Source organism: Mytilus trossulus, chromosome 5, assembly GCF_036588685.1.
Source record: "Mytilus trossulus isolate FHL-02 chromosome 5, PNRI_Mtr1.1.1.hap1, whole genome shotgun sequence".
NCBI lineage: Eukaryota > Metazoa > Mollusca > Bivalvia > Mytilida > Mytilidae > Mytilus > Mytilus trossulus.
Window position 1 is genome coordinate 18,980,959 of NC_086377.1, and position 61,911 is coordinate 19,042,869.

General features: G+C 32.0%; 1 long non-coding RNA gene across 1 annotated transcript; it reads right to left on the reverse strand.

Annotated features, from left to right (window-relative positions):
- Positions 1 to 28,828: 28,828 nt before the first annotated feature.
- Positions 28,829 to 59,893, reverse strand: LOC134719480 (uncharacterized). The gene is made up of 3 exons (XR_010107599.1): positions 59,799 to 59,893; positions 30,152 to 30,307; positions 28,829 to 28,909 (listed from the first exon to the last, which is right to left on the reverse strand). It is a non-coding gene; the product is annotated as an uncharacterized LOC134719480 (long non-coding RNA).
- Positions 59,894 to 61,911: the final 2,018 nt, after the last annotated feature.

Sequence of the window (61,911 nt, forward strand, 5' to 3'; positions counted from 1 at the left end):
GAATACACTAACAACAGAGTGAATCTTGTATGCTTTAAACAAACATCTACATCCAAATAATATTTTTTTGTCTACTTATCGAGACATTCCTTTGTCAACATTCAAGGACAAAGGACAAACAACATGGCTGCCCCCACGGATCAAAACAATGAACTTAATTCAGAACCATTGATTTGTAGTTCACAACCTGTAATGTCTCTTAACACTCCAGCAATTAAACCATCAAACAAACGAAAAGAACTATTAAGTCCGGAGCTTCTCCCAGGAACACAAAAGCAAACAACACGTCAAATAAGACGTCGTAACTCAGTAGGAGATCTTAGAGAAATAGAAAAAAAATACCTGCACCAAGGAAAAGTATTGCTGATAAGGTCTTAGAGGCCCTGTCTAGCCCTGATGTCATTAATAAAATTGTACCAATTCTTGCTGAAAAAATAGGTGAATCTTTTTCCTCAATGATTGAAGAGGAGGTTAAAAAATGTGTTGATCAGCAAGTAAAACCGATAGCTGAACTAGTCGAACAAAATGGTAAAAGACTTGACACTGACAATATTAGAATTAGTAGATTATATTCTAATGTCGAAAACGTCAACGAAGTTGTAAAAAGTAACACCAAAATTGTTAATGAAATTGATACAGAAGTTGGCACTCTCTTCAAAAGAATTGCAGATCTTGAAACCAGATTAGAAAACCAAGAACAATATTCACGCCGAACAAGTTTGCGTTTTCATAATATCCGCGTGCCTATCGATCCCCGTACCGGTAAAATTCCTCACCCTATTAACACTGATATTTATATATTACAAGTCTGTAATTCCAAACTTGGCTTGAATCTAACTGTGAACGATATAGGGCGTAGCCATGTTATAGGGAAGGTAAAAAACGGCAAATCCCAGGTTATAGTAAGATTTCTATCATATCGTACAAGAAGCAAGGTTTATACCAACAAAAAAGCCTTAAAGGGTGATGCAGATGGCATATTCATAACAGAAAACTTAACACAGTATAGAACTGGTCTTACACAAAAGTTAGCCGATCTCAAGTTTAACCATAAAATTTTCGCATACTGGACATCCGATGGTCGCATATTTGCCAAAACAACAGATAGAGGCACCAAAAAACTAATCAAAAACTATGACGACAGAACAGCTCTTGATACAACCACAGACGACGACAATCAACATCTATCCCCAGGTACCACCAATCAGAACAGCGATGAGAACAACAGTAATGGCACAGATTAGATTACAAAAACATAAATAGTATAAATATATGTATCTTAGACAGTTGTCACTTGTTCTTTAAATGTCTCTAATGTACATTTTAAAAATTGCTTCATGTGTTATTAATATTGCAAGCAAGTAAATATAGTATAACTTACTTGTATCAAAATGTGTCAAACAATTAAAACGTCTGAATAAATTCATAAACTCGGGTTATAATGAGAAAATAGTATATACAAAAATCCAGTTATACGGTTTTCTTTCTTTTCCCATTTGACATATTTTCATAATATCGATTTTGTTGTTGGTATTTCTTTTATTTTCTATTAATTTAGTCAAATATATATAATTCTTGAAACCTCGTTTAAAGAATATTTGAACTGGCATCTGTATGTCAGTACAAAAAGCAAATTTAAATAAACAACAACATATAATTGTCCCAAATAATTTATACCTGTATAAAACTATTTTACTACTACCAAATATTGCAATTGAGTTTATCATAGTTGTAGGAAATCAATTTCAAGTCATGTTATCAGATGTTATATGTATATTTCATGTGCAGCTAAAGAACACCCCTTTTATATATTAAAGCTTTGATCAAAATCAAATAATCAAAAAGATTTGCTATAGATAATAGCATAAAGTATTGAATAGTTTTGTTAAAAAAAGAAGAAAAAAAACCCGGAATTTATATTTAAATTTTGTTTGTGAACTAATTTTCCCATTTTATGAATCGAAAATGATTTCCTTCAATTTAATTTGTTTTACAATGTACTCTTATTTTCTTTGTGTATATATGTTTAATACCTGTATGACTTTGGATGATGATGTGTGTGATCTATTTTTTGTGTGTAACCTGAATGGCAATCTGTCTTATAACATGTCATTGTTTGTTGTACTTTTACCTAATGGGTAACTGTATCGAACAATACAGGTTAGCCATAGGGTTGTTTAACTCATGTAAATTTCATTTCTCCGGATCAGATAATTTTTGTAACGGAGAAACTTTTTCGGAAATTCTACTTACCAATTGTCGTTGTTCATTTCTCGTCGTCTCCTTGTCGCTTCTTCAAAGCCTTGACCCAAACATAAATGTTTTATTCCTTCTATTTGTGTTACATTTTATCCTTATAATTGGAAGCGTTGAACAAAATCCTGGTCCAATGGAACATGAAAACGATTTTTCTCGTGAAACTGATAACTCCATATCAATATGCAATATTAATATTCGTAGTTTACGAAATAAGATTGATTTCATTCAAAATTTCGCAGAAGAGTTTGATATTGTAACAGTCACTGAAACGCACTTAGATCCAAACATAAATAACGAAGAATTAATGATAGATTCATTTTCACAAAATATATTCCGTAAAGATCGTAATAACGCCGGAGGAGGCTTACTCATTTATACAAAAGATAATATGTCAGTCACCAGAAAAGGTGTACTCGAAAACCACATTGACGAAACTATCTGGGTGGAGATCAGAGGTAAAGGTCAAACTTTTTTATTATGTTGTACTTATCGACCGGAATGGTCAGGTGTTGAATATTGGACTCGGCTAAATCATGCTATAGAACTTGGTTATCAGTATACAGAAAACATTGTGATTTCTGGAGACTTGAATTCAGATTTATTTTCGTATAATAATAATAAGTTATATGATATAATTCATCAATTTAATTTAAAAAACGTTATTAATAAACCAACAAGGGTAACTGATCATAGTAGTACTTTGCTTGATCCAATCATTTTAAGTGATGCTATACAATTTTCTTTTTCTGATGTACTGAATGTACCTGATAACATCAGTGATCACGATGCCTCTATTATTTTTTTACAATGTCCAAAGTCCGAAACAAAGTCGTTTAAACGGGAAATATGGTTATATGAAAAAACAGATGTTGAAAAGTTTTCAAATATGTTGAATGCAATTGAATGGAATGAACTCTTTTCCAATGTTGAGGAAGTAGACGAAATGGTCACTATATTCACTGAAAAAATCCTCAGCATTGCAAGAGAGAGCATTCCAACCAAAATAGTAACTATACGTGGTAATGACAAACACTGGTTTAACAGTAATATCAGAAAAGCAATTCGAATAAGGGATAGATTACGAAAAAAATCAATTAAATCTAAAAAAGAAACGGATATTAATAAATATAAGAAACAGAGGAATAAAGTGAACAATATGAAAAAGGAAGCGAAAGAAAATTTTGAGAAAAACTTGGAAAATATAATACTAGATAACGCTTCCAATTCTAAGACTTATTGGAAAATTATGAAGATGCTGATTAAGCCAAATAGAGGATCTAATAACATACCCCCATTAAAAAATATTCTTAATGATAATCGTTTTGAGGAGTTCGCCGATAGAGACGACGAGAAATGCGACATTCTAAATAAGTATTTTTGTTTCATTTCATCGCTAGCAGATGTTGATGCTCAATTACCCAATTTCGACAAAAAAACTAACAATTTATTGAATGATATAGTGATTAGTACTAGTGAAATTGTTGATATCATAAAAACTATAAATCCCAAAAAAGCGTCCGGCCCGAATGTCATTAGTCATAAGATGCTTAAAATTTGTCCCGACAAAATTGCAATTCCATTATGTATTATATTTAATAAATCCTTGCATCAGTGCAAATATCCTTCCAGCTGGAAAATTGCAAATGTTATAGCCTTATTTAAAAAGGGGGATAGTTCATTACCTTCAAATTATAGACCTATATCACTCATAAGTTGCATAGGCAAAGTCATGGAACGTGTTGTATATAAATATGTTTACAACCACTTACAAAGATTTAAATTAATTTATGAGTACCAATCGGGTTTTCTTCCTAAATGTTCAACGGTTCACCAACTGTTAGAAATATATAATTGCATATTGAACTCACTTGAAAAGAAAGAGATAAGTTGTTTTATTTTTTGCGATTTTTCTAGAGCCTTTGATAAAGTTTGGCATGATGGTTTATTACATAAAATGAAGGCTTATGGTATAAATGGAAATCTGTTAAAATGGTTTAGAAGCTACTTAAGTGATAGAAAACAAAGGGTGGTTATCAAGCAATCTTCTTCAAAACTTTGCAGTATTTCAGCTGGAGTTCCTCAAGGGTCGGTCCTTGGACCATTACTTTTTATAATATATATAAATGATATTGCAGAAAGACTTATTTCACTGTGCAGACTCTTCGCAGATGACACATCGTTCAGCTGTGCGGATCGTGATGCTTTTCAGATAGAAACTGTGATAAACCATGATCTAGAACAGCTGAACGAATGGTCCAAAAAATGGCTAATGTCTTTTAATCCAGATAAAACAGAAATTATGTTATTTTCTAATGTTGAAACCCCAGAAATGAACTTTATATTCAATGATAAAAATATACCTATTACAAATATGCATAAACATTTAGGGGTTACTTTTAGCAATGATGCTAAATGGAATGCCCACGTTGATAATATTATATCAAGCACGTCTAAACATATAAATATGCTAAGGAAGTTGAAATATAAACTGAGCAGGAAAAATTTAGAAAAACTCTATTTAGTTTTTATAAGACCTTTATTTGAGTATGCAAGTGAGGTTTGGGATAATATTGGGGTAGGTTATGTCAATAAACTGGAGCAATTACAGCTCCAAGCTGCTAGGATAGTTACGGGCTTACCTATATTCACAAGCTTAAGGGCTATTTATGAAGAACTTGGATGGGAAACATTAGCTGAAAGAAGAGAGAGAAGAAAAATCCAAATGTTTTATAATATTCAAAATAATAATGTTCCAGACTATTTGTCAAATTTAATTCCCCAAAAAATACAAAGTATGACGGTTTATCCTCTACGCAATGGAAATGACATCATTATTCCATTCTGCAGACTAGCATTAACTAATGATTCTTTTATTCCATCAACCATACGTCTTTGGAATAATCTTGATGATTCAACTCGTGATGTGGAATCAATTAATAAATTTAAAACTGAACTAAAAAACCGTTACCCTCAGAGTAATATTTTTGTTCCGAAGCAATATGAATTTGGAAATCGAAAATTGAATATAATTCTCACCCAACTTCGATGTTTTGCATCATCCTTAAACTATGATCTATATAGGGTCAACATTATTTCTGACCCTTCCTGCCGCTGTGGTGTTAATCGTGAAGATTCCTATCATTTCTTTTTTAAATGTATATTATATTCAGACATACGAAATAAAATGTTTGAAAGTCTTCGCTGGCTTCCAAATGATTGTAAAATCAACATAGAACTACTTACCTCGGGTAGTTGTCTTCTTACTTTAGAGCAAAACCAAAACATTTTCAAAAATGTCTTTGAGTTTATTAAAAGTTCGGAAAGATTTCAAATTGTCTAGGTAGCAAACCATGATCGCACACACATCATCATCTAAGATTTCTTTTCCCTTTTTTTTGTCCTTTTTATTTTATTTATTTTATTTTTTTTTTTAATTTGGGTTTTGTTTTTTTATTATTTTTTTGTTTTTTTTTTGTTTTTTTCTGTTTTCAAAATAATTTATTCATTTATATATTTTTATTTTTATTTATTTTTTCTGTATTATTATTGTTTTCTTTGTCTTCAATCTTCAATTTTCCGTCTGTTGATCCATATTTATATATATAATTAGATATACCATTCTTTACATGCATGCTCATACATATATTTTTGTATTATATTGCTATAAATGTTAAATGGAGAAGACTTCATAAGTCTGTTTGACTTGTGTCTTATCCAATTTGTACTTTAACAAATAAAATATGTTTAAACTAAACTAACCACGAGATTGGCAAAACCACGAAATCAAGTATTCACGAATATGCAAGTTTTCAGCACTCTACGAAAATTGATATCCACGAAAATAAATCAATCCGCAGTATGTTATATGGTTTTTATTTAAAAGAGCATACATCAAGCGCACTGATAATTTTTAAGTATTATACTGTACGCTACTTTTTATTGCATCGTTGGTGAAGGCACTTTTTCATTTCCGAGACCCTTTATTAAGGTTATGAACTCAACAGTTATAATTATGGAACAAATCTTTCATCTCTTATCAATGGTGCAAATTTAAGTTAAAAACGCAAAGTCTTCACCAAGATATATAGAGGGTAGTTTTTATTTCTAATCGGTACCAACATCAATGTTTTACAGGAAAACGGAAGTGCAACATTACATATATACATTTGAGACAGTAAATAAGTGAAATTAAGAACAACATGTAATTACTAAACAATTTAGTAATTGCCTGTAATTACTAAACAATTAAGTAATTGGTTGTAATTACTCATCTATTTTGTATTTACATGTATTTACTGATTGTCTCAGTGATTACAGGTAACCACTGAATTTTTTGGTAATTTTTATAGCTGTTAACGAACTTGATTTTGTTTGTTCTAAAACTGTTAAAGACATGATTCAACAACCAAAAATAAGAAAGTAAAGGGATAGGGATCGTAGGGCTGTTATAGAATCAACAGTTCTTCAAGACTTCTCTTTAGTTTTGTTTGTGAATTGAAACTTGAAAATGGTTGTTTTATAATTTTTGAATTTGGCTAAAGATGCAAGACAACATGAATGATATAATCAAAACAATATGAGAAAAGTTTAAAGACAACTTTGACAGCTTTGATGATAGGCATACGATAATGATAAATTAGTTAAATAATCATGATAATTCATAATAAAAATAAAATCTCCTGTCACAGTTTGCAATCTGTTTATCAGATGTTAAGTGGCTATTGACATACAGCAAGTGTCACATAAGAAGCCAAGATCACTTATCCTTAAAAAACAATTGGTCCTGATTTGCAAACAGACTGACACAGACGGACATTATTATTTCTGGCTTGATTTTTACAATTTGATTACCACTATATTCATTTGCATCAATAGTCACAAAGATGAATAGGGGAGGGTTTTACACGACAAAATAAGTTTCCCCCACCGCATATTATATGGACCTGTACCAATTTTGGATTTAAGGCCTTGAATGGGTCCAGAAAAGATAGGTAGATGCTTAGGTTTGGCAAACCAAGAGCTACACTTGTAGATTTACGAGTTTGACTGTCCCTTTGATATCTTTTGTCCCTCTTGTATTCACTAAACTTTCCCCTTTTTTACTGCAACTTTTAGTATGACTGTTGAATAAGATGATGTATTTGAAATACAACAGAAATGACACGACAATCATTACTTACCTTGAGAGAAGATTGTAATCATTTAATATCTTTTTTGTTGTTTCATTTTTTTAAAAATGTTTTAATCTTTCGATTATAGTGTTTAGCTTTTCGCTTGACATTTAGACTCATTTTTCACTGTGAAACCCTCTATACATGTGCTGTAAGTATTGTTTTCTTTCTCGTCACCTATTTTCAACAAATATGTTTAAGGATGTACTAGGGTGAGGTTTTGGAATTTGTGTCAGAGGTTCGGACTCCTTGGTGTTATTCGATACGATACAAGGTAACACATTTTGCACCATAACACCTATTTATATATTTTTAAACAAAAACAAATTTTGGATTACCTGTTTCCAAAGAAAGAGTTTAATGGAGAAAAAAACTAACTAATGTTAACCCACTCAACCTAAATTTCAACAATCAAAGAGAGATAATCCAAAATATTATCTCCCCTTAATTGTAAGATTGCAAACATGTATGTTTCAGTCAAGGTTTTAGTCAGTATAGTAATTATATGGCTATTATCAACGTCTTATTTTGAATGTTATATAATTATTTTAGTAATTCCTAGGGTATTATTTTTATTTCAATTTTTCACTATTGTCCAAAGAAAGACATTGGTCTCATAACCATAAAATGGACAAATATTTTGACCCTTTAAAATGTTTTCCTTATATATGTCATGTATGTTAGTTATTTATAAGGAGGATGCAAATTTCTTGTACAAAATGTACTACAATAACAAAATAAATTACCAACGAATTGAACAAAGCAGCACAAAAAAACCCAACAATTTAGCATAAAGTAGCATGCACTTTCATATAAATGAACACAAGTAATTGCAAACATGTTTCAACAGTTACAAAAGTAAGCATGTCAAGCATAAGGCAAATAAAATAAAATGGCTGTTGTTAATAAGTACAACTTGGGTTCAAACCTAAACTATAACTATTCTCTCAGAAATAATTTATCAATTAAGACATTAAACTTTCAGCCCGTGTTGAAATATCCACATGAAAAATAAATATATAAATGCATATTTGGAAAGTTGTCTGAAAAGGAGAACTGATTCCCTTTTCATTTTTTTCTTTCTTCAAAATGTTTTTTTTTTTTTTCATCGAATTAATTATTATTTAAAAGTAACATGAGCGAGATATTCTATATTGTTGATGATTTAAATTAGAGTTACATCTAAGTTCATAGTTTTAGAATTGAATCCATTGATCATTTGCATGAGTATTAACAAATTCCAGCTCATAAACTAAAAGCACATAGAATATAGATATAGGAAGATGTGGTGTGAGTGCCAATGAGACAACTCTCCATCCAAATAACAATTTAAAAATTAAACCATTATAGGTTAAAGTACGGCCTTCAAAGCACATATAAGAACAATTCAACGCACATATACTTACACTCATTGTAGTATTCTAAAATGTGTATAAAAGAAATAATAAATACATCAGAAATGGTAGATATATGTACAAATATGCAAGCATAGTATATGTATTTTCCTGGAGACAAAAAGCAGATATCTGAAGCAAAGTAAATTAACTTATCAATAGTGATAACAGTATGTGACGGAGTATATGAAAGTTCTATGCAAGTTACCAGCAACGGAATTGCTTGCGAATATGCCACTGGTGTCCTGAGCTAGTGCGTGTTTAAATGATCACAGTGACTCCTAAGTGACGAATGCATGTTTTCAGTTTTTCATCTGACCTAATCTTGTATGCAATTTTTTGCAAGTTCATTTCGGGCTTCTTTCATGCATGGAGGCAGGTCATCTACAATGCGGATATTTTTTTCCGGCTAAATGTGATAAGAATAGCTCTTTATCGGCATAATGTATAAATCTAATTATTTTGGGATTTGGTCGTTTTTTCTCTCCTGAATTCTGCCTAGCTGGTATTCTATCAGCATTTGCAAATGGGAAGCTTTCTGCTTTAGGTTTTTCCATTTTTAAATAATTAATCATTAGGTCATCAATTACTTTCCAGATGTTTTCATCACTCTTTTCAGGCATGCCATACACTAAAGCATTATATTTGCGGTCGTGTTTTTCAAGTAGTAACTGCTTCATTTTGAATTTTTTCATGTCAGTCTCAAAACTCTGCCTCATTGACTCAAACTTCTCTACCTCTAGAGATTGCACATTGAGTTCCATAGCCTCAACCCCTCTTTGTAACTCATCGTGATCTTGCCTTAATTCTGTTAGTGCTTGGCCTGTTTCTGAGACCTCTAACTTTACTTGTTTTACATTCTGTTTTACCACCTGCACTAGATTTGAAAATTTATTTTCAATTGTATCTAATTTCTCATCAAATTTATTTACTTTTGAGTCTACTGCCAAAATAAGGGTTTTCAGATCTTCCATAGTTGTATTTGAAGGGCTTGCCATGATGATATCAGTATATTGTGTGTCAATTTCAATATCACCTTTATGAATGGCATGTACATGTATGACGAAACAAAAATATCAACGATGAAGCGATGAAACTATGTCACAATACCAGGATTGAAAATTGCGTAATAAATGTCTTTGAACTAAATAAAACCTCTAGTCGATGTTTTGTTTATGATATTTGCAATCTTTTAAGTATTTCTTTTACATATTCATTGAATATTTTGTTGTTTTCCCTGGACTTCAAAAAATTACATGGTGGCTGCCATTACAGGGGAGGTAATCGTCCTTATATTTTTATTTAATAGCTCATGAAAGGTCTTTTAACAAAATTTAGGCAGATTCCTAATTTTCCTTCTTTTGATTTGAGACCATAATAATACCAATGCAAATACAAGGTAAAAGTCCGAGTCAGTTTTTTCCGCCATATTTTAAAATAAAATATCTCTAACTGGAGCTCCATGATCAATATTTTAAGCTTATTTTTATCCTGAACTAATGCTCATCTGGTTTATAGTATCAATTATAATTTCTTGATTTATCAAAATTTATTTAATTTCATCTAAGTACATCCTTTAAACAGTTTAACGGGTATCAATTGTCAAATTCATGTTCACCGATTTTGGCTAAAATTTTATATTTGATTTATAATATACTAGAACTTATATCCAAACTAAACAAACTAAACTAAACTAAACACAATGAAAGTCCCAACTATGTACTGGCTTCCGAAGCTGCACAAAATACCTTTTTATAGCCAAGGAATTTGTTTTGGTCCCGGCTGATAAAGCTGCTAATAATATCATTATTGTTTGACGTAAATTTTATATAGAGGTTCTGCAAAATGAAATCACGAATTCACCAACATTCCAACTGACTTCCTTTTCAGAAAAAGACATCTGTAACAAACATAAATTTTAGCTACTTCTTTACAAGCAGAACCAAACACAATGAAAGTCACAACTATGTACTGGCTTCCGAAGCTGCACAAAAAACCTTACAAATATAGATTTATTTCATCTTCTAGCCATTGTTCAACTACTAAATTGTCTTTTTTACTTACTAGTACACTTGGTACAATAAAAAAACCTGTTAATAAATGCAACAGTAGTATACCGCTGTTCAAAACTCATAAATCCATGGACAAAAAACAAAATCGGGGTAACAAACTAAAACCGAGGGAAACGCATTAAATATAAGAGGAGAACAACGCCACAACACCGAAACGGACCAAGCAACAGACAAAACGCCACGAGAATAACAAATATAAAATCAAAACCAAATATATGAATTAGGGATATACAAGTACCGTGCCACGTCTTATCTCAAAAATAAGAGAAAACACAAACGACTCAACGTTAAATGCAACACACACACAGTAACGAACAATATTATAACAATGGCCATCTTCCTGACTTGGTACAGGACTCTTTTAAAGGGGAATAAAAGTGGTGGGTTGAACCTGGTTTTATGGCATGACAAACCTCGCACTTGGATAAATTGTTCAAATAACCTTTGAAAATAGTGGAATTAATTACTTTTGGAGTGTCAACAACTCGTTGGAAGTAGTTGATATATTGCATGCATATATTGGTGATTTTGAATCTGTTCAAAGTTTTGATTTTTCTACCCTATATACCACTTTGCCTCATATTCTTATTCAGAAAAAAATCACATCCCTAATTAACTGGGCATTTAAAAAGTCGGAATGCGAGTACATATGTTAAAACTCTTTTAGATCATTTTTAGTAGCAATGGACATGCTTTGATACTATTTATGCGCTTGAATTTTTACTTGATAACATTTTTGTTCGCTTTGGAGATTCCGTATATCGTCAAGTTATTGGAATTCCAATGGGAATAACTGTGCACCACTTATTGCGGACCTGTTTTTGTATTGTTATGAGTTACAATTTATGACTAAAATTAGCAAAGACCCATCAAAACAACATTTGATACAAAAAATTAACAATACTTTTAGATATTTGGATGATATATTGGCTCTCAATAATGACGACTTCAGTATGTATACTAAAGAAATTTATCCTGTAGAACTTACTTTGAATAAAGCTAATGACAATAATGATCACTGCCCTTTCCTCGATCTTGATATCTATATCATAAACGGGAAGCTTACTACAAAAATTTATGATAAAAGAGATGATTTTTCCTTCCCTATTGTTAATTATCCATTTTTAGATGGTGACGTTCCCTTGTCACCATCTTATGGTGTTTATATATGTCAACTTGTACGATTCGCTCGTGTATGTAACAACGTATTAAATTTTAGCGAGAGAAATTTATGTATAACTGAAAAATTATTACACCAGGGTTTTCGATATCACAAACTCGTCAAAACATTTACTAAATTTTATCACCGGTATAAGGAAATAATTCGTAAATATAACTTAACATGCAGACATCTTATATGTTCAGGTATTTCACATCCAATTTTTTATGGAAATATTCTTTATAAAGCACAAAAATGTCAGTATTCTCCTCAGAAACTAACAAAACCTTTAATTAGACTTATAAGAAGGGGACATAGTTACGATACTGTTGTCAGGTCATTAAAGATTGCATATTTTGGCTTTAATATTGATTCACTGATAGGGTCTTTGCATCGGAAATAAACACATTTATTTAAAAAAAAAGCAGTTGTTGGCATGACACGGGTTATGTTCTTCTCATATATTTTATGATAGTATGATACTAAACCCCTAATGGGAGGGATTGTGCCTGATATTCATATGATAAAGACATAATCTTTCAATCAGTTTAATTGAGGTCTGGAGCTGCCATGTCAGTTAACTGCTAGTAGTCTGTTGTTATTTATATATTATTGTCATTTTATTTATTTTCTTTTGTTACATCTTTTGACATCGGACTCGGACTTCTCTTGAACTGAATTTTAATGTGCGTATTGTTATTCTTTTACTCTTCTACATTGGCTAGAGGTATAGAGGGAGGGTTGAGATCTCATAAACATGTTTAACCCCGCCGCAATTTTGCGCCTGTCCCTAGTCAGGAGCCTCTGGCCTTTGTTAGTCTTGTATGATTTTAAATTTTAGTTTCTTGTGTATAATTCGGAGTTTAGTATGACGTATATTATCACTGTACTATGATGCATATTTGTAGGGGTCAGCTGAAGGACACCTACGGGTGCGGGAATTCTCGCTACATTAAAAACCAATTGGTTGCCTTCGATTGTTATCTGCTCTATGGTCGGGTGGTTGTCGCTTTGACATATTCACCATTTTGATTTCTCAATTTCAAGTCTAAAATAAACAATAAACACAATGTCAGGTGTATTTTGTCTAAACGTTTTCAAATTAAAACATCGAAATAACTAGATATAAACATAAATACAAATATAAACAGATAGCTTTTACGTGCAATTGGATTTTTCAATGTTTGTTTGACTTCAAATTATATGTTTATCTTTTTTTTTTTACCTGTATAAGAATGATATCTTCTGTGGATCGAATCAGTCAACCAAGTGGAAAATATCTTTTGTCTTACCTTCAATTTTTTACATTCTTTTCCTTTTGATACCCGAATACATGCTTAGTCTCATCTCCAACTCAGGTGTTAAACTGAAGGTCACATGAATATAGATTCAATGAAATGTTTTTGATCGAGTTTTTTTTCTTCAAAATTGAATTAAATTGCTTTTTAAAAGCGAATTATAATTTAACTATATCAATTTCATAAATGATTTAACACAAAAAATATCTGTAGATCTCGTAGCTAATGCACCCATAACAAAAAAGGTAAATTTAGGATGATAACTTTTTAATAGGACTCACTGATCTTTCTATCAGTATAACCCTAAATTTAATCAGCAAGTAAATCGGTGTAAAAAATTCATTTCAAAATAAGAAATTACTGATATTAAGTGGACAGTTTCAGAAATTACGTGTATTAACTAAGTGCATCAGTAATTACAGATATGTACTGTAGCATATACATATATACGAACTTTTTGATAACGACTGACATATTTTTGACCTTGGACAGGTTATTTAAAAAAACCAATGGTAGATTGGACCTAGTTTAATGAATTATCAAACCGCCCGCTTTTTCACAACCCCACGCGACAGAAACAGCACATTCATTCATTGGGAACATGAAATCTAGTTTCATCATATGTATTGCTTGTTTTCTCGTCATTATGTGTAGAACATGTAAAGTTAGTCTACAACTTTTGTTATGAAATGATTTTTTATTTAAAGAGAACATACATTATACGCACGAATAATTATAAAATATCTTACCCTACTTCCCTTTTTGATCTAACGTTGGCGAAGAGACATTTTCTCTGTCGAGACCATTTTGACGACTGCCGAAATCATTTTGACAACTGACGAGACCCATTTTGACATTATTTACTGCCGAGACCCATTTTTACGTTATTCACTGCCGAGATCCATTTTGACGTTATGCACTCAATAGTTTTCATTTATCGCAAAGATCTCTCATATTTGAATTTAATAGTTAATGCCTTCACATAGATGTTTTTCTTTGGTACCAACATTGAGTATTTTAAATGAACATCGAAGTGCAACACTACATATACATAGAATAGAACTATTCGATAATTCCTGTCATATTCCTGGTATGGTACAGGACATATTAAGAAAAAGTTGGTAGGTAGAACCTATTTTATTGACAATGTACATAAGTATCGCTTAAATGACAACTCTATGTGACAGAAATACAGCACAGACAAACGCAAGAGCAATGATCACAGAGAAACGCGCCAAAAATATAATAGTCAACACAACATGCATTCAGCAGAACAATAGCGAATATATTCCATCAACGACTAACACAACAGGATATAAAAAACAGTGACGCGCTTACGTAACTAACATGCAATCTCGAATTTTTAAAAAATATTTTCACAAATTGATTTTAAACATATTTTATTCATTAAGATATGAAAAGGATTGAGCAACAGGCACAGACTATAAAAGCTCTCTCCATAATACATGTACAAGGTATAATTCAATTACAACAACTGTATTTTAAATAATGCAATATAGTGGAACATGCATGCTACTTGTGAGCACACACGAGCAAATATGTGTTAACAGTGTCACTTACTAAATAATCACAATACTCGTCCAAAGATTTTAAATGACAATGATGTTATGGAATAGCAATTTTATAATTATTTGGACTACAAACGATATTTGTTTGACACTGTTAGACATTAAATGTTTGTTATTTTTCAAAACTATTGCCCCGGTTCTTAAATTGCTTAAATTAATAAAAATCATATTGTCCCTTGAAATCCGCAGAAAATCAAGCACAATATCCTGAAATATTTCAGGACGCCTAGAAAATGCGTGTCTGGCGCAAATACCCAGTTGCAATCCTGGTGCATGATAAGTTTCAAAACCTTTTCTATTCAATTCAAGTCCTCAAATGATTTTGAAATCTTTTCGTGAAAGTCTTGAAATCGAATTAGAAAAGTCATCAATGGTTTATGGATATTTGAATTATCAGAGGTTTTTAGATATTTCAGAATCACATTAAATGCAAAAAATTGTAGGATTAATTACCTATAACTGTCAAAGTCAAGGAAATATTTTTTTTCGACCTATTTTCGTATACAACCGGATGTGCCGTACAATGATTTGGTGGTATTAAACCTCAAGAAGACATTATTGTTTAATAAACTGAATGTGATTTTTTTTGTAATACAGGTTATTTCAAGTATTCCTGTAAAGTTTTGTCATATTCAGTTCAATAGTTTGAGAAGTATATAGTATAATAAAAGACGAAATCTACAGCGATTCGAGCAAAATGTCTTCGACAAATCCAAACGAAACCGCATCAAGATAGAAGATAGTGTGGATCAATAAATGATCAAATGTTTATCTCATCTGCCTACAAACAGTTGAATATGATATAAACGATGATTTTAGGAAGATAAATGCCACTAATGGACTTTTTTTATATGGTTTCTTTTGGTCAATTTATAACTCTCATTTCATAAAAATTTCAACTTTTCCAATTAATAAAAATTATGGGGTAACTTTCACTCGTTTATCATAGAAATATTATAAAAAATGAGTAATTGAAGTATTCAAGCAGAATGAACAATCCATATAAAAGTTTATTGTCTCCAAGGAAGTTTCAATAAGTCCTTACGTAAAAATTAAATTGATGCCGCGTTCCAGAGAGGGACATAAACATGATAAAAGGCTTCTCTTTTAGTGAATAATTTGTTGTTACAACATTAGAAATAATTTCATTTACTTATAACAATATATTTATTAAATATTTCCTAGGAAAATGTTCTAGCATAGCAGAATATAAGAAATAAGGAGAAAAGCTCCCCAAAACAATAAGTATGGCTTGTTCTGTCAACTGAATATTCATGGTAGAGTCCTATTGCAAGTAGATTTTCTCATAAAATGTGTTTTGGAAACTCAATCCACTCAGAATATTTCCTTTTTTGTAATATTTCACTTATATAGCAAGAAATTTAAGCACATGAGAGTACTCACAAGGTCAAAGGTGCATGTAGAGCTTCCCATATTAGGTGTTATACCACCATTGATTTTCACCTATTAGTCTTTGTTAAATTTGCACTTTTCAAAAAAATGTCCAGAATTTACCTTTGTTCAAATAAAAAAAACTTTTTTCTTTAATTATTCGTTTGATGCTTACGAAATTGCTGTTTAAAAAAAATCTTAATAGAAAAGGCAGGAAAAAGTAATTTGGATTGTTTCCATAAATAATCTTAACTGTATTGAATGTCAGACAAAAAGCAAAGATTGTTATGCATAAAAAAATTAATTCAACTATCAGTCCATTAGTCCTTACGTTGTCATTTCACGCCAAGAGAGTCTTAGTAACCTGAAAGAAAATATTATCCAACTTTAAATTAAAACATATACATATCAAGATAAAAACACAATATTATGATTAAATAAAATATTTTCAAATAATTGTAAAATTGTATGTTGTCGTGATGTCGTTTTTTTCGTCGCTCGAATTGTGTTTTATTGACGTTTAATTAACTTCGTATCTCTTGTTCATGCTACGGGTAGAATGCGTACTTGTATGCTCTGCTGTTAAAGGCATGTTGTTGTTAATGCTATGCAAGGTTAAATGTTTAGTGGCGATACGATTTATAAAATATTGTTCAAGAAAACCAGTTGTGCGCACTATAATTGATACTTATGGGCAGGTTGAACATACATATAGATAAAAATGAAATACTAATTGCGAAAAAAATGAACAACACAGAATTAAGAAATTAATACTCATGAGATCCTAATAAACTCAATAATTTCTCTAAATCAAATAAAGTACTTAGAAAATTGGATGGTTTTTGATGCCTCAAGGGAAGACAACATCTTTTCGTAGAACACGATCGTCGTGTGGCAAATGGTCATCGAAATACCCCTTTGGACAGTAGCTTTTTGTGCAAACTCCTCCACCCCCCAAATAGTCCAAAAGGTCCGGCATAACCTTTAATATATAAGGAAAGCACATTTCGTAAATTACGTAAACAATTATTTCAGTTTAGAAAGTGTATCTGATCGGAAAAATTAAGATAGTAACGTAAGGGTACCCAAATTGCACCGAGTACCCAAATTGCACCTATTTAGAAAAAAAATAGCAAGAAAAATCTTACAAGATTTCCTAGAGACTAAACAAGTTGTATTTTTATGATTTGATACTATGCCCGTCTTTCAACATAGGTAAACATATTTAGTTATACACAAAACGTTCACAGTATTTATCAACAGATGGACTATTTACTGAAAAAAACAAAATGTACGAAAACGTCACCATGCGACGTCATCAAAACGTCATCTTTTTTAAAATTGGCAAATACAATATATTATAAGTATCCATTTCGTAAAATATGTATAGTTAGCATGGACAAATATCCAATTGTTCAAAATATTTGAAGAAATTAAACAAAAGCTCGGTTATTAGACTTTTGATGATGTAAATTTAAGCATGGATGCAATTTGGGTACTCCTCATTACAGAATCATGGATAGTTTGGAGGTTGATTCAAACCCATTTTTTAATGACTCAATATGGACTAAAAATTAAATTGGTGTACCTATATGACAAAGAAGGATAGGGCTACAAAATAAACACAGTATGGACATTTTTTTCCTGATCATAAAAAAACGTAGGTGAAAAAACTGTCAAAATAGGTGCAATTTGGGTACCGTCACGTTATACACATTGGATTTTAATACACAAAAGAACAAGTAAATAATAAAAAAAACCTTTATGAAATGAATGTGAATAGAGGTTAAAAGAAGGAAATAATAAACCATTAACCATAGATTCGCAACAAAACAAGCAATCACTTTCCATTAGAGTCCATCAGATATCGTTTATCTTGTCCTTTACTACATATCTGTTTCTCTTTGTAACAAGTTCACGTTTACCTGCTAAACCTTAAAATAATTATGTTATATAGCCTAGTATTAAACAAATGGAAGTGATTTGTTGGAATATATGAGACTATGAAATGAATAGAAAAGACCATAAAATAAACTGAGTAAAGTCTCATAGTTATGACTCCCTATTTTACACGTTTATACAATATATTCTTTGACAAAGAGTAATTTTACAATTAATTATAAGTCCCTTCAAAAAATTGAATTGGTCAGGATTTTGAAATGACTTATATGAAAGGCACTATGTAATAAAAATTGTAAATTTACCACATATACCTCCGAGGAATGTTTCGAGTTGGTTGAAGATAATCATGTGAGCACCAATCGAGTCTTAAAGAGCCGATGTATTGCTGTATCGTTTAGAATACCAGCTAGTTTTTGGTCAAATTCAGTTGAGATCAGTTAATATCAACTTGACCGAAACAGTTTATAACAATTGTATCGATGATAAATTTTGGTTTGATCAATCAAAAAGGTTCTTGATTATAAGTATTGACATCATGCTAATGGTTTTTTATATGCACATAATGTAATGGCAACACAATACCTTTTTTCTATATTTGACACAGAAGCATATCTTAAACGAAGCAGTTTGGTGTTCCCTATTGCTGATGATCTTTTACAATATGTTTTATGGATGTTTATATTTAGTTTGTTCTTTCTTTTGATGTGTATACTTTCAAATACGTTCTGTGAGCCGAAGTCTAGAATGACACTTTAACTTTACTTGATATTTATTTAAGTATAACTAATTATGTTTGGCACAATTTTTTGGAATTTTGGATCCTCAATGCTCTTCAACTTTTTACTTGTTTGGCTTTATAAATATTTTGATATGAGCGTCACTGATGAGTCTTATATAGACGAAACGCGCGTCTGGCGTTCTAAATTATAATCCTGGTACCTTTGATAACTAATAGTCGTATATCATTAACATATATGTATGCCTTTTTATTATCTTTAGTAACCGTCAATCAATATCAATGGTGATACCGATAAAGTAATATGTACACTTAACAATTATTTCAAACGAGTAGTCATTTTAATTATGAAGAACTGACCCTTGTTGCGTCAATGTTCAGTCTTTTAATATTAATTTCAAATGTGAACCATGGACACGAGATTACAGATATATGCCATATGGTTAGGATATACGATACAGTTACAGGAGAGAATATGACGTTTCTAACGTAAAATATTATTTTTGCGACATCAAACTGAGACATAACGGGAAATGATGCATTTTCGAATGTTTTTTTATCAATCAGACTGATTTAACTATAAAGCGAGTTAACCCGTAATTTTTTAAAATAACATTTTGTTTAATTACGTATGAAGATATTTTTTTTCCAATTCTAAAGAAAACGCCAATATCGATTTTTTTTTAAATTAGATAAATATAAAGCAAAAAATGCCATATTTTTTTCTAAAATTCTAAAACTTGGATAACAATGTATAGTTGTTTTACAAATATAAAGCAGAATTATGTAAAGAATACTTAAGAAATGATTTTACAAAAATCCAACACAAGCGACATAAGTATCTACTTTATACGTTAAATGTTACTTAACAATGGTATTTGTAAGTAGGAAGCGTCAACTTCATGTTATTTATACCATCCAAGCGCCATTTCAACATACATTATACATATGAAAGTGAAAATTATTAATTTTGATTGTCTTTTTTTTTCCAAAATCATTTTTAGACCGTTAAACAGGTGAAAACGTATATGTAGTAATCACTGACTTTGCATACGTAAGATGGTAAGTCCGTGATTGTTTTCACAGGTTCATATTTTTGTTTGACAGTAAGCTAAAAAATACGACTTTTATAGATAAAATGAAATATATCAGTATCTTTTAATTTAATTTATCATATTTGATACCTTTTTTTCCAAATTGATTTGTTAAAGTTTTTGGTGAAGAAGACATTTGTATCTTACAGTTGTTATGTTAATGCGCAATGTTATTTATCAACCGATGGACTCTTATTTAGATTACTAGAAGATCTTTGTAGAGTCCCTAGTCATCAATTCCATTTTTTTTAAATGCGTTGCAGCGCATACTACAGGAAATCGAACAAACTTTGAAGTTTATGCAAGGAAATAAATCAAGATTTAAAAATTATAAGGAGTCAAAACAGATAAAAGGAAATGAAGCTGATGGCTGCATTTTTCCCCCTCTTTGAAAGTTTATTCTCTTTCATGCAGAAAGAGCAAGAGCCATTACAACATATGTAAAGTAAATTTGAGGAAATTTCAGTCATACACTGGTACACACGATTTCATATTACATTCATTTATTTTATAGTCTGAGTAAAGCCGTTTTCAATTAATATTTGATAGAGCGTCTTTTCTGATTGTAATGTTAATAATGCTGTATCAGGTTTAGGGTGAAGGTTGGCCCCTGTTAAAACGTTCAAATCAGCTGCATATATTCCTAAGTCAGGAATTTAATTCAGGAACAGTGTTTGTCGTTTGTTGGTATGTTTGATAAATGTTTCTCGTTTTGGTAAATAGATTAGACCCGTCGGTTTTCCTGTTTGAATTGTAATACAATGGTCAGTTTGGGGCCCTTTATAGCTTGCTCTTATGCTCATTGTATTCTGCTGTTGCCTGGGATAGTTATGATGTTGCTGTTAATTTGCTGCTTTTAAGAATCAAATAAAGGAAATCACATTCAATTTCGTTGCATGATTTGTTTTCTATATTTATATGTTTATTAATTTAAAGAAAAAATCCCCTCTGTTCGTTCTTCCCTCAAGCAACAGCAGCAGCATAACAACCTAGGAAGTGAAATGAGAACGACAAAAGTTTCAGGAGCATTGATAACAGTTTTATTTTGAATCTTAATATGAGTATTTTAAGCAGCAGCAACAAAAACTCTCTATCCTCGACTAGCGACAGCAGCAAAACACACACAAAAAGGTAGTGACCACAAGAGCTGTAGAGGAAGTAAAAGCATTACATGGAAACACCTTGTAAATGACTCAACATGAAGCAACAGCAGCAGCGGCAATTCTTTAAAAGTGTAAAATGAGCACTACTACACTAGGCCGATATTTAATAACACAACTTGAAAACGTCACAGAGAGCACCCAAATTAGAATTAAAACCTATCAAAATTAATAAAAAGATGTGGTGGGAGTGCCAATGAGACAATTTTACATCCTAGTCAAGTCCATATATGAATTTGAGAACGCAGACCTTATAGAAAGCACCCCAACCCGTAAAGCCCTGTCTCGTAGTTGCAACATTATAATGCTCAACATTGATCGATTCTGTTCTGGAACTATTTTAATTTACTCCATCTTCTAGTGAAGAGTTGGCCTGAGATGGAACTTGCAGTGATTTTGCATTGTAACCCAAGATAAAAAAACCAAAACAAAAAAACACCTAGAACTATTTCTATACAAATCTACCCATCCGAGAAGTTTAGAACCAAAAAAGCGGAAAGATGTTGGAACTCCCAATCGGCACTCCAGGGGCGATAAAGAAACTAACATCGGCTATATAACGTAATCCGACATTGAAGTTTAAATATATCTTCTCACAGATATGATGAAGTCTTTTTTCCTACAGATTCAATTTAGTTTCGCGAAATGTTGCACAATTATGAAGCGCAAATTCAATGCATGATTTCTCGAAAAACCTTTTGAAATTGAATGATGCGGTTAGTATTCCTATCATGGTAGACCAGTTGTCGTATCACTATGTAAGGGGTATATTCACATCACTTAATGTCATACATCTGAAATTTCAGGAAGCTACCATTTGATTTTAGGGGGGGAAGGGGTGGCTACGATAAAAGAATTGTGTCCTGCATTTTTTTAAAGTTGTAATTTCTGTCCTGCATTTTTATTTTATTTGGTCCTGGTTTTTTTTGCCCAGTTGCCCATTCTGCCTTTTTTACAATCTAAACTCATGTCCTGTATTTTTTAAATAAAAATTTCTGTCCTGCCTTTTTTTTTAATTTCATTTAACCGGAACTTGTACAACCTTATCTTAAAAAATCTAATGATGAAACAAATGTTTTAAGCTCTTTGATGAAACAAATGTTTTAAGCTCTTTGATAAAACAAATGTGTTAAGCTCTTTGGTGAAACAAATGTTTTAATCTCATAGGTTAAATCCGTTTACATGGTGTCAACAAGGGGGTACAAAAGTGTCAAAAGGGGGATATAAATAAAACAAAAAGTCATATATATCACAGAAAACTATTTCTTATAGGAAATTGTTGTTTAAAAACAAATTACATTTTTGCTTCGTATCACTAATTTCCAATTAATTCTTATCTGTCAAGTTCGTAATCCAGTCGTAACTTAATAAGTTACGGCAACAATTACATGAACCGTCAATGAATTGTAGTCTAGGCCTTTTGTATGCAATATAGTAATATGCATTTTCTACACAAAATGTAAAGCTCTGGATCGACTCAGTTTTGAAGAGACCAATAATTGTGATAGACTCACTTTTTAAAAATTAACAATAAAATATTAAAATTCTTATTAATGTACAAAAAAGTTAACGAAAAACAAATATGTAACACGGCACCAAACCACAACCATTGAATTACAGGCTCTAGACTTGGGTACAGGCACATATGTACGTAAAACGGGGTTAAACATGTTAGCGGAGTCCCAAATCTCCCCCTAAACTGGAACAGTGGTGTCATAGTACAATATAAGAACGAAATGTAAAAACCATTTGAAAAGGCTTATCTGTAGATATTCGGTCTCCACAGTATTTCGATTGATATAGATCGTTACTCATCTAGTGTTAACTGGTTATACAAGTTCCTGACCTGTGAAGTAGAGCTGTAGGAGACTTTATTATATTTGTCTGTCTGTCTATCGGGTGGTCTTGTCTGGTTGTCTTGTCTGTCTGGTGGTCTTGTATGTCTGTCTGTCTTGTGATCTTGTCTATCTGTCAGTTTATCTAGTATGTCTGTCTGTCTGGTGTTCTTGTCTGTCTGTCTGTCTGTCTGTTTGTCTGTCTGTGTCTCTTTGGTGGTCTTGTTTGTGTGTCTGTTTGGTGGTGTTTTTTTATATCTGTCTGTCTCTCTGATAGTCTTTTCGGTCTGATGGTCTTATCTGTCTGTATATCTGTCTTTCTGGTGGTATTGTCTGGCTGGCAAATGTCCATGATTAAATCCAGATCAAGTTCGAATTTGTTTGGGTCCTACGAGTTTGACCGTGTCATTCTTTATATGCTGGATACAATCAGTGAGCCTGTGTCAACACTTGTTTCATTCGATATTTCATAAACGTGTGTGCAAGAAGTTCTTCCCCCAAAAAAACTTCGTTACGTATGTGTTCAACCTTACTGTAGAAACTTGTTTTAAAGAGATGTTTGGTACAATATAACCAGGAGATTGCCACTCAGATGTTCCGTTAATTTTCTTTCTAACTTCTAATTTCTTTATGATATCATAGATGGAACGCACAATCTTTTAATTTGTTTAAAAATTTGGTGCGGAGGGGCATTTTATTTTGTACAGACAATTTGATGAAGTATTTATGAAGCATACAGAACAAATCTTTTAAAAAATCCTTTGTTTAACCACAAAAGATGAATGGTCGATATCTAACAATATACACAATCAGATAGCTAACTACAAGGGGGAGTAATGTTGGTTGATTTTAAGCGACTATTGGTTACCGTATGACCTTCATTATTGAGCTTTAGTCCAGACCCCGGGCTCAATTTCAGATTGCCTTAATTATGTACTGACGACAATAAACAAACAAGAACTATCTTAAAATAAGATATACGACACATGTATATGTTGGCGTGAAGTTTTTTTTTATCAACCATAAATATTCATCTTTAGATTTTTTTATAATTTCCCACATGATGATTCTGACTTGACTATAAGGTCTGTCTGACGGGGTTAAAAAAAAACACCTTCAAAATACTAGTTATGATAACTATACGCCAAACACAACTTTACGTCAAACACAACTTTAAAGTAGAGATACAACCTATTTTGGTGTGAATATCGTGGATATCGTCAACAAAGTGAGATGATATTTGTATTCTGAGATTTTTTTATTTCAATTATTATATTATAATAATAATATGCTTTCACTTAATTATTAACCCTTGACATTTAAAACAAATTATAACAGATGTATAGTAGTGTCTCCAGTTATTGAATCCTAAACTGGATATCAGCTCTTTATACCTTCCTTTGCTTCCATTAATTACGATTATTTTCTTCCGATTATTTTTCTTGCGATTTAATGGTCAATAATTTTAAGTTACCAGAATCCCTAAATACTAAAAAAATCAAAACTGCTTTTTCAAGTTTAAGACGTGCATGTTAGCTTAAAGATCGACTAATTGTGCACTTACGAAATCTTTTTTTTTTTGAAAGGGAATTAAAACGAGAAAGCAAACATGTGCAAACCAAACCCAAATATTATAAGCAGCAACTTAGTCAAGCACTGAGTAGCATATGACCGAGAATAAATTATGGCGGTGGACAAACATGTTTACCGACTCAAAATTCTCTCTAAATTTAGAAAGCAATGCAACAGCAGTCGGTAAAAATCAGTTTAAAAAGACAGTTGCAACAATTCACAATAAATAACTCGTAAGAAATAGTCTAAGCTATCACATAGACGAACGATCTGAGATATTAAAGCCCGGGATGACGAAGTATAAAAAAATGAAAGACGAAAACATTTCAAAAATACAACACTAGACCATAAAGCAGAATTCAGCCGATTAATGGCATTGGGCTGTATCTGTTTTGATCGGTTTGTTTCTATCAAACAAAAAAGACTTACACGTACAGTATCAACCAACAATAGATTGTTTAATTGTCAAATGTATTCATGGTTCCCTAACTGAAAATAAACGTTTTCCACTAATGGTGTCTTAATTCAAATATCCTAATTATTAGATTAAGGAAAAATATGAAGATAAAGGCGAAATTATAACTGAATGCATTTCGGAAAAAGGGAGACAATTCAATCTCAAATATAGTCCTAATTGTGATTTCTTACGTATACTTTATGTATGACGTTAGTAAAGTCAGATATCGAGAATTCTCTATTACGACGATAAGACAAGCAATACACATGATGTTACTGGCATTCATTTTCCCTTTTTTACAAACTCAAAGATACAAAATGCATATTTTATAAACGTCTTGTCCTTTCTCTGTCGTAAAGCATTAACTAGTCATCAATTATGTATTCAAATATATTACGTCAGACTTAAGAAATGTATGACCTAATGATTTGAAATGAACAGTTTGCACCTGATTAGTGTGTAATTTAACTTGTCGTTAATTTTAACCAGTCGTTTAAAAACGTAACATCGTTGTTAAGAGAACGTGCATTATACCAACTGATTGTTATTATATATTTAAATCAGCTACACGTTTTGATCAACTAGGCGACTCATCGTTTTTTTAATATAAACTTACACTACAGTTTGGATTCCATGATGAATTTTGAGGAAACTTGACATACAAGCTTTTTTTTAATATATACCATCATGTTTTACTTTAAGATATATTTGTGGTGGAAATTGAAGACATTTATTCAAAACTTTGTAGTTTTCAAAGGACTTATATAATTCTTTGTAAAATTACTCTTTGTCAATGAAGATATTGAATAAAAGTGAAATATATGGAGTCTTAACTATGAATTGAATTGAAAAGACGATATAAAAAACTGAGTAATTTATACTCCAACAAATCACCTCCATTTCTTTGATAGGCTATATAACATAATTATATTTAAGGTATAGAAGGTAAACGGGGAATTTGTTACAAAGAGAAACAGATATGTAGTAAAGGACAAGATAAAACGATATATATTGGACTTCAATGAAAACTGAATGCTGGTTTTGTTGCAAATCTATGGTTAAACATTCAATATTCAATAAATTGTTTATACATTTCAATGTTTGCTTGATAGTCTGACATTCTATACAGTTAAGACACAATCCATATTACTATTTCCTGCTTTTTTTATATTTAAAATATTTTAAAGCAGTAATTTTTGTACACACCAAACGAATAATTTAAAAAGAAAATTTGTGTTTTTCCAATGTTAAAATACAGTTACATCATTGTTCAAGTATAAATAAGACACAATTGGAAATTTAGTTGACTATTATTTAAAAGACGGGCGAAGATACTAGGGGGGCATTCACGTATGAACCATGGACAAGAGATGAGAGATTTTTGCAATAAGAGCAAACTTTTGAGCGCATTACGTCAAAAATCTCTTCGCCAACGTTAGATCATAAAGTAAAGTAAGATATTTGAAGATTATTCGTGCGTATTATGTATTTTCTCTTAAAATAAAAATCATATTTCATAACAAAAGTTATAGATTAAACTGACATGCTCCACACATATCTGCGAGAAATCATGGAATACATATATGATGTAACTAGATTTCATTTTCCCAATGAATGAGCTTTGATTCTAATATCATTCGACACTTTTCTTTCTTAAATTCATAAAATCACACTCAACACAATTTAAAAGAATAGTGACCATAATAATAAAAAAAATATGATCGCATATTAGGATCTAATTTCCAAAAGTCATAACCCTAAGAAGAAATGCCGTAACGTTAACTGCTTTAAGCACGAACTAAAAGAAAGGATACACCATATACAGTTTAGTCTGCCTAATATCTTCACTTAAATCTAAACATTGACAGTGAGGGTCGGTTGAAACAGAACTGCTTCCCATTTGTGAACTAACCATTTATATGTAGCAACATTCCAGCAGCGCCTACGTGAAGATTATACATCTCCTAGATGATGCGATATTTCCGAGTTTGTATAGCCTATCATGACTTCCTTGATATATAGTTGCTGCTTATAATGAAACTATTAAACCAAGAGTTCCAAAAAGGTGGAATTGCAATCATACCTTCGTAAATTGTGCGGGCGCCATCATGAGCTTGTTGACCGTTGTGGTATATCCATTTCACAGATGAATCGTATATGTTTTGTATGTTGTAACTACAATCCTGTTCGCCTGTCACCAATGTGACCTTCCGAATAATACAATTGAGGCTGGAAATGGGGAATGTGTCAGAAACACCAACTCGACCAAAGAACAGACATCAGCTGAAGTCTACCAATGGTTCTTCAATGCAGCGAGAAACTCCCGCACCTGGAGGTGTTATTTAGCATGCCCGTACACAAAAATGTACACTAGTGCAGTGATCAGACGTCAAACTAAACTTCAAAATGTACACGTCTAACAAAGGTTTATAGAGTTTCCTGATAACAATACGCACAGTAAAGTTCAAAAGAAGTCCGAGTCCGATGTCAGAAAAGTTAACAACAGAAACTAAACAAAATGACAATGTTACAAAGGACTACTAGCAGTAACTGACATGCTAGCTCCAGACCTAAATTAAACTGATTGAAAGATTATGTTTTCAACATAAGAATATTATGTACAATACCTCCCTTTAGAGGTTTAATATTATACTATCATGAAATGTATATGAATAACATAATATGTATCATGATAACATCTAGTTTAGATTTAGAATATGTGTTTATTTCCGATGAAAACCCCTTATAATTGATTCAATATAAAAGTAGAATATTGAATCTTTAATGACCTGCCAACACTATCGGAACTTTATGCCTTCTCAATAAGTCTTTTTTTGTTGGTTTTGTTAGCTTTTGCGAAGAACATTACCATAAAAAAAAATGGATGTAAATACTTGAACGTATTAGACGTCTTCATATCGAATTATATTTACGAATGATTTCCTTGTACCGATGATAAAATCTAGTAAAAGTTATAACTAATTTGAGATATCGAAAACCCTGGTGTGATAAATTTTCAGTGTAACACAAATTCCTTTAGCTAAAATTGAATACGTTGTTACATGCATGAGCGAATCTGATAAGTTGAAATATATCAACACCATACGATGGTAGCAAGGCAACGTAACCATCCAGTTAATGATATAGATATCAAGATCGAGGAAAGTGAAGAGATTATTAGAACTAGCTTTTTGTCATGTCAGCTCAACAAGACAATTTTTGTTAGCATTCCTACTGAAGTCGTCATTATTGAAAACCAATATCATCCAAACATCTTAAAGTATTGTTAAGTTTTTATTAACCGGGTTTGTTATGATCTGAGCAGCACGTCTGATGTGGAGCAGGATATTCTAACCCTTCCGGATCACCTGAGATCATCTCGATGGTTTGATAGGGTTGGTGTTGCTATGTTTTTAGTTTTCATGTTGTGTACTGTGTACTTTAATTTGTCTGTCTTTTCCTGTTTTAGCCATGAAGTAGTCAGTTTATTTATTTATGAGTTTGAATGTCCCTCTGGTACCTTCTGTCCTTCTTTTAAGAAGAAAATTACCCTTAAACAAAATAAATATAATCGTCAATTAGACAACTTTGCTTCAGAAATTAAAAGACATCGATAACAAAAGGAATATTTTCTTAAAAGCATGTTGAGTAATAAATATAATATGCCAGGCAAACGTTTGTTTTGATAGTTTCATCTAGTGATCCTTCATTGTATTGAATGTGAGATAAAGCAAAGCGTGTTATATCATATTTTTTTTATTCAATCATTAAACCCTCAGTTCTTACATTGTAATTTCACGTCACGAAAGTCTTAGTAACCTGAAAGAAAAAGTAGTCCACGATATATTAAAGCATAAAAACATACAGATATTGTTTACTAAAAACACAACATATCATAATTGCATAAGATATTCACAAACATGATATATGAAGCAATGGATAATGGTTAAATCAAAGAATTGCATATGCAAGTAATCGTTATTTTTATTTGTGATTGTCTTTTTTCATATAATACTTTTTTATTATAAGATTGCATGTTATTGTGGAGAGGTCTATTTTTTTCATCATTAATGTGCTGTTGATTATCCTCGTATCTCATATGCATGCTACAGGTAGAATGTGTACATGCATGCATTTCCGTTAGGTTTTGCTAAATGATAAATATCCTCCACGTTTCAACCGTTTACTTGCAGTCCGATTTGAAGGGTATTTATTTAGAAAACCCAGTTTTGCGCACTATAGTTGATATCCATGTACAGGTTTCATGTCTGATAATAGTGATAATGTTTACTTATCAATCATTTATTTGATTATTTCATAGCTTTACCATCACAATGTTTATATATATATTGTGATATATTAAATGACTGAATAAATAGTCAACGATAGATCTTATAAACATGATGCAGTACACTACAAAATATAATTTATAACAAGTCTAAAAGGGTACAACATCATCAAAAACACAATAAAACGAACAATGTGTTAAATATTCCGGATAATAGATACTTTCTCGGCAATTGCACGATGACAAATGAATCATGTCAATTCAAGTTAAGACTCTATCAAAATCTTGAAATTTATACAATTCGGCGAACGCTGGAACAAATTTAAAATTTCCAAACACGTCGCAAAGGCTTCAAAGATATGCCAAAATAAAAATTATTTATGATGTGAACTGGCACAACTCTAAATTCCCAAAGGTGGTGACAGTTGAGATGTTAAACAACTGCGTGGAAATACAGTCCTGACCGATCTAAGCTGGTATACTATTTACAATATGACAACGGTAGAGCAAGTTCACATCCTTAATAACTATTTTTATTTTGGCAAATCTTTGTAGCCTTTGCGCCGTGTTTGGAAATGTTAAAATTGTTCCAGCAATCGCTTAATTGTATAAATTTCAAGATGTAGAAGGATATCTCTTATCCGAAATATCTAACATATTGGTCGTTTTCCTCTGATATATATATATATGTATATTTCAAATTATAGTTTTTAAAGAAATGAGCAACACATAATTGGGCAATACATGTAATTATAAAAAAACACAATTAGTACTTGGATAATTGGAAGGCTTTTGATGTATCAGGGGAAGACAACATTTTTCAGTAGAACAACAGTCTTCGTGTGGCAAATGGTCCTCAAAATACCCTTTGGGACAAACGTTGCTCATACAAATTCCACCAGTCTTCATACAACGAACTCCCGAATAACCTGTAATATGTTTGGATTTCAAATTTAGTTAAAGGCTTTAACAATTATTTCAGGTAAGAAAGTATATCTGAACGGAAAAACAAGGTATAGAAAGCACATTTTATATCAAAAGTTATAGTACAAGAAATGACAAATTAATTAAAAAAAAAAATATTAATAGAAAGGATGCAAAATAACAAGCAATGTATTAGATCCAACGGAGTCAAATAAATATCGTTTTGTGAATGTTCATTAAATGTTTGTCTAGATATACATTTGTATGTTTGTCTTTGCAACTAGTTCTCTTTGTTGTCAATAAAAGCTTTTTATAACTTATGTAATTTGTCGTATGAAAGAAAGGGAAATGATTTTTATAGTGTACACATCTCAGTTATTTATGGTATTTTCGATTCAGTTGATAGTCGTGACTCTATATTACACGTCTCTACACTATTTTCATTGACAAAGAGTTGTTTTACTATTTGATTAAACGTTTTGGGAAAACCTGATTGTTCTTGATTTTTAAGTGACATAGAAAGGCTATACGGAATGAAAAGAGTAAATAAACTACAAATACTTCCGAAAACTGTATTAATATGATTGGAGCTGTTGAAGATAATCATATGAGCACAAATTTTAACCTTACTGTTGTGAACCACAGCTAACATGTGGCATAATTCAGTTGAGATCCTTCAAACTTCCTTTTATTGAAACAGTTAAAATGACAATTACTTTAATGATAATTTTTTTAATCATAATGTAGTTATTGACATGATGCTAACGGCTTTCAATATCCGACTTATGTAACGGAAAGAAGTTCCCTTTTTTGGATTTGACACTGACATGTATTTATCCTACCTCCCATACATTGCTGGGCATAATCGAGGTATTTCCAATGTTAATATTGCATGATGTTTCTATCGGTAGTTATATGGTTATTGATGATGATTTTAAGTAACAATATAATAACAAATGAGAATTTCACCCAACAGATTCAAAATGGCAAATCAAATTCAGAATGGAAACGCGAAAAGAAAGCTGTATTGTGTCAAATTACCTGCTACATTCTCAATTTTATGTCTTATTACTTATTTTCGCTAATAATACGATCTGACAGAATGTTTTCATGTTAAATCCACTGTACGAGCTGATAGTCAGGTTTCATTGACACTCTAATAAAATCAACGGTACCAATTTTGTTGCACCAGATGCGCATTTCGACAATACATGTCTCTTCAGTGATGCTCGTGGCCAAAATATTTGAAATCCAAAGCATATATAAAAGATGAAGAGCTATAATCCAAAAGGTCCAAAAAGTATTACCAAATTCGTGAAAGGAATCAGAGCTTTGCGTGAGGGAGATACATTCCTTAATTTATAATAATTTTTAATATTTTGTAACAGCAAATTTTAATAACACAAAAAATCCGTATTTATACATGAACAAACTATGATTAACCAATCAAACCAGGCTGCAAAATATATTCAACCCTATACAAATTAAAGAAAAATAAAGGTTGTTCATCTATTACCATATATATATATATATATATATATCTAACTGAGAACCAATATGATCTCAAAACGTAATATTGACCATAGAAATTGTCAGATGTGATATGATTGCCATTACAAACTTTCCACCAGGGACCAATTGACGGAGATATTAGCTCCGATTTATCATCGTAAGGACTTAAATAATGAGCAAGGCTTGAATTAAATAACAATCTATAAAAACCCGGACAAGACTAACGACCTGATTTTTTTCCCAAACAATAGAATAATCACAAATTTCATATACAGCTATAACAGTCAACCATTGCATTACAGGGTTCTGATCATGGAAGTTGGCTGTCAAAGATATTTGCCGCAAAACACGCTGACCTTCCTTGAAGCTGTTAAGTCACAGCACAACATTAAAAATTAATTAAAGATCAGTTGAAAGAGGATTGACTCTTGATGTCAAAAAAAAACACACCCAAAACTTACGAAAGAATTAAAGAAAAATACGGGCCTCACGGTCTTAAAATTTTGGGTGAGATTATCGTACCATTCAGTTCACACCAAATCCATTTAGCAGAAAGACGTTATACGCAGTCAGAAAAAACTTGAAATGTTTCAATGCCAAGAAATATGTTTCGAGAGAATGCAGTACCGCTATTATTCATAGGTCGTATTGTAACAACATATATATTTATGTTGTTTTTTTTTTATGACAAAGACAATGTTGGTACCGATAAAACAATATTTAAAGATCTTTATACACAATAGAGTCAAATAATAAGTCATTTCAATTATAAAACACAGACCTTTGCTTTGCTATTTAAGGGTTTTAATATTTATTTCAAATTCCAAATTTAAACTATAGACAATAGATTGAAGATATACGCAATACATAAAGTTAAGTGAATAACGACAAAAAAGTGTCTCGACAGTAAAAACCTTATTTCGCCTACGTTAAATAAAAATAAAATGTGGAACAGTGAGATATTCTGAAATTATCAGTGCATATAATTTATGTACTCTTTACATAAAACTGATGTCTCATAAAAGTAGTTAAAGACTTGACATACATGTTCCGTACATCACGACAAGAAAAAAAGCAATACACATGATGTGACTTGATTTCATTTTCTTTTTTTTTACATACACAAATGCACACAATGCGTATTTTATGAATGTTTTGTGTTTCTTCTGTCGCAAAGTACTATAAACCACAATAACAGGTAAACTAGACATCAAGTATTTAATTTAAAATATTACGTTCAACTTATGGCACACGTTTTATTATGTATTTGATGTATAAATATAAGATAATCAACATATTGAGTTAACGATAAAATGTATAACCCTTAATGTTTTGTATTTTATATTTATTTCATCTGAAAATGTCCAAACATTGTGATACATAAATATATAGATAATTCATAATACATGTATTGTTATTAAATTTTTCAATAACAGTCTAAAATTAAAAAGTTAGATATGCTAATTGTTTTTAATTTCTACTCGATCATACACAACGTTTAAACTCTGGATTAGAATACCTGAATAAGCTGATAAGGTTAATAACGGCATCAGCCTTCTCCTATAGCCACATGCATCACTGCCTATACAATGATGTTGAACATGAGAGGTACTTGGAGAGGCCACCAGAGATCATTAACAGATAAAGGTCAGACATGATTATTATGTATTTGATGTATAAATTTTAAATAATCAACATATTGAAATAACGATAAAATGTATAACCATTTATGTTTTATAATTTATATTTATTTCATCTGAAAATGCTCCAGGCATTGTGCTACATAAATATATAGATAATTCTTAATACATGTATTGATATTAAATTTTTCAATAACAGTCTAAAATTAAAAAGTTAGATATGCTAATTGTTTTTAATTTCTACTCTATCATACACAACGTTTAAACTCTGGATTAGAATACCTGAATAAGCTGATAAGGTTAATGATGGCATCAGTCTTCTCCTCTAGCCACATGCATCACTGCCTATACAATGATGTTAAACATGAGTGTTACCTGGAGAGGCCACCAGAGATCATTAACAGATAAGGGTCAGACATGACATGTTAGACAGAATCACATAATAAATGTCAACCTAAGTCAAGCGGAGATAATTCAAATACAATTAAACACAACAAGTATATTAATATATATATAACAGAATCAATAAACATAGATTGTACTTTTTAAGATGCATACAAAAACTGTCAAGTTGTGATGAACAACAACATATTATTAATTCTACATTATTATAAAGCCTTAAGTAAGTATAAACTAGACAGATCTCTCCTCATATTTGAAATATTTGTTTTAATAATTTCCATTTACTTTCAAATTTCTCTCTTGCTTTAAGGGATCTGGAAGAGGAGGTAGATATTTTTTCTATTCTGTAGGAATTTCTAATCATAGCTATAACTCTTGTAAGAGTTGGTAATGAAGTATTAAAGCGACATGTATACATGTAATATGTTACCAGAATAGTGAATATGTTTAGAGAAACATAACAAGAACAATATTTTCCAAATTAAGAATTCAAGTTAAATTATTTTCAACTAGAAAAAGTGCTGCAATTTAAATCCACAAATTTTTAACTAGGGTACATTCCAAGAAAATGTGACTTAAAGTTTCTTTAGTTTCATTACAGAAACTACATAAGTTAGTTTCTTTTAACCCATATTTCTGCAATGCATTTGTAGCGAGAGGTCTATGTAAAATCTTAAACTGGAACATACTAAAAATTTTGTTTTTAGTGCAACAAAAGGGTAAACTATTCTTTTTTTTATATGTGTGCCTAGTTCCTTACACACTTTGTTTTCTTGTTTTGTAGGGCGTACTGTACACATTGACAAGAATTGTTTATAAAAGAACTGACATGAATGACTTTTTATTGTTTTTTTTCATAAATTCAAATTTATCGTTAGATATGTACAAAATTTTCTCTGAAGTAGTGATTAGATCTTTCCAGTCTTTTTGTATCATGTGAAGTAAAGAATGATATTCCTAGAAATTAGTATTAAGATTATTTTTTTCGCAGAATTCCTTTAAAGTAAAAAAAAACAATACTGTTTTCATCTAGTAAATCACTTACAAAGAAAAACTCCTCATTCAACCCACCTATGATAAAAAACCGTTTTTCAAACTCTTGTGTAGCCATACGGATTGTTTCGTGATCCCTATGCAGTGTGAATGGTAACATTGTTGTTTATGATATTCCAGTTTAGTTAAATACCTTTCCGAAAGATTGAAATCTTTTAGATATCATCAGGGGTCATCAACCATATTTTGTCTGCTCCTAATCTGTTGTATTGATAGATTAACAATGTTTTCTATGGGGATATATTCAAGGGGTCTAAAAGCTTATTTATCCATGTCATCTTAAATGAATCTAACAAAAAGGTCTTATATCTGGCATTTTCAACCCTCCCCCTTTTTCATATAATATAAAAAAAAAAGAAGATGTGGTAGACCCTATCATAACTTTTCTGTTAATCTTGTCTGGATTTCCTGACCACATGACACTTACAAAATATTTTGAATTTCTTTTGCTTTATCATTAGGCAGGTTTAGCAAAACTGTCAATGATTGAATTAAAATAGGTAGAGTTAGTGATTCAATATCAGTGATCTTTCCCATATATGTTAAATCTTTATAAACCCAGGAATTTAGTAAGCTCTGTATTTTTTTCTTCAAAATTTACAAGCATTTTATTTTCACTGAACAGATCAAATTTTGTTTTTTAAAGGTTAAAATTAACTCTAAGTCCCGCACACTCAGAAAATATTTCTAAAGTATTTACATAGTCGTCTTGCACCCGTACGGTTTCTTTAAACGCCTTTAATTGAATTTACACCCTTTATCAAATTAAATATAGAGAAGTTAAGTAATAGATATAGGAAGATGTGGTGTGAGTGCCAATAAGACAACTCTACATGCAAATAATACAAAAGATCAACGATTGAAACAAGAATTATTCTACTACAAAAACAAACTGAGCAATACAATCATCCTTCTAGATAACGTATTCACAAGCAGACACGTTTTTGTCTACTCTGTAGTTTTATCTGAAAAAACTAAATGATAAAAGTTTAATTATATTAGGCCACACCAATTTGATTCCTTGTTCGACGGACCCGCCCGCACCTATTTTTTTCAAAACAGATTTTTTTTTTTATATTCCCGCTTCCCGCATCCGGAAATGTAATCATGTCCATTTCCCCCACCGTTCTTTTTGTAAATATTATAAAAAGATATCAGCATTTGTTTTAAAATCACAGTCTAACCTGTATATAACGACTTTAAACATAAAATCACCCCACCACAAGGTGTAAATATCTATGAGAATATTTTTTTCAGCATGAAACTTATTAATCTAAAGAGGGAGTGCTCCGATATAAATTTATAACAGCGCGGAAATGCATGTAAAGAACAAACAATTGGTTTCTTTCCCCCTTACTTATAGTCCCTATCAAAATATGTTCGCTGTTAGAATAAAGTACGAAGAACTTCTGAAGGATTTACCTTCAGTTGCAATTATATTGTATGCTGGCGAAACAAAACTATCTATAGCCACTGCATGTTTATGTGCCTGTCCTGATTGATTCAGGGCCTGTCGTTCAGCAGTTATCGTTTGTTGATGTTGTTCATAATTTGGTATTTTCCTGTTTGGATATATATATATAAATTAGACCGTTGGTTTTTCTGTTCGAAATGTGTACGCTAAAAATTTTGGGGTCCTTTATAGCTTGCTGTTTGTTCTGTATCAAAACCCTGTGTAAAAGGCCGTACTTTGAGCTGTGTGTGTTATAATCAGGTTGAGAACAACCCTCCCTCAGATAAGGGGTCATTTTATTGATGTAGAAAAGAAAATAGAAATACCAAGGATTTGTATAGTTCTTCTATACAAAACCTTTAAAACTTAGAATGCTGTACTCAAAAAGAGGAGAGTTGCATCATATTTTAACTATTTGTTTTTCTAAAAGAGGGGTCCACTTATTTTGAATAATATCAAATTGTTAAAGTAAATGTGTTAACATGGTTAAAGTCCGGGAATATTACAAAGTTCTTGGACATGTTTTGACAATTTAATACCAGATAGATATATAGTTTTTTGAGAAAATATGAGCTCTTTTATACAATTTTTTTTTTAACTTATACTGATCCCTCATAAAACATGTAAAAGGGATATTTATAACATTAAGGGGTTGCCCCCAAAACTGATTATGACTTGAATGGAGAATTGTCTCATTGTCAGTCACACACACATAGACCAGATTTAACTATTTCTTGGTGAACAGGGAAAAAATACATCAGAAATTAAAGAAATTTCAACGTTCAAGTGATAAATCAAGTTTTAATATTGTAAAAATTTCCTTTTTAATGTTTACAAAAAAAAAATTATACTCGTTCGCCTTTACTTTTCAAGCTTCGCCTCAAAAATTTGCAAATTAAACATTTTTTTATTAAAATTTTCAAATAGCTCGCTCGCCCCATATTTTGGAGTCCAAAATCCGTAGAACAAGAAATTAAATTGGTGTGGCCTTATCATGAATTTGATAACGTGTTGTTCTAATTTTTTATTAGCGACTTATAGTCTGAAACGGTCATTTTGACCTGAACATCTCGAAAGAGACAGACCAATAACTAGTATAAGACATTTTTAGACTGATATTTTTTTCTGAATCATCCACTTAGTTTCACGTTTATCTTTATATATTTAATTACACAAAACAAAAACAGCACTGAATAAACCGCAGATAAATCCAAAAATTTACTAACAGACATTATCATGCCTTCATAATTCATTGTTCGGAATTTCTATATGATATAAGTTTTGATAATTGTTAAATAACGTATTGTGACGGAAAGATAGTCATGACCTTAAACCTTATCATTGCCAGATTATAAAAAAAATATACAATGTACCTTGTTTTATTCAAGTAAGTGCATTTCATCCTACATGTTATTATGTATTATCATTCTTAATTTGTCTGATGTTGTTTTTTTTTTAAATTTAATTAAAAAAAAATAAACCTTTCAAGTACAGAGTTTCGTAAGATAATAATATATTCCCTGGCGAACCCATCTTTTGCTCCCTCCATTTTTGACCCTTGAATGAGGCATTACAGTCTACTTAAACATAAAACCTTGCTTTCTAACCGATATTAATGTATAGTTGACCAGCAGCTCTCTTTGTTTAAAAAGAAAAAAACTACAGTTCGTTATACGCATGCATGTATTTTTGTCTGCTTGGAGTCGTTTACCAAATGAAAAGAAAGAAATAGCTAAACTCCAAAATAAGAAGAACCTCCTATTTTACCCTATAGTAATACATTCTGGTAATTCCACACCAGAGCTTTCAACAACAAACCAAATAATTCTCACATGCATGTGCACTTACATAATGTAGAAAACACAAAACACATCAAGATTAATTGATTGACGGAACTAAACATTAAACACTTAATTTTGTTTTCTTTCCGTTTATCCTCTTTACACTGAACGAGGGTATGGATGGGGTGTATTCCATTAAAAATTAAAATAATAAAAACAATTAAATCGGAGGAAAGTTCTTATCGAAAAGTTCTAAAGTAAATAGCAAAATCAAAACCTCAAATGCATCAAACGAATGGATGACAACTGTCAAATTTCTGTACAGATATTTTCATATTTAAATCTTGTTTTAATGTATTCTTTAATATTTTTGGCAAATTACAAATATTTGTATTTGTTTTTGCCAATTCTTCTATATTCCCCATGTTTTATATTCTTTATTTTTAAAAATATTTTTCTCTATTCTATATATTTGTTTGACTTTATTCTGCTTGTGTTGGTCGATTATTCTCTTTTCCAGATACCCAATATAGACCCTCTAATATAATTCATTATTTTAACGGACCAGGAAGTAAAATGTAACTGCTGTATGTCTGATCCTATTGCAAATGCATACAAAATAAAAACAAAATATCATGCCATTGAATTAAACAAATTGTAACAGGCTTGAAAGATTAGTTAGTGATATCTATATATATATTTAAAATTGTATTGATTTTATGTTTTCGTAGTTATCCTAAGCTAAACAATTGATAAATGGTACGTATCTTTCAAGGAATTTAGTGCGTGTTTATTATAATTGAAATGAGTCCTTTTTAAATTTGAACGGAGACCTATTAAAAGTAACTGAACAAAAACACGACATTAAATAAAATTAACGGTACTAGTTTTCTTGCACTAGATGCGCATTTCGACAATAAATGTCTCTTCAGTGATGCTCGTGGCCAAAATATTTGAAATCTAAAGCGTATATAAAAGATGAAGAGCTATAATCCAAAAGGTCCAAAAAGTATAGCCAAATCCATGAAAGAAATCAGAGTTTTGCACGAGGGAGATACATTCCTTAATTTATAATAATTTCTATCATTTTGTAACAGCAAATTTTAATAACACAAAAAAATCCGTATTTTCATGCCAGTACCGAAGTACTGGCTACTGGGCTGGTGATACCCTCGGGAACTAATAGTCCACCAGCAGAGGCATCGACCCAGTGGTAGTAAATAAAATTAATGGTACTAATTTTCTTGCACCAGATACGCATTTCGACTTTACATGTCTCTTCAGTGATGCTCGTGGCCAAAATATTTGAAATCCAAAGCGTATATAAAAGATGAAGAGCTATAATCAATCTATGACCTGCATGAACGTGTCGCTAACGGAACACAATCGTATAACACATGGTCAAATAGTTGAGGGGTAAACAAATCAAACATAATACTATATTATGTAGTGATCCGAACTATTTGAAGGACTGGCACTAGTAACATAAATCCTCACCCTTTCCATACAGGGGTATAATAGTCCATCAGCTAGTTCTCAAAAGCGCGCTAGTTAAGGAGTTTGTGTTACACCCCAGGGTACCGCGATTTTTTTTTGATAGAATTCAACTTAATTATCTTATTGATAAAATACAAGGTGTTAGACTAAAAAAAAAGTGTCCAAAAGAGGAGTAAAAACGTCCCTTCCAATGGTCCCCTCATTTAGCAATCACGACTAAGTAGTTTTTAATTAAAAATTTTAATATAAAGCGTTTAAAAAAAAATAAAGTATACGTTTAAACAACTAAAACAGATACAAAACTATCATATTAAATGTAACTCGGGAAATTTTTGGTTTAAATTAAATTTTTTTACATTACAAACAATCCATTTTTTTTGGTTCAAATTAAGGCATATTTTCTCCTTTCATAAAGAAATTCGTTATACAATTACCCGTTTTAGTTAACTAAACTTCAGAATTAATCATTATGCAATGTTTAATTCATTTGCAGTATTTATATATCGTCTAAAATATGAATTATTTAATAAAATATATGTACGTGCAAATACTCGTGAAATACCGGAAATCATCAAATTACCGTCTTTGATTCAGTATACAACATGTACAATGTATTCACACATAAGCATTATCAATTTGCAACTGAAAACATACTTTAAATTGTCAATTTATGATGTTTTTGTGAGACAAATTATTTTATGAAGTAAATGTGTAACGAAATATTTATGAAAAATTTACAAATTAAGGTGATTTTTTTGCGTTCAGAAAAGGTGCACTCTATCGACCTCAATAAAGGTGTGCTTGATAACATTTTGTGTTTTAGCTATGTAGTGATTGACTTACGATTGTTAAGTCATTCATTCGACAAACATCGCTTTGAACGAACGTCAAATAGCCAGTTGCGGGATTTGGTAATACTTTTTACTTTCTTAGGTTTCTTAGAGATGCAAAAAAAAAATGGTTTTGTTGGTTTTAGTTTAAATAAAAAATCTGATAAACATTTTTTTTTGTAATTGCACATGAAAGAGCTTCAATATCCTTTAAAATGTCGAGATTTGGAAGGAATGGTTGACCCTGAAACATCCGCTCAAAAAGAACTCACAAAAATTCGAATGAAGCGAGATGAATCTGTTGTTTTGAAATTGTTTCAGACCCTGCAAAGCTGGCCAATTCCATTATAACATCTGAGCAGTTATATGGCTTGTTCTCGAGTTATGTTGCTTCTTTGGAATTAATGTGCGACCTTCTAAACGCCTATGAAAAGGGAAAATTTGCTTCAGAAATTTTCATTACGGAACGCCTTATTCAAAATCAACCGATATCTTCAAAACACTCAAAAGAAAATCATTGCTTACATTTTTAAAAACCATTGGTAGGAAAGGTTGACCCTGAAACTTCCGCTCAAAAAGAACTCACAAAAACTCGAATGAAGCGAGAAGAAACTGATGTTTTGAAATTGTTTTAGACACTGCAAAGCTGGTCAATTCCATTATAACATCTGAGCAGTTATATGGCTTGTTCTCGGGTTATGTTGCTTTTTCGGAATTAATGTGCGACCTTTTAAACGCCTATGAAAAAGGAAAATTTGCTTCAGAAATTTTCATTACGGAACGCCTTATTCAAAAGTCAACCGATATCTTCAAAACACTCAAAAGAAAATCATTGCTTACATTTTTAAAAAAGGAAATAAAAGGCAAGCAGTTAACGGCTGATAAGAACAACAAAACATTGAAAGCAGATGAAAAAAAATGTCGCCTGCTTGTCATAGCCCAGACAAGATAGTTGGTTATGCGATAGGTTCTCCAGTTTGAATTAGGTCCTCTTCAAATGTCTCTTGCAAACTTTAAAAAATTGAAATCTGTCCTGAGTGGTCTTTAAGAAAAGGTTCATTCCTTAGGAAAGCATGTGGATATTTGATGACATGGAAGTTATTCAAACCATGTCTAGGATACCGAGTATTATTTTCGATTTGGTAGTTATTATTTTAAAAACCATCCTTTTAGTTTCGAAAAGTGGTCCGGCTTTGATTTTGTCACTGATTAGTATCCCACAATATGCATAAAGAAATTAGAACGACAAGTCCTTGGGAGGGCAAATCATTACGATAAGTTCTAAACCATCACAATCGTGTTCTTGGGAATGGAAGAATTATTTGTTAGTTGGGGGAAACAAAGTTGCTTTCGTTGAATTCTTTGGTTTTGAAAAGAGAAACAATCGTATAAATTTACACTTGAATGTATTGATTAATTTGTATCACATGGAAGTATGTGCAACAAAATATATGTTGAAAATGATATAGCGTAGAATGGTTTTTGCTTATAATCTAACAGGAAGAAGCCGATAAAAACAATGTTTCTTATATGCAAAAGCATGCAGCTGACAAAGGTTATGACTCCATAGTTAAAAGACCTTCTGACACTGATGTGCAAGTATTGGCTTACTATTTTCACAGTTGCATATCAATGCAAATTATTAAATGTGCAATCAATGTGTGAGAAATTTGGTGAGAATGTTTGTAGAAAATTGCCAGGATTTCACGCCAATACAGGTTGTGATTCAGTAAGTGATTTGTCTGGTAAAGAAAAAAAAGCAAAGCATTCGGCTTTTTGACACGTTATGTGGAGTTTTCAGAAGGTCTATTCCATCTTGTTGTAACCTTTGAATAGGTTGGCGACGAGTTGTCAAAACACTGGAGAGGTTTTCGTGTTCTATATATGGCTACGAAATTGAAAATATCGATGAATAAGACCAGAACGTTTTGAAATGCCAAAGATGCAATGTTAAAGCATATTAAACATGCCAACTTTCAGACAAATATTTGGTAATCTACTCTTAAACACAACACTGGTCTGTTGCCAAACAATTATGTTTGGATGTTTTAGAGCGCTTTGATCAGTATCAATTTGCTAGACCAACCACCAGCGTTAGATGTTTCGATAATTATGATGTGCTGTTCATGTCAAGCTGGTTGTGCCAAAAAAAATGCTCATGTGTTCAACAAGGTTTATCCTGAACAGATAGCTGTAAGTTAATTCTCGAAAGCTTGTAGATGTAAGCATTATCAAATCGTTGATATTGCTAACGATGACGACGAAGATGATGGAAATGGTGATAATGATAATTCGGTAGATGCAGGTGACCAAACTAATGATGATTCTATGGAATGACCTTAAAATATGGTGATTCGGTTGGTAAATTAAAAAAAAAATAGAAATCTAGAAACCCTGACAGTTTTGTATGTTTTAATATGTGAGTTATTTCATGAATGTGATGCATAAATTTGTGACAGAATCGTGCATTTCTGGTTGCTTATGTTTGTGTTTGTCGTTGATTCAATGTTTTTGTTTCTTACCTTTATTTTTTTTCAACAGCTTGTATATACTTTATACTCTATGTTTCAATGTGAAAAAAATATGCCATTTTATCAGGAAAATTAGTACGCATGCTACTTTTCATTCAAAATCATGACTTTTGGAAATTACCCTCCCCCTTTTCTCTTGTCCTCTACGATTTAAAAGTTTATTAAAAATTAGCCTGCGTTTTAATAAGATATGATGTGTTCCATTTAATAAAAAGTATAGTACTGAATACTTGGTTATTTTTACATTTTTCTGTAAATATGTGCAAAACAAAATTTTTGATATACCCTTAAATAAGTCCCTTTTTAGTCCCTTTTGGACACTTTTTCAAAAGTCTAACACCTCTTAAAATATTCTTCAGATATTACTCTTTAAATTTATACTAAAAAATTGCGGTACCCTGGGGTGTAACACAGAACTGAATTTTTGCCCTACCAGCTGATGGACTATAATGCTTCTTTTAAAATATCTCTGACACTCGGAAATGAGATTTTTCAAATTCTTGATAGTAGGTGCATGATTTTGTATATTACACGCCATTTGAGATAAATGAGATATATCGTTGAACAAGTCTCATTTTACTAAATCACTAACTTTAAACACTAACGGTAGTATATTTTCATGATAGATAATTGCAATGGCGGTTCCAGGGGATCTGGAGTTTGAACCTCTTTTTATAAGATTTTAAGAGCCTGAAAGGCGACATATGGTTGGAACAACTCTTGTAACTTGGGCACCGTTGAAACCCCCAAAAATTGCTTGATCCCCCCATTTCAGAGCCTTTGAAAGGCGACATATGGTTGTAACAACTCTTGTAGTTTGAGTACTGTTGACCCTCCTTCCCTTCCAAAATTGTTTTTGCTGGCTCCCACCATGATAGGGATACTCGTCAAGCTCATTTTAATACGAAATGGGAAAAATATATTTGAATTTAAACTCCGTGTAAAAATAAAAATCGTAAGGTCCGACTTATCTATGGGACGAATTGACCCATTAGAAGTTAACTGCGTAGACAGTTTGGTCAATGGCGCTACTAATATTAATGTTCTAATATTTGAACTTTAAAAAATGTGGTAATTAGCAAAAACTTGGTTTAAAAATAGCATATGGTCTGTACATGCTATGGTAACATTTATTATCTATAAAAGCTGTTCGTCATAATTTAGACACAAAAATGTGGCCTGTCTTTGAATAGACAAACTTGACCTTGTTGTTTCGAAAGATAAATACCAGCGGATTTTTTTAAATATTCTTGACATAATATAAAAAAGAAGATGTGGTATGATTGCCACTGAGACAACTCTTCACAAAATGACACAGAAATTAACAACTATAGGTCAACGTACGATCAAAGCCCATACCATACATCAGCTATTAAAGGTCACGAAATTGCAATGTAAAACAAATCAAACGAGAAAACTAACGGCTTTATTTATGAACGAAAAACAAATAAGGAACAAATAAAAAAACGACAATCACTGAATTACAGTCTGATCAGGGATCCCGCTTAAATGTTTAATCCCGCCACATTATGTATGTATGTTTCTTTCCGAAGTCAGGAGGCTGAAATTCAGTGGTTGTCATTTGTTTGTGTGTTGTTACATATTTAATTTTCGTTCATATTTTGTAAACGAACAAACCCGTTCGTTTTCTTTTTTGAACTGTTTTACATTGAAATTTCGGGACCTTTTATAGCTGACTATGCGGTATTGGCATTTTTTATATCTTTAAACATTGTAATATTTATTTAAGGTTTCACAGGTAAATAAGGAACTTGTTACAAAGAGAAACAGATATGTAGTAAAGGACAAGATAAAACGATATCTAATGGACTCTAATGGAAAGTGATTGCTTGTTTTGTTGCGAATCTATGGTTAAAGGTTTATAATTTACTTCTTAAAACATCTATTCACATTAGTTTCGAAAATAGTTTTTTTTATCTACTTTGTTTTTTTTGTGTATTAAAAAAAAATGTAAAATATTTTGATTTTTCAGATCAGATACACTTTCTATACTGAAATAATTTCTAATGTATTTTACTGTGCTTTCTTTATATATTAAAGGTTATGCCGGACCTTTAGACTGTTCGGGCAGTGGAGGAGTTTGGTCAAAAAGCTACTGACCAAAGGGGTATTTCGAGGACCATTTTTCACAAAATGGCTGTTGTTCTACCGAAATATGTTGTCTTCCCTTGATGCATCAACAACTATCAAGTTATCCAAGTACTTTATTTGATTTAGAGACATTATTTAGTTTATTCGGAACTCATGCGTATTAATTGCTCAATTCTGTGTTATAATTTTTGTTTCTCACAATTAGCATTATAATTATATCTATATGTATATGCAACCTTGACATCAGTATCAAATATAGTATGCACAACTAGTTTTCTTGAACAATATTTTATAAATGTTATCAGCACTAAACTTTTACCCTTTCATAGTATTAGCAACAACATTCCCTTAACAGCATGACATACACGTACGCATTCTACTTGTAGCATGAACAAGAGATAATAAGTTAATGAAACATCAATAAAAAGTAAAATCACAAAAATACTGAACTCAGAGGAAAATCAATTTGGAAAGTCCATAATCACATGGCAAAATCAAAAAACAAAACGCATCAAAAACGAATGGACAAGAACTGTCATATTCCTGACTTGGTACAGGCATTTTCAAATGTAGAAAATGGTGGATTAAAACCGCATTCGAGCGACGAAAAATATAACATCTCTCCAACATACAAACTTACAATTATTTGAAACTATTTTTTTCATATAATCATCATATTATGTGGGTTTTCAATAACGAACATCTTGATAAGTAAATGTTTTAACCTAAAGTTGAATAATATTTTTTTTCCGGTTAATAAGACTTTCGTTGCGTGGAATGATTACGTTAGGACTAATTTACTGATTATTGAATAAATTGTTTTAACATCAAAATCTTTGAAATGAAATGAAAACGTTTGAGCGCATACCTTCTAAATGGTCTCGGTAGTAAAAACGTCTTTTCACCAACTTTAGATAAAAAGAAAAGTGAAGTAAGATATTCGTGCGTATAATGTATGTTCTCTTTAAATAAAACAAATCATATTTCATATGATGTAACTAGATTCCATTTTCCCAAATAATGAGCTTTGAAATCTTTGGTCATTTTCTTTCTTAACTTCATAAAGACACATCCAACAGAATTTAAAAGAATATTGACCTTAATAATAAAAAAAAAATATGATTTCTATAAATTTAAGCAATTCTAGCAAAAAATCCAAATGAAAAAATCTATCAAATATTAGGATCAGATATTAAAAAGTCCTTACCATAAGAAAAAATGCATAACAGTAAATGTTTAAAGCACGAACTAAGAGAAATAATACAACAAGTTTGTCTGCCTCATATCTCGACTTACATCTAAACATTGACAATGAGGCTCGGTTGAAAACTGAACTGAACGACAAGTTTGGCTTCACAATTGTGAACTTTCCATTTCTATGTAGTAACATTCAAGCAGCGCATGCATACGGAGTCTACATCTTCAGGTTTCTATTTCAAATAATGATTTCCATTATATATGGTGCTGCTTTAAAGGACTCTATTAAACCAAGAAATCCAAAAAAGGCGAAGTTGAAACCATACCTTCGTATATTTTACAGACGCCATTAGGAGTTGGTTGACCGTTATGGTATATCCATTTCACAGATGAATCGCATATGTTCCGAATGTTGCAACTACAATCATATTTCCTATTCACCAATGTTACCTACCAATTGATTAAGTTGAGAATAAAAATGTGGAATGTGTCAAAGAGACACCAACTCGACCAAATAACAGACAACAGCCGAAGGACAACAACAGGTCTTCATTGCAGCGAGAAAATTCCCCAACCGGAGGTGTTCTTCAGCTGTCCCCGGAACAAAAATGTATACTAGTTCAGTGATAATGAACGTCATACTAAACTCCGATATAAGAACAAGAAACTAAAACTAGAAATCATACAAGACTTATAAAGGCCAGAGGTTCCTAACAACAATAAAACTGAGTTCAAAAGAAGTCCGAGTCTGATGTTGGAATATGTTACATAAAATCTAACCAAAATGACAATGATATATTAATAAACAAAGGACCACTAGCAGTTACTGACATGCCAGTTCCAATAAACTGGTTTAAAGATTATGTCCTCATCATATTGATATTATGTGCAATCCCTCCTGTTAGGAGTTAAGTATTATTCCATCATGAAATGTATATGAAGAACATAACCCGTATAAAGCTAACACCTGGGTTAGAATAAATGTGTTTATTTCCGATGCAAAGCCCTTATTATTATAAGTGAATCAATATTAACGTCAAAATATGCCATCTTTAATAACCTTACAACAGAATCGTAACTATATCCCTTCTAAATCTGTTTAAAGGGTTTTGTAAGATTTTACGATGTGCTTTGTAAAAAATATTACTATAAAAAATTGGTAGTGAAACAGTTGTGAACGTACAAGATGTCTGCATGTTGAAACATATTTACGATCGATGTCCATGTATCGATGATAAAATTTAGTAAAAGTTTTTTTATTTACCGGGTTTGTAATAATCTGAGCAACACGTCACACGAAGAGCCGGATACGCTGACCCTTCCGGACTACCTGAAATCAGCCCCAAGTTTAGATGGGGTTCGTGTTGCTAATGTTAAATTTTCTAGGTTTTGTACTTTTATTTGTCTGTATATATTTTTACTTTTTAGCCATGACGTTGTCAGTTTATTTATCTCTGAGTTTGAATGTCCCTCTTGTACCTTCTGTCCTACTTTGAAGAAGAAAACTACCATAAAACAAAATAAATATAATTTTCAATCAGACAACTTTGCTTCAGAAATTAGAAGACATCGATAGCAATATGAACTACCAGAGGGGTGTTGCGCAAGAAAAATAATTAGGCAGGCAAATATTTGTTTTGATCTTTTAATCCAATGATCTTTCAATGTTTTGAATGTTAGATAGAACAAAGCGTGTTATATCATTTATATTTTTTATTCAATCATTAAACCCTCAGTTCTTACATTGTAATTGCACGTCAAGAAAGTCTTAGTAACCTGAAAGAAAAAGTTATCCACGTTATATTAAAACATATAAACATACAGATATTGTTTAATAAAAAAAACACCATATCATAGTTGCATAGAATATTCACAAAAATTATATCCAGCAATTGATCGTTGTTTAAATCAGAGATTTTAATACATATTCAAGTACTTGTTATTTTATTTCTGAAAGTCTTATTTCAAATAATACTTGTTCATTATATGATTGCGTGTTATCGTGGAGAGGTATCTTTTTCATCATTAATGTGCTGTTGTATTGACATTTGATTATCCTCGTTTCTCATATGCATGCTACATGTACAATGTGTACATGTTTGCTCTGCTGTTATGTTTGCTAATGCTATTTTTATATGAATGATTATTATCCTTTTCTTTTCAACCTTTTACTTGCAATCCGATTTTGAGAGTAATAATCTAATAAATGAGATCGATTAATTTAAATCAAAGTAAGTACTTGGATAATTGGAAGGCATTTGCTGTATCAGGGGAAGACAACATTTTTCAGTAGAACAACAGTCTTCGTGTGGCAAATGGTCCTCAAAATACCCTTTGGGACAAACGCTGTTCGTACAAAATCCATCACTCTTCCCACACCTAAATCCTGAATAACCTGTTATAATTATGGATTTCAAATTTAGTAAAAGATCTAGACAATTAATTCAGTTTAGAAAGTATATCTTATTGGAAATCCAAATTATATAAAGAACATTTTTTATCAAAAGTACAAGAAATGACAAATGAAAAGTTTAAAAAATAAATAAAGGAAAGGATGATACAACGGAGTCAAATAAATATCGTTTTGTGAATGTTCATTATGTTTTTCTCTCGACATCTGTTTGTTTTTGTAACTAGTTCTCTTTTTTTACCATTAAAAGCTTTAGGATAACTTATGTAATATGTCGTATGAAAGAAATGAAAATGATTTTTATAGTGTACATACTTTAGTTGTTTATGTTTAATTTTCAGTTCAGTCATGACTCTATATTGCACCATTCTACACTATTTCCACTGACAAAGAGTTGTTTTAATATTTGATTAAACGTTTTTTGGAAAATTGAATTATGTCATCCGATCGACAATGTCGGGTGACATAATGATTTTCCTCTATTTCTTTGTATTATTTTTTTCCCACCTATTTTGTCCGAAACGTTCCTATGAGTTTAGTGGACAAATTCTATTGAATGGTAACCATAATGAGGGACACCATCTAAAGTTGTGCAGAATATCTTTGTAATTATTTTAATGACCAACGTTACCACAGAAACAGAACAATTTCAAAAAATAGGAACGTGTTCCCAACTTAATGAAACGTTACAGAAATGTTCATTGGCATTTGTAGAAATGGCATTTTATTTTGAAATTTTCAAAATGGTCACCATTGCCATGGAAACCAGAGACAACGTTTTAATATCGGACCCTATGGGAAAAATCCTTAAGAGGCATTTATTCATTTAACAAGGTATGATACCCATCATGTGCAAATATGTGATCTTTCTTTTAAATTTTGGATACATTATATGTCGCCATGGAAACTTAATAGAAATGTTAACTGGCATGTAAAGGTGAGATTCCTGACTTTAAAATTTCCAAAATTGCTTATGTTGCCATGGAAACAGCAAAAATTAAAAAACATTAACAGAAAGATGTACGGCCATGTATATTTTTTTCAAATTCACCGCTTAGTGGCAATTGGGCGAAGGGTGATATTCACTTGCAATGGCAAATCTAGTTGTTTAGATTTTTAAACTGTCTTATATGCAGGTTTTACGGAATGAAACTAGTAAATAAACTACAAATACTTCGGAAAACTTTATTGATATGATTCGAGCTGTTGAAGATAATCATATAAGCACCAATTTGAACCTTACAGTTGTGAACCACATTTAACATGTGGCCTAATTCAGTTGAGATCCTTCAAAATTCTTTTTATTGAAACTGTTAAAATAACAACTACTTTAATGATAAATTTTGTATTCATAATGTAGATATTGACATCATGCTATCCAACTTATGTATAGGCAATAAGTTTCCTTTTTCTAGATTGGACACAGAAATGTATCTATCTTACCTTTTATACATTTCTAGAAATAATCGAGTTAATTTCAATGTTTAATTTATTTATAATCAGATTATAAAACATACATTTGACGAATCAAGTCGTATCAGATTATTTTGAACGAGGACACTTATGCATTATGATTGTTGTAGGCTCTGAAAAGGATTGGTCTACATGTATTTCACCCCAAAGCTGTTTTTTAACAAATATCATTTAACAAATATCACAACCATCTTTAATTTGTGTAGTTTTTGTGTAATAATTTGAAACTTATACTTAATAAATCTTAAGCTTTTTATTGATCTCAACTTCAACGCACATAAATGAAATCACAAATAAAATTAAAAAAAGGAAATGGGGAATGTGTCAAAGCGACAACAACCCGACCATAGAGCAAACAACAGCCGAAGGCCACTAATTGGTCTTCAATGTAGCTAGAAGTGTATTATGTATACATTTTTGTAGAGCTAAATTAAACATATTAGCTGAGCCAACGCTAGCGTAAATAACTTAGTCGGAGGTAGTTTGATCCATTTATCATTAAGAAGGTATGAAGTTGTTCAAAATGGATGCAATTACATGTTATAAGATTCTAAAATATGCAATAACCACTGATAATTCAAAGTCAGAATAAACCATAGATAATTTCCCTATATACTTCGGTTTCAGGACGGTCACACAATTTTTTGAGGTTTTGATAATAAACTTATAATTTCGTTCCCTTTTCACGAATATAAATCTGATAAACAGATTGCCAACTGGAGATTTTAAATTTACTTTGTATGAATTATCATGGTTATTCAACCAACTTTTTTATAATCGTATGCTTATCAACAAAAAGAGCTGTCAAAATTGTCTTTAAGCTTTTCTCATATTTTTTTTTATTTATGTCATTATTTTGTTTTGCATTTTTTTTACTTAATTCAAAGGTTATAAACACCTATTTTCGAGTTGCAATTCACAACCAAAACTAAAGAGCCGTTTTAATGAACTTTTGATTTAAGAACAGCCCTACGATCCCTTCCTTTTTGGTGTTGTTGAACAATTTTTTTAACAGTTTAAGAACCAAAAAAAATCAAGTTCGGAAAACAGCTGTAAAAATTACCAAAAAATTACATGTAACCACTTACACAATCAGTGAATACATGTAATCACTGAGACAATCAGTAAATACCTGTAATCATTGAGACAATCAGTAAATACCTGTAATCACTGAGACAATCAGCAAATACCTGTAATCATTGAGACAATCAGTAAATACCTGTAATCACTGAGACAATCAGCAAATACCTGTAATCATTGAGACAATCAGTAAATACATGTTATCACTGAGACAATCAGTAAATTCAAGTAACCACTTACACAATCAGTAAATACATGCAATCACTGAGACGATCAGTAAATACATGCAATCACTGAGACAATCAGTAAATACATGTAATCACTGAGACAATCAGAAAATACATGTAATCACCGAGACAATCATAAAATACATGCAATCACTGAGACGATCAGTTAATACATGTAATCACCGAGACAATCAGTAAATACATGCAATCACTGAGACGATCAGTTAATACATGCAATCACTGAGACAATCAGTAAATACATGTAATCACTGAGACAATCAGAAAATACATGTAATCACCGAGACAATCAGTAAATACATGCAATCACTGAGACAATCAGTAAATACATGTAATCACTGAGACAATCAGTAAATACATGCAATCACTGAGACAATCAGAAAATACATGTAATCACCGAGACAATAATAAAATACATGTAATCACTGAGACAATCAGTAAATACATGTAATCACCGAGACAATCATAAAATACATGTAATCACTGAGACGATCAGTTAATACATGCAATCACCGAAACAATCAGTAGATACATGTAATCACTGAGACAATCAGTAAATTCATGTAATCACTGAGACAATCAGTAAATACATGCAATCACTGAGACAATCAGTAAATGAATGAATGGATAAACTTTATTCTCACAAAACTACATGTCATAGTTACAGAGAAAATATATATTTACAATTACATATATGTATATATAAGCATGCACATGTGTGAATAAATAACGTAACTTAACTTGGAGGACTGACTTTCACCTGTATTGTTTTTATAAACTTACATAATTTTTCTAAAATAATAGTATTGTCTGAATTAAATACACTATTAAATTTGTATGTACTTGGATTTTTACAGCAATATTCAGGTAAAAAAAATGTCTCTCTAAATCTAAAGATTTACAAGTCATTATATAATGATATTCGTCACCAATTTCGTTTGCGTTGCATAGATGACAAATTCTGTCGTTTCGTGACAAGCCTCGCCATCTGCCAGTCTCAATTGGTAAACGATGACTACCACATCTAAATTTGCAGTATACAAATAATAAACTATTAGACAATTTGTTGAAATAATTCTCAAATTTCAAATTATTTTTAAAAATTCTGTATCATAGGCATTTAGGTAAGGTTTCTATCTGTGACAAACATAATTGTGTAAACTGATCTTTAAGCTTTTGTTCCACACTTTTTGATACACATTTGTCAGCAAAATGCATATTCCAAATATTAGACATTCCACAATTATTAAAAATATTTTTAATATAAATCAACCATTTACTTTCAAAACCATATTTATTTAAATTTTTAAGTAATAATTTATAAAGAACATGAGAAATTTTACACTCTTTACCGTTTATAATTCTGCCCAAAATTTTTTCACCTTCAATTTCGCAAGGGAAGAAGTCAGATTTCTCATTATTGAAAACAACACGGGATTTTATATCATTATACATATTTTGTATAACTCTGAAAAATTTTCAGTTAATATTATTATTCAACAGTTTAAATAAAAGGAGATTTCTTTGAATAGAATCAAAAGCTCTCTGAAAATCAATGAATGCACAAAATAACTTTCTCTTCTTTAATTTCAATAGTTCGAAAAAGGCATAAATAGCAAAAATATGATCGTTTGTGTTGTATCCTGGTCTAAACCCTGCTTGGTTTTCTTCTAAAATTAAAAACTCATCTAAATAATTACAAAGTCTACTGCTAAATGGAAGTAAATATTTTACCTAAACTTGATAGTAATGTTATTGGCCGATAGTTTTTCGGTTCACTTTTACTACCTTTGTTTTTAAACACAGGAATAACATTTCCTAAGAGCCATATTTCAGGTAAAAAACCTGTATCAAAGATTAAATTGAACATATATACATATATATCTAACATCAATTCAGAAGATAATGAAATATACTCATTAATTATCAAGTCGTCACCAGGTGACTTATTATTTTTAACACTTTGTATACCTTTGATAACCTCGTCTCTTGTTATTGTATTGTTCAAAAAATAATTTGATCTATCAGTATCAAAATGGTTATCTAGTTCAATATTTGCCTTATTAGTAGTATCTTTATTCATTTCTTTAAAAAAACTAAAAAAAACCTGTTTGATATCGATGTCATTATTCACTGGACGTTTAAACTTGTTAAAAATTTTCCAGAAATCACGTGGCTTTTTCATACGTAATTCTTTCATTTTCTTCTTCAAATCATTATTAAAAAGACTATTAGTAAATATATGTAAATATAAAATCGATTAGTAATTACAGGCAATTACTTAATTGTTTAGTAATTACAGGTGATCACTTAATTGATTAGTAAGTTCATGTAATTCTTATTTTCAATTATGTACTGTCCCAAATATATATATATAATACAACTCGTCTAAACATCAACCCAACAATGTTAGATCTGTAAATTTGCTTTCGCAAATTTTTGGTTCTTCCCTCGCCGGGATTCGAACCCATGCTTCTGTGATATCGTGACACCAAATCGCCTGCACTGCAGCCGTCCCGCTAGACCACACGACCACCTGGGCTCTCATTAAAGCTTGCGGTGGCCATATGTTACCTTTCCACGTCAGTTTCAATCTAGCGGCGTACTACAGTACATGATATATAAGGCATGAAGATGTTATTGTTACAGATCAGCTAAATTATCTATAGTAAAGGAACCTACAAATTAATGTAAGATACAGTCACAGAAAATAATTATATTCATAAGACTAAAATTAAACCTCATACAGGTAGTTTACAGTACAGTACGTTCGCCGTGAATCCTTCCAAACGAACGAGACGCGGAACTAAAGCTGGCAAAAATGTGTTTCGATTAATAAACACAATCTTAACCCCAAATAGAGACATCATACATGGTAAAAATCGAGGCATAAACAGAGGTAATTTGATCGATATAGCGGCTGACTGTAACATATCAGCAATAAATGACAATCGAGTGAACACTATTCCAACTGTTCAATACGTCCACGACCGTTATCGAAGACGGTTAATGTTCAAAACCAATGCAATCTGTCACAAATTCAGAAATCATCTGAATCCACCATGTGCAAACAATTGTCGCTAACAACTTTAAATGTCAGATCGATAAAGAACAAATCGCTTTCTATCAATGATTATCTGATTTCGAGTAATACTGACATGCTTGCGCTCACTGAAAAATGGCTTGGTTCTGCCGTTGATAAATGTGTTCTGTCTGAGCTTATACCAAACGGATACGATATACAGCATGTTGCAAGATCGGACCGGAAAGGCGGAGGTGTTGCCATCGTACATAAATCAAACTTAATTGTCAAACGTATTCCGCAAACAAAGAAGAAATTCACACACTTTGAACTTCTTGAATGCAGCGTTAATGCACAAAATCATCAATTTCGCCTATACGTGATCTATCGTCCTCCTCCATCTCGGAAAAATCAACTTAAGAATTCGTCATTTTTTGAGGAGTGGTCAGATTTCCTTGACTACACTGTCAAAATTTTAAGACTTAAATTTCCATCTTGATGATGAGAATAATTGTGACACCCGTAAATTTGAAGAAACAATTAGCGACCATGGTCTCATACAACACGTTGTTGGCGCTACGCATATCCGTGGACACACACTCGACGTTATTATATGTAGGGAGAATAGTTCCATTCTTGCTAGAGTACCGTCAATTGAGGATTTGCAAATCTGTGACGACAAAGGCATTTCCTCGCTAGATCATTTCGCAGTGCTTTGTGAACTTAATATCACGAAACCACCAAAACAAAGAAAGTCCGTGAGTTTTCGGAAGTTCAAAGAAATAAACATGGAAAATTTCGAGAAGGATATAAACAATTCAATTATCCTAAATGACCAAAATACTTCGGTTGAACATTGTGTTGCTTCGTACGACTCGGTGCTGCGAACTCTCCTCGACAAGCATGCTCCAGAACAATCAAAAGTGATCACTCAGCGACCAAACACAGAGTGGTACACTGATGAGTTGCGTGTTGCAAAACGAGAACGCCGCAAAGCTCAGCGACAAATGCGAAAAACAAAGCTCGAAGTTCATAAACAGATTTATAAAGAACATTGTTCCATGACAAGTAAACTGCTCTTCAAATGCAAGACGGATTATTATTCCAATAAAATTTCTGAAGTTGGACACGATCAAAAGAAACTGCTAAAGCTCACAAACGGCCTAATGGGAAACACAAACCAGGTGATTTTGCCATCGCACCACAGTGAAATTGAACTATCAAACAGATTCGGAACTTTTTTCCTTGGAAAAATCAAAACAATAAGGACCAATCTATGTTTAGTGAATGAATCGTCTGCCTATGATAATGAGAAATTTAAATACGATTTAAAATTCAAAGGCCAACCACTCACCTTCTTTACACCTGCATCTGTAGAGGAAATACGTAAAATTATTTTGAAAGCTCCAACCAAATCATGCGAGTTAGATCCTCTTCCGACAAATATACTAAAACCGTGTCTAAATAGTTTAGCTTCCGTCATCACCAAGATAGTGAACTTGTCACTGGAACAGTGTTGTGTACCATCATCTTTGAAGGAGGCAGTTGTCCAACCACTCTTGAAAAAGGTTGGTCTAGACAAAGAGATATTGAAAAATTATAGACCAGTCTCTAATCTTCCGTTTGTATCTAAAGTGGTCGAAAAAGTCGTCGAAACTCGCCTTGAAAACCATCATACGTCAAACTCTCTTCACGACAATGTACAATCAGCCTACCGTGCGTGTCATTCGACCGAGACAGCATTGCTTCGTGTGCATCATGACATCACTGTCGCACTTGATAACGACTGCTGTGCCGTTTTACTCATGCTAGACCTATCGGCTGCTTTCGATGTTATCGATCATCCTATTCTCATAAAGCGGATGGAATACTCTTGTGGGATAACCGGTACAGCACTCAGTTGGTTGAAGTCATATCTCGAGATGAGGACTCAGCGAATCGCCATTGGTTCTGTTCTTTCTGATGAGATTCGTCTCCTATTTGGCGTTCCTCAAGGTCTTGGGACCAAAACTTTATTGTATTTTTGCGAGACCAATTGGCGAAATATGTAAACAACATAATATGTGCTATCACTGTTATGCAGACGACACACAAGTTTATCTCGTGTTTAAACCACTTGATAATTGGACAAATATATCTAAGCGACTCGAGGCTTGCGTTGCTGACATCAGCAAGTGGATGTGCTCGAATCTGTTAAAATTGAACGAGGACAAAACGGAGCTGATAGTGTTTGCTCCAAAAAACCGAGTGAAGAACCTCTCAGACTTGCATCTTAATTTTGGTGGAAACGTTGTCAGTGATACCGAGTGCGTAAAAAACCTAGGCATTTATTTCGAGAAATCTTTGGCAATGGACAAACAAATTAGCGCTGTTTCAAAATCATGTTTTCATCAGATAAGAAACATTGGACGAATTCGTCCTTTTATTACCGAAGAAGCATGCAAAACATTAGTATGCTCCCTTGTAACCTCTCGTTTGGATTATGGGAACGCATTGCTGTATGGACTTCCATCAACTACTATTCAAAGATTACAGCGAGTACAAAACACTGCAGCCAGGGTCATTACAAGGAGGAGGAAATACGACCACATAACGCCAATCCTAAAGTGTCTACATTGGCTCCCCGTAACATACAGATGCCAATATAAACTCCTTGTCTATGTGTTCAAGGCTTTGCACGAGGAGGCACCGGTCTACCTACAAGAACTCGTTAATATATATAAACCAATACGAACACTCAGATCAGAATATTAACAACACCACGTGTGAGAACAAAAACATATGGAGAGAGAAGATTCGACAAAGCAGCATCCGTTTTATGGAACGATGTACCACGTGATATCCGGAACATCCATTCTGTGAACGCTTTTAAGAAACACCTGAAAACTCATTTATTCAGACATGCTTTTTCATAGTTCTTAAAATATTTTATATCACTGTAATTTTTGAAGTTTTAAGCAAATACTTTTTTGATTTTTTTTAAGCAAATCTTTTCTGAATTTTTTTTTTAAGCAAATATATTATTTATTTTTTTTTGAATTTTTTAAGCAAATATTTTTAACTTATTTTTATTTATACGGGTTCAATGTCTCTTTTATTTTAAATTTGATTGTTGATCAGTAAATGTAATAGTATACTTTTATATGCCATTTATTTTAGATATGTTTGTTTTTAGGATCTCATAACATGGGCTTTCATATTTTATTGTTAATACTTGTATATCTGTATGAATATGTTGTAAAGCGCTTAGGGTAATTTTTGATATTATATAATGCGCTATTATAAATACTGTATAATAAATAATAAATAAATAAGTACGTCTGAGTCAGTGACAACCCTACAATATATATGTAATGTTGCACTTCGGTGATCCGGTAAAATACGATGGTGATTAGAAAAAAACTACCCTCGATATATCGTAATGAATGCTTTGCATATTTAACTCAAATTTGAACCATTGATAAAGCACCAGTCCCACTAGACCACGATCGCACTACGCTCACATCGATCTAAAATAAATTAAGATCGTGGTAAGGTCGCGGTATGAGCGAAATGAAAATGTAAATTTTCGTTGCTTTCACATTGCTACCCTGCCCTTATAACGCTTCTACAACGATCCCGCTACGATTATACCACGTTCTCGTCGCGCTTATTTTGTGACCTCACTACGATTATCAAAATCTTTCTACGCTCATAACGTTCTCACTAAGATCATATCACGAGTTATCCAGATTGCAACACGATCTTACCACACGTTTACTGCGATTATAGTACTTTCTTACCACGATTATACTAAGTTCATGCTGCGACCTTACTACGTAACCAGTAATAACGCCAAAATCATGTTTTATATCAATATAATTCAATTCCTTCTATTTCTCATTTATATATAAATTTATCGGAAACAATACAGTCATGCCACCAAAATCTTCTAGAACACGTTGGGCGTGGTGGTAGGGGTTGAAGTAGAGGCAGAGGGAGTACTGGTAGTAGCGAATCCTGATCAAGCAGATATTTCGGATTGACCAATCCAACCTAAATAACAACCTTTTGCTGGGCCATAAAGCCAATGAAGATATTTTAGTGAACGATAGCATAGATGAAACAGGTGTGTCAATACATATAGAGAAATGTGGTATAAGTGCCAATGAGACAACTCTCCATCCAAGTAACAATTTTATAAAAGTACACCATTATAGGCCAAGTTACGGACTTCAATGCAACTGAAGCCTTGGCTCACACCGAACAGCAAGCTATGAAAAATTTACTAAACGGGTAAACCAACGATCTCATTTATATAAACGAGAAGCATGGTTGGGCCGTTAGAGAAAATAGACAAGAACAACATACAGACAAATAAAACCTGAAGATACTTATATATTTTATGTGAAAATGACAACGTAAAAGATGGTCGTTGTATGAACGAAGTCAGGTGGTAAGAAGAACGTGATGAGGACGGCAAGGGCGTGCTAGAATCGTACAATGGTCTTTAACAGTATAGTGTTAACGTGATATAGTCGGAGTGGAAGCGTAGTTGTGTCGCAGTGAGAACGTAATGGTCGTAGTGAGGTGGTATGAACGTCGCTGTGATATCGTATTGCAGTCTCTCCGAATAGAATCACGCTTTCACTGCGCTCTCGCTACGATGATACAGCGACCTTTGCGATCTTACTACGACCTTAGTGCGCTCTCATTACGCTTCTTCTACGACCTGATCTCGCAACGACTGCACCACACTTGATTTAAACATGTTCAAAGTTGGCCACGCTCATCACGATCTTGAAGTCCTCATTACGATCGTGATATGACCTTACTGCGATCTACACGATCGTACTACGATCATCAAAATTTGCATTTATTTCACAGATCGTAGTGTGATCATGCCCTAGTGGGACTGCGGTATAAGAGATGAAAGATTTGTCCCATAATTATAATTGTTGAGTTCATAATCTTGATAAGGGTCTTGGCAATAAAAACGTCCCTTCACCAACGATGAATCAAAAAGTAAAGTACAGTAAAAATTATCAGTGCGCTTGATGTATGTATGCTTTTTTAAACAAAAACCATACTACATACTGTGGATTTATTTATTGTCGTGGGTATCAATTTTCGTGGATTGCTTACAACTTGCATATTTGTAATACTTAATATCGTGTTGGCCAATCTTGTGGTTCACCTGTACCCACGAAATCCACGAAAATAGGCATTCAACGAATATTAATGAATTCCCAGTAACAGATGTTATAGACTTTACTTACATGTTCCACACAAAACGGCGAGAGAACAAACAAATAATATGATGTGACTAGATTTCATTTTTCCACTTTTTCGCAACCATAGATACATAAAATACGTATTTTATGAACTTTTTATGTTTCTTCCGTCGTAAAGCTATATATACCACAATAACAGATTAACTAGGCATCAATAGTTTAATTTAACATATTACGTTAGACTTATGTCACACGTGTTATTAACTATTCGATGTATAAAGATTCAACATTTTAAATTCAAGGAAACGATTAATAAACTAATACGATATATTATATAATTTGTTTGCGCTCGAACGGTTTCTCTAACTTTACTGCACTATAAAAACAAATTTAACAACACAAACATCCTTGTAGTATACTGAGTGCCAGTGAAAACGCAACACCAATTTTTTTTAGAAATAAAATTTTTATAAAAAATAATATTTTGTGTACAGTAATTGTTAAAGACATTTAAAGGGTCTATATAAAGATAAAAGTCAAACAAAAATGTTCAAATACCACGATTCGAATGCAATACGTTAATGCAACACCACGCTACAATTCACCAAATCAAAGTCTCAATAACGAATGTGTCAACCACGTACTACAACGCAAGCTCTACAACGACGTTGCAGTGACCTGACCAGACGTCAGAAATGGTGTTGTGGAATGTTTGTTCATTCTTCTCGCAATGCAATTTCGAGTTGGCGAAGCGTAACTGGTGGCGGCTGTCGTCGTCTTACGGCTTGTCAAATTTGGTCCCATAAGTGTTTAATTGGACTCAAATCCAGCGAAAATGCTGGCCATGGTAATGTAATGATAAACGCAGCTGTGAGTCGTGCGGAGTGTGTACGAGTTTGCTGAAAAAGATTAACATCTTGATGTTTAGCCATAAACGTGGTTTTCGTGGATGTCGTTATCCACGAATTTAAGTGTCCAACGAAATAAAACAACCATTGTCCAAATCAAGACATGGAACGATCACCATTTACGTTTGACTACTGATATGGTCTAGAAAATATCGCCAAATATGAGAATACTTTAATAGCAGTCACAGAACTACAACTGCATGCAGGATTATTCCCATTTGATCTTTAATAACCTAAACTGTACAACTTTTGATATTTTAATTCTCATAAAAATATTTTTGATCGATGAAAGTCAGATTTCCGGTAATAATATGGCAGTATGAGAAAGTGTTAATTTTATATCCTCATAGTTCTGGTACATATGGGAAATAATAATAACATGCTGGACTTGATATTGAAAAGAATTATTTGACAATTAAAGATAATTTTACAGCATTTGTTTATGTTACTGTTTTCTTTTGGTGACATGTTGATTGCCTAATCAACACCTTTGATGGTTGAATCTGTTGATCACTTTATCATGGGTTTATTAGTGTTATCACTACAATTTACACAGGTCAATGTTTACTTTGCAATTTCCTTCAATCCAGAATATTAGAATTCTTCGTTTCTAAAGGCTTTAATATTTAATTATTTTTTTTTAGGAAACTAAAATACACGAATTTTAAAACACACGAACATTTTAGTTTAAACATATTTATTTATAGTGGATTGGGGAACAAATTTTGCAACTTACGTTTATCCCTTTCCACTTTTGCTGGTGCGAGTGCTGCCTTGTAGCGGCATTAGCTTACTATTTTTCGCAATCTACAAGGGTTTCTTTAACGTGCAAGATATATGGCTCTCTCTTAACACAGGTCAGCCATTTATCGTCCCCTTCCGACGGACTATCATCGTTTTCTCAAAACCATAATCGCAAATGGTGTCACGGGAGAGCCGCAAATCAGTCCCTGAAATGTTCATCCCAGACGGGAATCGAACCAGGAACCTTTGTGTTAGTAGTCCGATGCACTAACCACACTACATCACGGCTCTCTTTTAATATTGCTCAATCCACGAAAATTGATACCCACAAATTAAAATACTTTCTCAGTAACTGTCGGCTGTAAAACCTACTCAATATAAAATTTTAATTGCCATTGATAGTGATGAGCGGAGTTTTATGGATGCATGATATTCCTCCCCGTACCATGACACTACCACCACCCCAACGATCTGTCCCTTGGATACACGAATATGCATAGCGTTCT